At 46.3% G+C, this 71,226-nt stretch overlaps 3 protein-coding genes across 3 annotated transcripts; 2 read left to right on the top strand and 1 right to left on the bottom strand.

Annotated features, from left to right (window-relative positions):
* The first annotated feature begins 14,568 nt into the window (after window positions 1-14,568).
* Window positions 14,569-15,961, top strand: OTOS (otospiralin). The gene is made up of 4 exons (XM_046018036.1): window positions 14,569-14,695; window positions 14,842-14,945; window positions 15,067-15,093; window positions 15,777-15,961. The coding sequence occupies exons 2-4, from the start codon at window positions 14,888-14,890 to the stop codon at window positions 15,959-15,961; spliced, it is 270 nt and encodes an 89-aa protein (XP_045873992.1). The 5' UTR covers window positions 14,569-14,695; window positions 14,842-14,887.
* Window positions 15,962-19,485: 3,524 nt separating this feature from the next.
* On the top strand, window positions 19,486-23,668 carry COPS9 (COP9 signalosome subunit 9). The gene is made up of 3 exons (XM_046019357.1): window positions 19,486-19,595; window positions 21,192-21,264; window positions 23,412-23,668. Exons 1-3 carry the CDS (start codon window positions 19,533-19,535, stop codon window positions 23,447-23,449), a joined length of 174 nt encoding a protein of 57 aa, XP_045875313.1. The 5' UTR covers window positions 19,486-19,532; the 3' UTR covers window positions 23,450-23,668.
* A 27,117-nt stretch (window positions 23,669-50,785) lies between these two features.
* Window positions 50,786-51,736, bottom strand: LOC123951103 (olfactory receptor 12-like). Its single transcript, XM_046019775.1, has one exon. It carries the CDS (start codon window positions 51,734-51,736, stop codon window positions 50,786-50,788), a length of 951 nt encoding a protein of 316 aa, XP_045875731.1.
* Between the last annotated feature and the right edge of the window lie 19,490 nt (window positions 51,737-71,226).

The raw sequence follows: 71,226 nt of genomic DNA, 5'->3' as shown, positions 1-71,226 counted from the left end.
AGCTGACTGCCCCTTTCTGTCACTGTCCCAGCTGAGCCAGCGCAATGGTGGGAAGACTATCCCTTCCAGCTCATCCCCATCCTAGGACAACAATGATGGCAGTTTATTTCTGCCTGGACGTGATCACGGACACTTGCTGACGACCCCCACATGGTCCCCAAGTGCCCACGGCCCGCCTACCGCACAGCCACAGGCAGCAGAGCCAAGGCAATGGGCTTAACTTGTTGTTGGTAAAATATCATGGTTTATTATTCTTTTTTAAAGATTTTATTTATTTATTTGACAGACAGAGATCCCAAGTAGGCAGAGAGGCAGGCAGAGAGAGAAGAGGAAGCAGACTGTCTGCTAAGCAGATAGCCCGATGCGGGGCTTGATCCCAGAACCCTGAGATCATGACCTGAGCTGAAGGCAGAGGCTTTAACCCACTGAGCCACCCAGGTGCCCTTGGTTTATTTTGTTTTGTGCAGGATTCACAGAACTGCGTGACTGTATGAGCACAGCCCCGGAGCCCCCAGAATTCTGGAGAGGTCAAGTGGTCGGCCTCTCAGGGAAGCTGCTGGGGAGCCAATCATATGAATCAAAGCCGTGGGTGCAAAATGTGGCTGACGACATGTCTGGCCTCCCAGCATAGAGCACTGGGTCCTGGACACAGCCTGGCTGTTCATCAACACAACTGCATGACACATGACTTCAGGGGTCCCACAGAGCACGAGTCTCACTGCCCACGAGTTTGCCCCCGGGGACAGGGGACAATATCTGGGACATTTTGGGTTGGGGCCCAGGGGATGGAGGCCAGAGTGGGTGCCCACCCCCGGCGGTGCACAGGACGGCCCCACCATGGAGAGTGAGTGCACCCCACGTCCACGACGCACAGACTGAGGAACTCCATGCCCCAGGATGCTCAGCTGCTGGGGAGAAAGCGTGACTCTAACATGCAGAGACCCACAGATGCCTGGATGCTGCTGTGTGTGAACCTGTGTGGTCGGAGTCTGTCTCTGTAACACAGCAGACATCAACAGCGCCCGGCTGCGGGGCAGGGACTCTGCGAGGGTCCGTTCATGCCAGGCTGTTAACACGCAGAGTTTGCTCTGGGAAAGGAAATGGAGGGTAGGGGGTGGAGTGTCGTCTTTGTTCCTTTTTCTCACTTTAAAAATATTTCTTTATTCGCAACGTGTACCCATTATTCTGCCTGCTTGTGTAGTGAGAGGCGGACGTCCGCCTGGGGGCAAAGCAGGAGGGGAGGCCCTGTTTTCAAGGTCACAGCCATCCAAGGAGACAGGTTTAGAGTGTGTTTCAAAGGCATCTCCAGCCCTTTAATTCCGAGATGCTTGTTCTTGCTCTTGCCCAGCAGGAGCCCCCCAGCTCCCCACATCCCGGCCTCACAATACCTGCTTCTGGGATGAGTCAATGAATCTAGGACAACCAGCTAGAAGTGAAACAGGGACCTGCTCTTTTATCAACCTATTTCCACCAACATCAGGGACCAGAGAACCAGAAAGGCAGAGGGAGGAGGCCAGGTGGGCGGCCCGCCAGGGGGAGCAGGATGGCCGCTGCCCAGCTCCCAGCAGAGCCCCTCAAAGGCAAGAGAGCCTGAGGAGCCCCCGATGGCGACGGGATGGGGCCACGCTGCCCAGACGCCTCAGCCAGGCTGAGAAACACGCTGAGCCTCGGTTCCCATAAATCCGGCTTTTATGTGGCAATGAATAGGGGTAAACAATGGATGTATTTCAGGCCGCAGGGAAACCAGCTCAGCCTGGGTCCCTCTCCTGCAATTAGGAGCCTCAACATGGCGGGTCTCAGGATCCCCTGCCGGCCCGTGAGCCTCACAAAGACAGCCCCCTGCCTGGGTTTGGGGGAGGAGATCCCGCCATCCCCGGGGCCTGTTGCTGCCAGGACCCCCTCCCCAGCTACAGGAGAACGTGCAGTGGGCAGCCCCAGAGGCCGGCAGGACCCAGCTGGTGGTCACTGCCCCATCACCCCATCTCGGGGAGCACAGAGTTAGCCCTCCGCCTTGGGGGGTCTCTCCCTACTTTTCCCAGAACGGGAGCCCCTCCCCTTGCCCCTTCACCCATGGTGGCCAGCGTCTGCTCGAGTTCTCCCGCTGAAGCAAAACCCCAGGAGGACAGCTTGGAAGTCACGTCCACGTCCACCAGTCGCCATCACTGCGTCACTTTGCTTGTGGACACCAGGCACACACCCACCCCCAAGGGTGGACATCATACATGTGCTGGGGGCAGCCAGACCAAGCGCGTCGGCCACTCGTACACAATCGTCCCCATGCCACGGTCTGAGGTGGCACGGGATCCACCTCCACCCCCCATCCTTTGTCCCCCAGACGAGTGTCCCTGTAAAGTGCATATTCTCCAGACTCTCATTTTCCTGCCCCCTGCCCGGCCCAGGAGAGGGCTTCGGGGGGGGGACCATAGATTCACACTGTCTTTCCTCAGCAACAGGCCAGATGGTCTCCCGCACATCATGCCCCAGGCCCCAACTGTGGAGAGAAATGCTGCCGGCCTCTCCCTCCCCAGCTCCTAGCCTTACCGCTCGGGAGCGGTCATGTTCACCTCTACCAGCTGTTCTGCTCTTCACCCTACACACTTTTCCAAAGAATCCCTTTATACCTTGTGATGATTAATTCTGTGTGTCACCTGGGTCAGCCCACGGTACTCAGTTGTTGGCTCAAATACCAGCCTAGATGTCACCGTGAGGGAATTTTTTAAAGGAAAGCAGATGGCCTTCCATAATGTGGGTGGGCCTCACCCAATCAGCTGAAAGACTGAGGACGAACAACTGAGAGAGATGGAATCCTGCCTCCTCATGGCCTTTGGACTCAGGCGGACCCATCACCTCTCCCCGGGCTCTCCAGCCTGCCCTTCACATCGCAGACTTGCAAGCCCTCACAATCGCCTTAACTACTTCCTTAAAATAAACCTTTCTCCCTTTCTCTCTGTAATCATGTCCTGTTGATTCTGTTTGTCTGGTACACAGCCTTGCTGTGGGCAGCCTCTGAAATGGTCCCCAGTGATGCCTGAGTCTTGGTGGACATGTCCTTGAGACGTTCCCTCCTCTTAAATGTGGGAGGGACCCAGTGATGGATTCTAATAGAGACAGTAGGGCGGACGTAACGGGGTGCCCTTCTAAGATCGGGTTACAGAAAGACCTCTGTTTGCTCGCCCTCTCTTGGGCTCTTTCTGGAATCAGAGCCTTTCCTCTGAGGGAATGCAGCAGCTGCAGTGTGAGCTACTGTATGGAGAGGCCCCTGTGACAAGGACCGGAGGGAGGCCTCTAGCCAACAGCCATTAGGGTATGAGTCCTGGCAACAGTGCAGTGAGGGACGTGGGTCCTTCCCTGTGAGGCCTTCAGGAGACCGCAGCCTCAGCGGACGCCCTGGGAGAGACCTGTAGTCAGAAGATGCACTGTCCTGAGCCTGGATTCCTAACCCACTCAGACGATGAGCCAGTAAATATATTTCAGTTGAGGAGCTGTTGTTTTGGGTCATACACTTCGGGGCGACTCACTTCATGGGGATAGGAGACTAATATGTCCCTGTTCCTTTACATTTAGACCTTCTCTGCCGAATATGCTGTCCCCACTGTTTCCCCTTCCCATTCTTCCCAACACAGCCATATCAAAGTCTGAGTGAAATCAATGCCCAGGCCTCACAAGGTTACAACTGTATAAAGCACATTTACTCCTGAGCTAAAGAGTGCAACCTGATGACATCACTATGTTCTCCGTCCATTTTTCCCAGAGTTGGTCATTGCCTTGCTTTTATTTATTCACTTTTTTAAAGTTTAGTTTTCCATGTACCGATTTATAATTCAAATGCTCAGATAGAATTTTTAAATGCCATCAATACTTTTCCAAATGTTCAAAAGTGTCAGATAATCTACTGTTTTCATTTTCCTTACCTTCTGACATCTCTCCCTGGGGCCCTTGAGCTGTCCTCTGGAGTCCTGGCTCCTAGACCTGCAGCCATCGCTCTCGCGCCTCCATTCACCTCTCCCTGGAGGGGTGTAACCTATGTCCCCTATTTGTGGTTTCTCTATGCACCATGCCACCGAAACAGAGGCCTACCTGCTCCCCAAGAAAGAGAACATATTCCAGTCCTAATACGTCTGAAAATCCATATAATCTCCTGATAGATATAATCTATCCTGATAGATAGTTGGTTGATAGAATTTTCAGGTGCAGTGTCCTGGATCCCCTCCAGACATGGTGCCAGGGGAGGGGGGGGGGCTTGCCGTGTCTCCCAGTCATCCAGAGGTCAGATGTCATTGGAATTCTCCTTCCTTTCATATGGCTTGCCTTTGCAGTTTGAAAACTTGTAGGCTTTCCTTTTGTCTCCAGTGTCCTGAAGTTTCCAAAGTTGTGCCTTCTTGTGGATCTTTCTCATCCACAGGACAGGGTGGGGAGGGAACCCTGTCTTCCTGGATTCTCCCTCTTCACTGCTGGAACTTTCCTTGGGTTACAGTCCTGTCATTCATGTAGGACATCCTGAACTGACCTGCTAACGTTCCGCCTTCCCTCTGCTACTCTCCATGTTTTTGTCTTTCCATTTCATTCTGTCAGAGGTTTTCTTTACTATATCCTCCTCCCTTTCTGCTGATTTTTAAATTTAGATGATTATATTTTGAATTGCCAGTAATATTGCTTATGTTCAGAATGCTACTTTGTTGTGATGCCCTTTTGTGTTTCAGAGTCGCACTACTTTACTCAAGCCTGATAACATTCACGTGTTAAACCTTCCCCTCCCCCCCCCCCACTAAATTCAGGCTCACACTTATAATTTTACTCACATCAATAATATTATTGATATCAATAATAGCTAATGCCAGGGGCATCCTAGATGTTATCCCATCACTTAGCCCATTTCTCAGGTGAGAAGAGGCATAGAGAAAGTGTGTGCCCTGCCTCGTCTCATAATCTGTCAGAAATTAGGCTAGACTCACAGGTAGTAGGATCCCTTCTGAGCCTGGATTCTGACAGCCAGAGACACTGAGCCCTTCACTCCTGCATATCTAGCTGGCAGGATGGATGGAGCTTCGTGGTTCTCCCGGCCACATTCCCTCTGAGCTGGTTCCCCTGAGGCCCACTTTCTAGCTCTCCAGAACGTGGGTTCTTCTAGCCAGCCAGAGGGATGCAGGGCTGGCCCGCGGGTGCGTGCACAGTCTGGGAAGTGGTAGTGATCCTTGTGTGGAGCACCCCCGAGCTAGGAAGGAGTCGCCGTGCCTCACTGCGCTGTCCATGCCTGGTGTCATCTGTCACTCATGGAGAGGATTAGAGTTCAACAATGTGGCTCAGATGACAGGGAAATTAGTGTCTGTTGAGAGCTTCCCACCAGCCAGGACCAGCGCCTTCATTCCGCTTCCCAGCCCAACGACATCAGTGCCCAAGTGCTCATTTTTCCAGATGAGGATACTGAGGCCCGCGGGCACCAAGTAACTTGTCCAGAGCCTCACAGCTATCAGCCAAGATGCTCCCCTTAAACACTTGTGATCTGAAACCAGCTCTGTCTCCTGGCTCCGGAGCTGGGAAGGAGCTGACTGGGGTCGAGTCAGAGGGTGCATGGCTGTGCCTTTGGGGAAGGTCCCAACCCATTCTTGGCTCTTCTTGGGTCTTAGAGAAATCCAAGAGCTTTTGAGGATGCAGGCCTGGGTGTCGGCGGCTGGGAGGAACCTGCCTTTCGACAGTTGCCTGCTGGACCCAGGAGCTAGCCTGAGATCCTGCCGGGGATCCAGGCCCAGCCCAAGATCCTGAAATGGAAAAAAGCTGTTGCGTGTCTTGCTGGGGGCCATTGATTGTCCTTGTGGGGCATCGGGAGAGCTTGGTTTGATGTCTTGGGAATAAGTGGGCTGTCCCTCCCGGAGTAGCCTCACCCTCTGGGGCTTCTCCCTAGTTTCTTCTCCTTAGTTTCTGTTTCCTGGTTATGAAACAAGACCAGTGTGTGAGGGCCCCTAGAGCCTCACTGTAGGCCTGGGTGACACAGGACACCTGCCTCCCTCTGAGTTCCTGGATTCCGGGAGGCAGGGACCCCAGCAGGCCCAGTTGCATGCGCCCCCGACCTCACCTGTCAGCCCTTCCTTCCCCCTGGGGGAGTCAGGGACCGTGGAGCAGGTCGCCATCAGCCCAGGGCTGAGAGGCCAGAAGATGCTGAGTACCCCCCTGGGTTGCAGACACACGGACCCACATGACTCAAGAAGGAGCTGTCCTCTGGGCCGTGTTTTCTTGATCAAAAGCAGAGGCACTAAAGCAGGGGAGCCTCTGGGCACTAGGAATGTCCCACCTGCCACCGAGGCGGGGTCAGTCAGCGAGCTGCATGTCAGAGATGGGCATGCCTTCCTCTATCACACCTGCAACCCCACATACTATCAGTCCTGCTGTGATCCAGCTATCACCCTGGCAGGAGTCACACCTTCCCCCCTGTCCAGCCTGGAGGTCAGAGTCCACGCTCCTCCTCCAGCCCCCCGGGCCCCTTTCCTCCCCTGGACAATCCCCTAATCTGCCACCAGACCCCCACGGCCAACATGGCCATCAAGCTCCTGACAGCCCCCACAAACCCCCTCAGACCCCCACCGTTCCCACATCCTCCCAGGGTCCCACAGCCCCCACAGTCTCCCCTCAGACCTCCATAGTCCCCACACCCCCCACAGCCCCCCAGGGTCCCATAGGCCCCCCACAGTCCTCCCTCAGGCTCCCACAGTCCCCATATGCCCCTACAGTCTCCCACAGTCCCCACAACCCCCCATAGTCAATATCCCCCCATGGTCCCCACAACCCTCATAGCCCCCCACAGTCTCCCCTCACACCCCCACAGTCCTCCTAGTCCCCACATAACCCCATGGTCCCCACACCCTCCCCACAGTCCCCACATCCCCCCACAGTCCACACATTCCCCCACAGTCCCCACAGTTCCCCCCCAGTTCCCATAGGCACGACAGTCCTCAGAGCCCCCCTCAGACCCCACAGCTCTCCACAGTCCCCCAGGACTAGAACAAATTCAGGCCCCTCCCACCAGGCCAAGAACCCAATTGCTGTCCACTGTAAGCCCTTTCCTGTTGTACTTCTGGGGACATGAGGGAGGTGTTTGAGATTCGAGGGAGTGGGTTTTACCTGCATTAACATTAAGTAGATTCTCAGTGAGAATTTCAGACTCAAATGGACATTTGGAGTCCCCTAAAGGAGAGGTGCCCACGATGGAACCCACCCACATGTGCAAGGTGGTCTCCTCCCTGCCTTTACTCACTGATCATGGAACGAGGTTCGGGGTGGAAGGGCTGGCGTCAGGCCCAGAACTGGAAGCACAGCGTTGGCATTCTCCCCCAAGCTTTCTGCCCACTGGACTTCCGCCCCCTGCCTGTGCCCATGTCTGAACAGTGCCCACCTGGCTCTGGCAGCCTCTGGCCATGAGGACCCGGGACCAGAACTGGACCAACATTCCGGCAAGCCGCCATCCTGCCCCCGAAGTCAGTATCGAGTCCCTGGGTTGTTTCCCAAGGGCCATGAGTTCAAAGGCCCTTGGGGCTTCCTGGTGAGCAAACCCCTGGCCAGCAGGCCCTTGAGTCCTGGCAGGGTGTCTGCTATAGCTCCCAGGAGTGTGTGCTGCCCAAGATGGCCAGATGGTTCTATGGGGGCAGCCCTGGGAAGACCCCAGCCTGCCCTGGGGGTGAATGAGCAGTGCTCACGCAGGCCAGGCCTTCTGAACAAGACTCTGCAAAGGGCGTGCACATGGGTTCACGGCTCACGGTGTGTGATGGAGGGAGCGAGGGGTCCACCCCTCCATGCAGGGGCCTGTCCCAGGCCTCCACCGTCTGCTGTTGGCTCCAGCAGGCCCCTGGCTTGGAAAGCCTCCGTTCCCTCCCCCATAAGGCAGAGAGGATAGAACAGCTGGGAACTCAGCAGGAGCGAGGATTTTGGTGGGCGGTCCATGGAGGGGCCTGGCGCAGAGCCTCCTCTCGGAGATGTGTGCTGTGAGGACACCAGGCCCTTAGCAAGTGATGAGGGTCTGTGGGTGGGGAGAGCACGAGGTAGGGGTGAGTAGGCATCTCCGTGTTTCATCACACCTCCCCGGCTCACTGGGTTCCCGCACACACACAGATGGCTGCGCTCGGCCTTCCTCACAGGTGCAGACCCCAGAGCGGCTCTGTGTCCTTTGAGGACACCTGCGATGGGAGGACTGGAGAGCATACGGTCCTGGGACAGCTCCAAGCCCCCTGCCTGCCCCACAGGCAGCATCCCAGGCTTCAGCTGCTCTGCAGAGCCCACCTCCCACACCCTCCATGCTTCTCAGAGACTCCAGGGCTGGACACCTGCCAGCCCAGTGGGCGCACCCCCTGCCATGGGGGGAGTTCACCCCCATGAGCCACCCCCAGCCAACGAGACACAAAGCAATGGATAAACATGTCTTCTCCTGGTCTGAGGTCTCAGAAGAGCCCCAGGTGGGCACTGCCTGCCCACAACCGTGCCAGGGCAACACGTCCCTGTTCTGACTTTGCCCTTCTGTTCACAGCCCTGCCCAGTCCTCCATCCCGGCTCCCGGGGACCGCTTCCACTCGTGCACCAAGATGGCACTGACGAAGTCTTGGGGTGTTGGGGTGTGATCCTTGCAAGCTCTTGGTACCCTGGAAGGAGGAGTATGAATGGGCAGCCCCCACACTCTGCATCTCCTGCTGTTCTCCTGGGTGGAACCATGAGCCTCTCTCTCCAGGTCTCTCTTCTCCCATCCAGTCAGGACCACACCTACGACTTCAGGCAGGATTCTCACACCTCCTTGGTGCTGAGGCCCTGGGCTGCCCTCTCAGGGAGTATTTCAGGGAGGAAGGCCCTGGTGCTAGGATCTTTGGGAACCTGGGGGCACAGAGCATCTGGCATGGGCATGCTGTGGGATCCAGGCAGCTATGACCACTCACGTCTAATGCCCATGTCTCAGCTGTTCCAAGTTATAGGTCTTTGGGGCACAGGCCCCTATGTCCCTAACCCTGGCCCCAAGCCTGAGAGCAGGGGCCTCTGCTGGCATTGGTCCTCCCCATGTCTCTGTCAGCATCAACTTCTCTCTGATAAGCCCCATTGTGGAGACTCTGGGTGTGCTGAGCCTGGAGCCCCACTGACCGGGGGAGTTCAGGGCTGCAGCCCAATGCCTGTCCGTGCCATGGCCAGAACCCTGCAGCTCCAGGAGGAAGCATCTTAGAAAAATCATGCTCCACCTCCAGGGCTGGGACCCCTTCTTGCTGTCTGCCCCCCACCCGCCCCAACGCCCAGAGCCAGACAGGGACGCACTGGCTCGCCAGACTTGGCCAATAAAAATACAGGTCACCCCATGAAATGAGAATGTCAAATAGTCAATGAATACTTTTTTAGTATGGGGTCACCCGCCCTAGAATAGGGGCCCCCACTGCCCAGCCTCACATTGCCCCAGGGCCGGGGTTTCCTGGGCTCAGGAGAAGCTCTCTCATGGACCGAACTGGGGCCTGGTCAGGAGTTCTCACGAATCAGCTAAAGAAAAAGGTGAGTTTTTAAAAGAATCGAAGGAGCCTTACACATTTTAGCTTTCAGTTCTACAGGGAACCTTCTGGGACCATCTATCCATCCTTCCTCCAAGGCGCCTTCAGGCGGACGCGGGCATTCCAGCGAGGATGGCGCCCCCTGGAGCCGGCTGCTGGACCTGCCGGCTAGGATTCCAGGTCTGGGTTTCCTCCAAGGCGGGATCTGAAGGCACATCCCTGGGGATGGTTCCAATCTCAGCCTTGTCCCGGCCACATCTCACTGACATTAGTTTCCGTGGGCCTTTCCAAGGCAACTTCGTTTTCATCTGCAAAACTCTCTTCATGTTCATTAGATTTTATCATGTTTGAATCCTTTGCTTCAAAGGACAAGAAGAGTCAGAAAATAGATTTGGGAACGGAATTCGTGAGTGTGAGATGCGTCTCCTCACCTTGCAGGTGCAGAGGGGGGCAGGGGCTTCTTGAGGGGATGTGGATCGGGCAGTGGCTGGGAGAACAGCGCAAACAGCCCCGCGATGGCCCAGATGCTCAGGGACAGCTGAGAGAGCTGCTCGAATGTGAACTGGGAGACAGAGGCGGGGCGCTGACTCTCCGTGTGCTCAGCCCATCAGCTCAGTCACCAAACCCTATCCTTGGGGTGCCGGGAGTGCTCCAGGGCCCAGACACTCAGGCATGCTCAAGGGGCCACAGACTGGAGTGCATAGAGCTAAGCAGGAGGGCAGTACCACTCACTAGGGCCGAGGCAATGGGACAGAGTGACTGACGGTGCACTGGGGATGCAGAGGTTCCAGAGGGGCCAAGTTCCTGGGCTCGGGGAGGGGCAGAGAGGAAGGCCCCAGAGTTGAAGCTGTGCACACATTCCAGGGCATCAAAGGTGGGCTGGCCAGAGGGGAGCTGGAGGGCAAGCCTGCAGCCAGGGCTGAGGTTCCCAGGCTGGACCGGCCAAGCCGTGTGGACACCTCCAGAAGCAAACTGAAGCCACAGATGGGAGCTGAGCTGATAGCGGCTGCGGGGAGGGTCAGGGAAGAGGAACATCTGGGAGGCACAGGCAGGGGAGCCCAAGGGTGCGAGGACCTCTGGCATTAGGACTTCATAATGAACAGGGGTCTGGTTGGTGTCAGGATAGCTGTTACCCAAAGCATCCTGCACATCCTTCCAGGAGATCTGCGGTGGGCTGGGGGCTTGCCCTTGGGGCCCTACACCTGGTTGTCCGCTGCCTTGTGTGACCTCCAGGACAGGCCATGCTTGGTGTTCCTGAGTCAGACGGCAGAGGGCGCCCAAGGCCTCCTAACGGGAACCTCTAGCGCGCACACCCTGGGCTCCCCTGGCTTGCTCCTCCGCCACACAACCCCCTGGTTCAGGGGAGCTCAGAGGACAGAGGGCTCCCAAGCCAGTCACCTTGCTTGCTCCCTCGCCTCTCAAACACGGTCTGCAGAGGCCGATGCCACACCCTCTCTCTGCCTGGAGGCCGACATTTGTCCACTCTGTCCACCAAGGCCCATGTTGTGCAAGCAGAACTTCTCATTACAGGCAGGTGGGACCTTTGGAGACCTCCAATGCATCCATGGGCAGAACCCTGTGCAGGGCAGGGGCAGGGGCTGGGGGAGCGGGAGACCGGGGCATCCTACCTCTGGAGACTGGGGGCTGAAATCCCGACTACTGACCAGCTCTGCGGGTAGTTCCGAGGTGCAGTCAGGGTTAAGAACCTCTGCTTTACACAGTGGCTCCCACAGCCTGGCCCTGAACCTGCCTAGCACACTTGGAGACATCCAGCTATGGAGAGTCCCAGGCCCAGCCCCACGCTCTGAGGCAGGACTTGGAGAGGTGGAGCCCAGCCGTCTGCATGCTAACGCATGCCCTTCAGGTGATTCCTACACTGCCCAGGCCAAGAACCTGCCCATGGCTCTAGAGGGCCAGCAGGATGGGCATCTGTCAGAGCTTGTTGGGAATGCAGATTCCCAGGCTCTCCCCCAGCCTGCTGAATCCCTGCATTTAACAGGATCCCTGTGCAAGCTATATGTCATGTGAGGACTGCTGCTCTCGGGATCCCACTGAACCACAGCAATATGCCAGGACTCCGCTGGTTATGCGGAGCCCTGGCGAGTGGCACGGTGGCAGGGCTGCTGGGGGAGGGGGGAAGGCGCCTTTGTCCAGGGGGCAGAGGAGTCGGATCAAAGTGGGATTCTCCAGGTGGGGCCCTCCAGGTGGGTCTCTCCAAGTGGGTCCAGGGAAGGTCTGTGTACAGGCCAGCAAAGGAGAGTAGCTCGAAGGACTCAGGGAGAGAGAAAAGGTGTGGGGGTGGACATGGGGGTAGCCACATGGTTGTGGAAGTCCTGAGTGGTTGACCCAGGACAGCGGGTCAGAACTATTAGTGGTAGTTTTCAAAGTTTCCCCCCTTACATGATAGTGACACATTAGGGAAAATCCGTATATCCAGAAAGAAGAAAAAAAAAACACACCGTAGTTCTACCATTATTGCTCATTACTTGTAGATTTTTTCTAGGTAGTTTTTTTCCCACTAGATTTTATTTATTTATTTGAGAGAGAGAGAGCACAGAGGGAGCGGAAAAGAGCACAGAGGGAGAGGAAGAGATCACAGACGGGAGAGGGAGAAGCAGACTACCCGCTGAGCAGAGAGCCCCACGCGTGATCCCAGGACCCTGGGACCACAACCTGAGCTGAAAGCAGATGCTTAGTCTAGATAGTTTTTTTTTTTTAATTAAGAAAATGGTCACAAAGATACAGTACATGTGATTTTATTTCCTTTTCCCTAACATCATAGGAATGATTGATTGCACATTGTCTTGAGACATGGACTTTCAGTCATGGACAGTGGGCCACTGCCCTCTGGTGCGATGATAGCAGCACGTCTATCCAGCGGGCCCTTACTGCCCTCCACGCGCTGTCCAGCTCTGTGAGGCCACTGCCAAACATGGAGGTCTCAGCCCTCACAGACACTCAGGCCACGTCCTACTCGCCCGCTGACCTTCACGTCCTCAGCCCTCCTACACTGCATCAATTCTGGCTCTACAATAAGCCCCGTGTCCCCCAGCACCCCCAGGGGCCGTGTTGAGCAGAATGCGGGAGCCAGGAGAGAGCCCAGGGGCTGACTTTCAGGATGGAATCGGGAATTGGTCCTCAGGCCTGCCAAGGTCTGTGGGGTTGGTTGGTCGTTCCTAAGTGTCCCAGTGAATGTGGGAAAAGAAAATGATGAGTGCAGAGCTTAAAATTCCCAGCTCAGGGGACAGATAAAGAACCAAACCTTCTGTATTGTGTGGAAGAGGGTCAACTAGCAGGCCCCATTGCCCTCCTGGGGGGCCCTCGGCAGGAGTTTCTGGCAGAGTTCCAGGCACCCTCGTGCATGAGAAGACCTGCTGCCCCCACAGCTCTGTGCAGCATGGTTCATGCTAAACACCCATTTCCTCTTGGGTACCCTGAATCGGCAGCAGGCGGGGGTGCCCCATGCCCAACCTCCGATAAAAACCGTGGGTGCTGCGTCTCTCATGGGCTCCTCTGAAGACAGCACCTCAGAGGTCATCACACCTGTTGGTGGCCTGTGTGACTCCAGGGGGAAGGGCCCCAGAAGCTCACTCCTGGCCCACCGACTTCTCACTTCCTGTGCGTTGCACCGTTTCTCTGTTGTGAATTCCAGCTGGGAGCATAGATTCTGCTGAGTCTGGAGGGCCTTGACCCTAAAAGAATTCATTATTTCTTGCAGGTGCAGAGTCCAGACTTCTGAAAATAAAACCCAAGGGCTAGTTGGGTGAGTGGTTGCTTCAGAAGGCAAGTTGAATTTCTGGTATCTTGAGCCATTTGTTGTGAAGGGTAAGGTATGGTTGGGCAAGAAGGGGTCTCGTCCCTCAGATGGGGATATGTGGGGAGATTCTGAAGAAGGTGGGGACCTGAGACCCTAAATTCTGATGAGCATCTTTTGCCCAGAGAAGTCCCCTTCCTCCCCCCTCTGATGGGTTGGTCCCCCTTCCTGGAGAACCTGCAGTTGCCCCCAAAGTAGTCATCTCGGGGGCTGCTGATTCTCCTCTGGACCCGTCCCAACCCGACTCTGTTTCCAGGTCTGTGATCAGACCCTGAGGCTCAGAAGTGACTTAGAAGGTGAGGCAGGCGGCATATCCCCAGGAGACTCCGCCTGTGACTGCTGGTGTCACCGGAAGCCCAGGAAACGTATTGGGGTGGCTCAGGTGGAGATGATAGGACGTGCCGGCCCGGGGCCCCTCAGCAGAGCCTCTGGATTCACAGGGTGATGAGAAGTGGCTCTAACCACCTGTGTTTGTGCAAAACGTGCCCATGCACGACGCTGAGATGCCAGCCCTTTCAGTCCTGGTCCGGGCAGGTGCCCAAAGGCTTGGGGAGACCAGGTGTGTGTTGTTTGGGTTTGTCGCATAAGACCTCTCCGCCACCCAGCCCACCAGCCAGATGACATGCCGCACAGTACAGCTGTGTGGATTCCATGGGTAGGGACATGCTGTGTGGCTGCTGTATTTGGGCTTAATCAGAGCTGACACACAGAGCCCCTAGGTGTTGCCCATGGCATCCCTGCCGCTGGGACAGCTGCCTTCCTGATGACAGGCTTAATAATCACTGTGCACAAGTAGGGACGCTCTGGTCTGCAGGTGTGCCGTGGGGTCGGATACCCTCACTTCCTGCGTGGCCTCTGCCTGACGGTGTCCTGTCGGCAGGGGTGCTGATCTGTGGCCGCTCATGGCTCCCCAAGACCCCCCACCCCCACCCCAGACAGCTCTGCAACTACCTTATTCCTGTAAGGGGGCATCTCAGCCCCAATGTCAGACTTAAAACGTCTTTCTCTCCCAGTGGAGAGGAAATTGCATTTATTTCCAGCCCTGGTGTTGAGTGCAGTCCTAAAAATCCCAGTCGTGGCCTGTGCAGAGGTGTTTTCCTCCCAGTTTGCTCCCTGGATCAGATTCCTGCGACTGGATGCTCACAATCCTGCTGATCCTGCCGCCAGCAAGGCCACAGAAGCCCTCAGTCCTCCGCCCCGGGGATGAAATATTCAGTTTGGCGGCTCAGGAAGGTGACGTCTGCCTCCATGCCCCCCGCCTTTTATAAAGAGGAGCCTGCGGAGCCGGGAGCAGAGGCCCATCCCAGCGACAGCTGAGCCCCCAGAGTGCGCCACAGCCTCCCGAGGGGCAGACGAGGGGTCCCTGCCTCCCATCCCACAGGTGAAACTGGAACTGCAGTGAAAACTCTGGGAGCTTATCTGTTTGCCAGAGCCGTTTCCCGGGAGTTCCCCAGGCTGGGGGTGGCAGGAAGAGGCTGGGACCCTGATAGGCTTCTGGTCCCACCCCCTGGGTCCCTTCTGCTACAGGTGGACAGGAGCTTCCTCGGCTGGTGGAGGGCTGTGCCTGGGGGAGATGAAAGCCTACTGGGTGCCAGGGGTGGCCCTCTGCCTCCTGCTGGGACCTCTGGTGGGTGAGTGGCGGCTTTGTCCCTCCTGCTGTCTCCCTGGCTGCTTAGGCAGCTGGGGTGCGGGAATGAGAGGGGGTCCTGTCCTGGGGGCTCTCCGGAGTGACAACCCTCGTCTTCTCTGTAGGGGCCAAGCCAGTGCAGGAGGAAGGAGGTATTGTATCACCCCCTTGTTCTTTCTTGTGTGTGTTTGGGTGGGATGGGGTCAGAAGAGTGAGCCGGGAGGGAGCTGGCTTATCCCGAGCAAACGGAGCAGGAGCCCTGGGTCTGCTCAAAGACAAGCTGTGTAAGCAGAGGGACCCGAGGCTCTTTCCTGGGCCCTGCCCCCCAGCCACCTGGGGATGCACACACTCGGAGCCCCTGAGGCTTGGCAGTGTCACCCTCTACCTAGGACTCTCACCCCATGGCTCTTCCCCAGAGTCGGACCACAGTGCAGTGGCGGCTGAACTCTGGGGCTGAAGGCTGTGGTCTCCTCTGCAGTCCCACCAGGACGTCCCCACATTCTCACCATGGTGTTCCTTCCCTGCCCAGCATCTCCAGGACAGGGGCCAGATACCCCCCTCCCCTCCTCCTCTCCCTTCTTCTCCTCTCCCTGAGCTGTCCCCCCAGACCAGGAGTCTCAAGAGGCAGACGCAGGTCATCATCCAGATGACAAGGTTTAGGGATACTTCCACGGAGGACCCAGGGGTGGCCCAGCTCCCAGCTCCCAGCCGGGGGGCCCCTTCACTGCCATGGCACTGCTGGGCACCAACCATCTGCCCTAAGGTATAACGGAAGGGCAGCCTCAGGGCAGGACAGGTGGGGACAGCCCCTGAGGCAGGTGGTGGTGTTTTTCAGACCCCTATGCTGAGCTGCCCGCCATGCCCTACTGGCCTTTCTCCACCTCTGACTTCTGGAACTACGTGCAATACTTCCAGACGCTGGGGGCCTACCCCCAGCTGGAGGATATGGCCCGCACCTTCTTCGCTCACTTCCCCCTGGGTACCACGCTGGGCTTCCATGTCCCCTACCAGCAGGACTGAGTTGCAGCCTGGATCCTTAGCCTCATGGTCAATAAATTCCTGACTTAAGACACTCAAATGCTTCTGGTTTTCTTTCAAGAAACGGCCCCAGTCAGGCCATGTTTCCTTTCCTATTTGACAAACGAACCACAGTTCTCACTCAGGACTCTGCTGTACGTGTCACCCTCTTACCTAAGCTCACAGCCCCTCGGAGCGGGCGCTGCAGGGCCCCTGGAGTGCAGGGGGGAAACTGAGGCAAACAAACACCAGGGCACTGCCTGACTTATTGACAGGGACCCAGATCCAGGCAGCCACACACCAAAGCCCCTGCCCTTGATCATGGAGGCCGACAGCAACTGGACCTCCGCGGCCACCCCTGGGTTGGGGGCCCTGCCTGTCCCCCTTCCCTGCAGTGTGCTCCTGAGGGAGTAGGACACCAGGACAGCAGGAGCCTAGACTTTGAGGAAGGGCCAGGGCCTGGGTGCTCTCTGTCTGTAAGGGGAAGGCCCCTGAAACCTGGACGCCAGCACAGCAGGTCAGGGGCTGCAGGAGGAATGGGGCTATCTGCCCTGGGTGCTCTGGAGGGAGGGAAGGACCGGCAGGACATTTGCACGGTGTCTCTGGGACCATCCTCTGCACTGGGCCCACTGCTCTGCTGTTGGAGCGCCTCCCGCAGGCATACAAGCTTTCAAGCCACAGACCCTGTAGGTCGCCTCCCATGAGGTGAGAAGAAACTGCTCTAATGAGCTAAACCAGCTTTTCTTTTGCAATAAAATAATGAGAAACACTGGGTATTTAAATGTAGATGGGGAGGCAACTCTCCTGGGACAGAGCACAGCTACCCAGACGGGTGCAGAGGGTGCTGGAAGGTGGGAGGTGCCCAGGGCAGCCTCCAGGGGCTGTCCCTCTCACTCCAGCCACGCCTCCTGCCCCAGTTGACATTCTGCAGGGGAGGCCTAGCCAATGGCTTTAGGAAAAACCAATACCTTCTTCATCTCTTTCCCCACCTTGAGCTGGTGTGAACTTAGTTTCTGTAAATTAAGAGATAGCCAGGTGAGAGGATGAGTCTCTCAGTTCTCACTGGGGACAACTGGACTCGACCGAACATACCAGACAAAAGACGCCTTACAGCGGGATTTCCGTGTTGTTTGTTAACGTGCCGGTTCGTGTGTGTGCACGGTCATATTCCCCTCGGGTGACCACACAACCAGTTAGCACGTGCATTAAGGAGCCACGACCCAAGCCCCTCTCCACAGCGGCTCCGGAGTAGCCAAATCCAGGCTCCCTCCGGGGAAGACCACATGGTGCCCGGCGGGACCCTCTCCTCAGTCTCTGGCCTCAGGAGCCCATAGCTGCCGTGGGACGCCCATTTGCATTTGCGTTCCTAAGAGGCCTCACTTCTGTCCTCTTCTCAGAGGAAGAAGTCCCACCAGGAGCCATCCTCAGCTGGCTCCCCACCTACAGAGCTCCCAGCCCCGGGGTCAGGACTCGGATCTGGCTGGCTGCGGCCCTCCCTGCTCAGCCCAGCATCCAACAGGCTTAGTTCTCCTCTATGCACCTCCTCCCAACCCCTCTCCCCATTGCAGGCAGATCTTATGGGGGACCCTCCACTTCCTGCACGGTGCCCTCAGCCCCTTACCCCCAACGTTGTAGCACTGAGCTCCTCACCAGAAGCAAGCATCACCCATGGCCACTGTCTTCTCATTCCTGCCTCAGTGGCTGGGAATGGGCCCCCTCCCCTATTTTGAAATCACTCAGAAGAGAATCCTGTTGGTGCCAAGCTGTTGTGGCTTCTCTGGTTGGACTTGCTCTCCAGACTTCAAGGTGATTTGTGTCACTGTGACACCTGAGGCTCACCCACACTCCAGCCTCTCCTCCCCTCTCCCTGAGCCCTGCACTGCCCACATGGGCCACTGTCCACCGCCAGTCTGGGCTCATTCCTTGTCTCCCTTCCCTGTCCTCCCATCCCTGCTTCACTCGTAGCCAAGCCCCCAGGCCTACCTACTTCCAAAAGTCTAGCTCAAGTATCTCACACTCTCCTTTCCTCACTCCCCTCTCCTTCCTTCCCCCTTCCTCCTATCCTCTTCTCTCATTCACATACTTTTAAAAAGTTATGATAAAATACATATAACATAAAATTTACTACTGTAACTGTTTCTAGGTGGCAGGAACCACATTCACTCTGTCATGCACCCATCACCACCACCCGCCTCTAGAACCTTCCATCTTCCCCAACTGATTCTCTGTCCCCATGAAACACTGACTCCCCATCCCTCCCCAGCCCCCGGCGCCCACCCTTCTGCTATCTGTCTCTGTGACTCTGACAACTGTAGGGGTCTCGTGTCAGCGGAGTCACGCAGGATTTGCGTGACAGCTCATTTCCCTCAGCATAATGTTCTCACGCCTCATTCATGTCGTAGCACCTGCCCTTTTACAGCTGGATAGTATTCCATTTTATGTACCTACAGTACACAGCTCTCTCGTCCGTTCAGCTGTCAAAGAACACGGGGTGCCTCCACCCTTTAGCTCTTGGGAATAGCGGTGCTCTGAACATGGGGTCCAATGCTTCATGAAGACCCCGTTTCCGCTTCCTCTGGGTGTGTACCCAGAATGGCATTGCGGGATCGTAGGGTAGCTCTGTGTTTAATTTTCGAGGCACCCGCATGCTGTTCTCCACGTTCCCACCAGCAGTGTGCAAGTTTCTCTACTTCCCCTCATCCTTTCCAGCACTTGTTATATCCTTGGGGTTTTTAAAATAGCACCTGTTCTAGGGAGTGTGAAGTGGTTTTGACTGCATTTCCCTAACGCTTAGTGGCGCTGAGCACGTTTTCATGGGCTTCTTGGCCATTCGTCTATCTACTCCAAAAAAAGGTGTATTTGAGTCACTTGCCTTGGACTGGGATTTGTTGTGGTTGAGTTTAGGAGTTCTCTCTATATTCTGGAGAGTAACCCTTTACGGAGTGTGTATATACATGTACCCATGTGTGTAATTTGCAAATATTTCTTGTGACTGCGCGGGTTGCCTTTTTACTCCGCGGACCATTCACATTCTCTTCTGTGAGGCAGAGCCGACCTACAATATCATATCAGTTTCCGGTGTGCAACAAGGCGGTTTGACATCTGTCCCTGTGCAAAGCTATTGCAATGTCATCGGCTGTAGTCCCCAGGCTGCACTTTTCATCCCCAGACACTTTATTTTATTTTATTTTATTTATTTTTATTTTAATAAATATGGCTGGAAGTCTGTACCTCCTGATACCCCTCTCCTGTGTGGTCTGCTCCCAACCCCGCTGCGGCGGCAACCACCAGGCTCTTTCCGACTCCGCATATTCTATAAAAGCCATCTCTTGCGCTGCTCTGCGTGCCAGGCCGTTCGGGCCGAGCTGTCTGTGGCCGCGGGTCACCCCGAGTCCCCGCGCAGCTTCCCACGCCCGGCTGGCAGGAGAACGGGAGCCGCGGGGGCCCGCGTGCCAGGGGAACCATAGAGTTGGCTGTCCTCCGGCGTCTAGAGGCGCCACGGCCTGGCGCGCACCGGAAGGGGCGTCAGGCTGGCCGGAAGTGGGCTGGGGATGCGGGAGGCGCGGCGGACAAGATGAAGCCGGCGGTGGACGAGATGTTCCCCGAGGGCGCCGGGCCCTATGTGGACCTGGACGAGGTGAGGAGGCCCGGGGCGGGCGGGGGGCGGCGTCTCGCAGGCCTGTGCTCGGCGGCGGGCTGCGAGCGCGGGCGTGGTCCCCGGCCGGGTCCCGGCAGACGCGGCCTGCGGAGGCGGGGCGGCCGGAGTCCGGGAGCCGGCTGGGGGCGGTGAGTTCGCACGGGGACCCAGGCTTTGGCGCTGGTGCCGGGTGAGCAGGTGTCTCCCTGCTTCGTGGCCGCGGGGTGATGCGGCCGACGCTGGTGTTCTGTGAGCTGGTGACCCCAGCCCCGGGTGTCGTGTCCGCTGCCCGCCGCTGGGCCTCGTTTCTCTCTCGGGAAGCTCAGGGGCAGACCTTGTCTCGGCGCTGGGAGATTTCCGTACGGCGGCGAGAGGCGGGTGGCGGTACTGAGTGCGCAGAAAGCCAGAGGTGCCGGATAGGAGCGCGCCCTCCCGGCTTGGGGCGGCCCAGCGCAGGCTGCCCACGAGGCGATGGTGCAGGGCCTGTTGGTGGTGGCGGACGGAGCAGACTGCAGGAGGGAGGCCTGGAAGGAGTCAGTCCTGAAGGCAGGGCCGGCCCCGCATCTTAACACTGGCCGCGAGGTGCCCGAGCCTGGGGGGAGACGGCCGCTGGAAGAGGTGGCTTGGCGGAGCGTGAAGCGGCCGGTAGCTGCGCCGGGACAGGCGGGCTCTGCACCCCACTGATGAAGCAGGAGATCCCGGCTTCTCCCCGGGTCCTCCGATGGCCTCGTAAGGAATCGCCGGAGGGCACCGTGAGGGGGGTGAAAGGCTTCCGGGCAGGTCGCTCTGGAGACTTTGGGATTGGGTTTGGAGGCGAGTGAGTGGAAGACTGCTCACAGGAGCCTTGAGGAGGGTCCGAATGAAGGCAGCACCTATGGGCGGAAGTAGGGACGGACTGGACATAGTAGCGAGTGGTGGCGGCAGTGCGGCTTGCTATGGTAACAGGAAGGGAGGCAGGTTGAGAAGAGAAGAGAGGAGTCCGAGAATCCTGGGCTTTTTTTCTTGGGTTTGGGTTACTGCGAGCAGCCGTGAAAAGGAACATGGGAGACGCCAGCTACTCCAGAGCCAGGAAAGGTCAGAGCAGGCAGCCTTGGAAGGTCGGGGTCAAGGCAGCAGCAGGGACCTTTGCTCTGACCATCCCTGTGTGACTCTGACAGACACCCCAAATCTGGAACGGGTCAGATTGCCTAGAAATGCTGTAGTTCTCTGAAGAAGCAGGGGGCCATCCAGGGGAGAGAAATCCTCAGCCCAGTTTTGCACACGGTTGGGGCCACTGTGGCAGCGTCTTCTAGGGAATTAGAATGTCTGCTCAAGGTTTACAGAGAAGTGGTGTTCAGGGCAACAGGATTCTGTTTAAAAAGCAGGAGGAATCGGGGAAGGTGAGACCCAAGGAGACCTTCAAAATAATTCCTTGGAATGCCACCTCTCCCACCTGCTTCCTTTGCCTGAAACTAAGATTTGACTCCAACCTGGGAGTCCGCCCAACCTTTCCATTCCTCGCCTTCCTCTGCCATGGAGTGGGGTGGGTCCTGTAAAGCACTGTCCCCATTCTCCCGGAAAACAGCACTGACACCATGTCACCGTTCCCTTTCCCAGGCAGGAGGCAGCACGGGGCTCCTGATGGACTTGGCAGCCAATGAGAAGGCAGTTCATGCAGACTTCTTCAATGGTAAGGAGGCTGGGATTGAGGATTCTAGTTTTAATCTGAATGTTTCTTTTGTGTTATACAATGGAATGCTCTGTGATGTGACTGGGGTCCTGGAACAGGAAAGCCCAGATGTGGGCCATTCTCAGAGCTCAGTGCAGTTTATATAAAATGACAACATGGGCTCCCAGCACTGGCAGCCAGCCCTGTTTCAGGAGACAGTCATGTAAAATGGCTCCCAGTCTGCATTCCAGTAGTTGAACTTGAGCTATAGCCACACCTTTGTTCCCCTTAACCTGTCACAGAGGCCGGTCTGTTGCTTGTGACCCGGGACACAGGTGTAGGAACCTCTCTGGGCTTTCTCACCTCTGCTTTCAGGGGATGGCTGGCTTTTCTTCCTCCTGTGTGTGACTGGATTCTGGTCTCTCGGCTGCCTTCGCAGTGACAGCCAGCTTTCCCTGCCCTTTTCTCTGAAAGCAGGGCTTGGTTTTACTGAAGAGCTTTTGTGCTGCTTCCCAAGAGCATGGATGGTAAGCGGTGGCAAACCGAGTTGTGTGTCCCTGTCCCACAGGCTGAGGGGTATTTCTCTTGCTGTCTCCTGATTTCCTGAGGCCTTATTCCTACAGATTATACTCTTACTAAGGGTTCAAATCATGAGCAGGAGCACAAGACAGGTCTTCTTAGGAGACTGTCATCCTTCTTTCGTCCAAGGTGCCTGCCACTACAGAGAACTGTCACCAGTTGGTGGCAGTTGGGATACTACCAGGCCACATTGGTTTGATGTGCCAAATCTCCCCTGGAGCCTGAGTCCATGTTATTTTATCTGGTATCTTTTCGGCAAGTTGTTGCCTAAAAAGAGAAGCTGGGCTGCCTAATTAGGTGCTTTCTTCTCAGGGAGCCTGGCCGCTCCACTGAAGTGACATCAGGCTGCCAGCAGCCTTGAAGATGGGGACAGCCTTTCTCTAAGGTCTCCAGAGCCACCATGTGAAAGCTGTCATTCACATGGGGTGACCTTGGGGGGCCCTCACCGTAGCAGGGTGGGGTGATGTCATCAGGTTGTGACAGCCCCCTGTGTTCAGGAAGCCACTTGCTGTGAGAAAGCCATGAGCACTTTGGATAGAGTTTCTCCAGAGTGCTTGCTCCTAGAGCAGAGCTTCTGACCTCTGGTCCCCTGGGCACTGGGGTTCAGACCACAAACAAGGCTTGCTCTCTTCACTCACTGTGTTTGATAAAGTAGGGGAGCGTTAGACATGGCAGCCTGCAGGGACAGCCATGATGAGAGCCCTGGCAGAGGTGGGTGGCCTTGTTTCTAGGAGCACATCAGAGGGCAGTGTCTTGGGAGGTGGGAGGCGGTGGGAGGAGTTAGCTGGGGCTAAGGGCTAAGGAGAAAGTACACAGAGCTGTAGGACCACAGGCCAGTCCTGCTGTGGTGGGACCACCCACATCAGTGCTGAGCAGAAGGGGTCAGGACATTGCCTTCCCTGACGGCCTGTGACATCTGGCATATGGAGATGCCACCAGGGCCTTCCACTCACCCTCCTTCCAGCTTCCTGTTTATCCTGCACAGCTTGAACTCGTGGGACTATGAGTAGACCCTCAGTTTTTCTCTCTCCATCGTGAGATCAGGGCATGCTTATGGTAGATGGTTTGGGAAACCCATAGATAAGTAAATAGAAGGGCACAGTGACCCTGAGTGCCACCCATCCCAGTAATTAGCATGCTGTGAGTGTGTAGCCCTTCTTCCTGTGGGAAGGGCTTGGACTGTGTCTCAAGTGTGACCATCAGTCGCACACCCTTAAAGACAGCCATTCCTGCCTGGCCCAGTTCTTCTAGCACCTTCTTCCAGCTGCTCTCTGCATTTTCATGCTTGCTTGGGATCCTTTGCCTGCCAGCCTTCCAGCTGCCTCATCTTCACCTCATCCCCGCCTCCATGCATTTTCTTAAGATGTCACCTAAATAGAAGATTTGCCTCCTACACCACTCTCTCTGTTGGGTGGGATGACCTCTGCTGGATAAAATCGAGTCTGTCATAGGAAAAGTCCTTTATTTGGGTTGTTTACTGCTTTTTCTCTATTTTGAGAATAAATGACTATGTAATTCATTTTGGAGTTATTTTCTCAATTATTAACCTTGCGTGCCCCATTAATACATGGTTTTGTTCGTTTACGTAGATTTCGAAGATCTGTTTGATGATGATGATATCCAGTGAGACGCCGTTCAGTGGTGCATGTGGTCGTGTGTCTTACGAGCTGGTGTGGTGGCGCTCCTCAGAAGACAATTGCAGATGGTCCTAAAGAACTCAATGGACGTTACTTGAAATTAGGAGATGGTTAACCAAGAAAGAGAAGGATGGTTTTAACTATCTGTACGAGCCCGCTGGTCTGAATGTGACCGGCTTCTGTCCTTCAATTAAAAAGTGATGCCATCATTTTCAGGGTAATTTTAATTCTTGGATGTTCGAGCAGATATTACAATCCCTAAAAGCCTCTGCATATGTGTGGGTACCTGTGTGTATTGACATAGTGAGAGAAACACGTTGGTCAGCTTACAGATACACTGTGCTCTTTTTTCCCTGAACACGGGAGTGAGTTACTGTGAGGCTCACAGCCTCCGAAGCGGTGTTCATGTTAGATCAGTAAGCAGTGTGGGGTATGCAGGGCCCCCCTCATGCCAGTCTGTTAAGACCTTATTCTGGTGGGAAGGTGTGTTTGGCCCTTCACCAACCACAGTCGGGCCTGGTGTCCCCTGCCTCAGTCCCGAGCATCTGCGTCCCGAGACCAGAGGCTTGAAGACTCAGGACGACTAAACAGTGACCCTGACAGAGGGGCTGGACCATTCCAAAGGGAATGTAACACGGAGGGGAGAGAATTTGTCTCTCTTCTTGGCCCAGCTCAGCAGCAGATAATGGCTGTAAAAATTAAGGTTCCTAGTTCATGTCGATCTCACAGCAAAGAGTTTCTCTGGCCTGGAAACACCCATGCCATACGAGTACCACAGCCCCAGGCTCTAGAAGTTAGGCCGGGCACCTGCCGATCCCCTGCCTGGGAGATCGAGCCAAACAGCATCACCCTGATGGCCTGAAGATGGATTAAGTCTGAAGCTGGAGGAGACCTCAGCTCTGCTGTGTTCTCGTGAGCAGCATGCGGGTTTCCAGTCTGTCACTTAGACGGGGCCCTGCCCTGAGGCCATGACAGCCAAGGCCCTGAGAGGACTAGTTTGGCAAGCTTCCCTGGGCTGGAGCGAGGGCAGGGTCATGGCCTAGTGTCCCTGCCAAGACGGACAGATGTGCTCTGTGGTGTCAGGACCCCCTCCCCCTGAGGCTGGGCCTGGCCTGGGACTTGGGGCTTCCTGTGTGTCCAAGGCTCAGAGGGTCAGGCTTCCCCGCAGGTGAACTGCACACTGTCTGCGTTCTGAGAGCAGCTTCCTCGGTTTAGCTAAATTTATGAGCAGTTTTTACTGTTTCCTACATGGGGTCCTCAGAACAGGCCCCAAGGGGTCCGTGGGGATCACCAGGTATTGGGGTGAATTCTTCGGTGGTTACCCTGTGGTCCTGATCTGTTGTGGTTTACAACAGTCCCGCGAGGCTTGTGCTGCACTATGTCAGGGCTGACCCTGGCTCAGCCCTACAGTGACCCCTGTGTTACATGTCTGCGAGCTTTGGACCCTGCCCAAACACCTTGCTTATTGGGCCTCTGTTCCTCGTCAACAAACAAGACCCTCGGTCCCTGAGGTGCCCCCGGGTTCTTGGATCTGTGCTCTTTAGCAGGAGGGAGTGACCAAGGTGAAGGAAGAATGATGCACAGGAACTTGATGGCACAGTGGGCCCCACAGTGAGGAGCTGGCATGAGGACCCCGGGGGGCTCTGTTTAGGCCTTAGAATTGTAGACTGGTCTAGTCCAGGCAGTTCTGTGAATGGCAATCCTGTGTGTGTTGCATGTGGTGAGACCTGGTTAAGCATTTGAGCAGTAGACCTCCCTTTGCCTTCATAGAATCTGCAGCTTCCTTGGGACTGTGAGGCGCAGAGACAGAATTTGCGCCTTCCCCTCACCCCCCTCGCTGCGCCTGGGCCAGCCCCGTGAGGGAACGTCGAGGATATCTGGGGTCACAGCAACTTCCACTTATTTTTGTGCCTGTGCTGACTCCTTTGGCAAAACTTGCCATCGTCAGTAATATATTTTTATTGATGGTGACAAAAACACACTTTCTCTTACTTCTCACACCTAATTGCCTTGATCTCGGGGACACGTGCGCCAATCTGCCACATTTAGAAATGCTGTGGAAATGACACCACAGTTGGCCCCAGGCCTGGCTGCCAGCCAGGCCTCTAGATTGGCCGTGAGATGGTGAGGTGCAGCTGGGCCGGAGTGGCTGCTGGCTCCTTGGAGAACTGGCTGAGGGCAAGGAAGACCTCTGGGAGTCAGGAGAGGACTCTTCAGTGAGGATGGGAGGGTCTTCTGCACTCCCGCCCTTGAGAGTGGGAGCAGGGACTTGTTGGCAGGCTGGAAGGGCTGGTGAGTGACGGACAGTGGCCCCAGCTGCCGCCTGGCTTCCTCTGCCATGGGCTTCTCCGGCCAGGGGGAAACGGGGTTCTGATGGTGCTGGCTCTTCCTGTCCCGGTGTCCCCACTCCTGGGAGTTGTGTCCCCAAGAAGGCCTCCCGTTGGTGCACCCACCCTTGGTCCTGCCCCCTGGGACCACTCTAACCCCTGTAGTTAGGGAAGCACCTTTCTGCCAAGGGGAAAGCATCCAAGGGATGGCCAGCGCTCCATGGCTGTGGCGGGGTCCTTGGAGAATATCCTGCTAATGTTAACTGTTTGGGAATCCTTGGGATCCGAAGCTCCTGGTTCTTGGATGTGAGGATGCTAACAAGAGGGAGCCCTTTCTTGACCTTGTGACCAGCCACATGGGGGTGGGGCTTGGGAAGCAACTGGAGAGTAGGATTGGGTCCATGTCTCACACTGTTGCAGGACTGTAGTCAGGGCCTCTGAAGGGACGGTCTCCACTCCCTGTCCTCCGTGTCTCCTGGGCAGGGTCAGCGTTCGCCCCACAACAGCCTTGGCCCTTGGCCTTGTTTGGAGCAGACATACCTGTGGCCTTTGCGAGGACTCCAGATACTGCCAGGAAGAGGGGCAGGCCTCTGAGTGCTCGCACAAACGCCAGACAGCTGGTCTGAGTGCGCTTCCAAAACAAGTCACAGTTTTTAAAAAGCAACATCAGTGATTTTAGAAATCTTACTGTTGTGAATTCTGCCTGGAGCCAGAAAGGGAAAGTGCTGAGGAGAGGTGCTCAGATTAAAAGGCCCCTTGTTTCTCAAGAGGCTGAAGACGGACACTGAGGGGCAGTCACAGAAGCGAGGCCTCAGCCAAGGGCTAAGGCAACTGAACTCCCCTCACTCACTCTGCCTGCTCCCTCCCAGGGCACAGGCTCAAGGGGAAGGAGCAGCTTGCCCATGAGCACCTCGAGGCCTGTCCTTGCTTCCGGCATCCAGCTCAGGTTGGCGTGGAGGTCAGCCGCACGGTGAGGTCTGCAGGCGCCCATTGTATTGTGGGAATCATTGTTACCCCTGACAGGTCAGAAAATGAGCTACTCGTGGATATGACTGATGGTTTTCATCACGTGTCATTTTGGGGAGGGCATGTGATTTCCTGGGAATGGTGAGTGCCCTGCAGTTCAAGATGATCATCCCTTGGGGAGGGGCAGTGACAGGGAAGTCCAGGCTGTCCCGACCTGTGCACTAGATGACTGTGCACAGAGGGACAACTTATAACCAAGCAGTGGCTGCCACATACTAGTTACTCAGTAAATGTGTGTCAAACGTAAATCAGTGGTATTTGATCTCAGGGCTGCACTGGTTTGCATGCCCGCCGGCAGCATATGAGGGTTCCTTGTCCTCTGCGTCCTCGCCAGCACCTATAGTTTCTTGTGCTGTTGATTCTAGCCATCCTGAGAGCCGTGGGGTGGCCTCGTCATGGTTTTGATCTAATTTCCCTGACAGTGATGCAGGGCACTCCACGTGTCTGCTGGCCGTCCGGACGTCCTGGGAGAAACGTCTGTTCGGGTCCTCTGCGCATCCTTGAATCAGATGATTTGGGGGTTTTTTTTGTTGTTGTTGTTGAGTCGTATGAATTCGTTATATATTTTGGACACTGACCCTTTATCAGTTATGTCATGTGTAAATATCTTCTCCCATTCGGGAGGCTGCCCTTTTCATTTTGTTGACAGTTTCTTCCACTGTGCAAAAGCTTCTCATTTTGATGAAGTCCCAATAGTTTATTTTTGCTTTTATTTCTCTTGCTTCAGGAGACACATCTAGAAAGAAGTTGCTATGTCCTATGTTGGAGAAATCCCTGCTTGTCCTCTCCAGTAGGAGTTTATGGTTTCTTGCCTCACACTTGGGCCTTCATCCATTTTGAATTTGTTTTCGCATGTGGTGGGAGAAGGTGGCCCAGTGTCAGTTCTTCTGCACGTGGCTCTCGCGTTCTCCCAGCACCATTTGTTAAGAGACTGTCTTTTCCCATTGTGTATTCTTTCCTGTTTTGTCCCAGATTAGTTGGCCAAGTAAGCAAGGGTTTATTTCTGGGCTCTTTTCAGTTCTATTGATTGATGTGTGTTTTGGTGCCAGTACTGTACTGTTTCGATGACTACAGCTTTTTGTTGTTGTTGTTCAATCTTATTTATCTATTTGAGAGAAAGAGCACAGCAGGAGGAGCAGCAGAGGAAGAGGGAGAAGCAGACTCCCCGCTGGGCAGGGAGCTCCATGCGGCACTTGATCTCAGGACCCTGGGATCATGACCTGAACCGAAGGCAGACACTTCACCAACTGAGCCACCCAGGCGCCCCATGACTACTGCTTTGTAGCAGTGTTGAAATTTGGGATTGTGATGCTTCCAGCTTTGTTCTTCTTTCTCAAGAAAGAACAGCTTTGGCTGTTCAGAGTCTTTTGTGGTTCCATACAAATTTTAGTAATACTTGTTTTAGTTCTATGAGAAATGAGCCAGTAATTCCACTATTGGGTGTTTACTCAAAGAAAATGAAAATACTAATTTGGAAAGATATATGCACCCCATGTTTATTGCAGTATTATTTACAATAACCAAGACGTGGAAGCAGCCCAAGTGTCCGTCGGCAGATGAATGGATAAGGAAGCTGTGTGTGTGTGTGCGCGATGGCATATCACTCAGCCAGAACAAAGGATGAGATCTTGCCATTTGCTACCATGTGGGTGGACCCAGAGGGTTTTACGTTAAGTGAAATAAGTCAGAGAAAGATGAATGCCATATGATTTCACTCGTATGTGGAATGTAAATCAAAATAAATGAACAAACAAAAAGACACAGACTTGTAAACACAGAGGACACACCGGTGGCCGCCAGAGGGGAGGGGTGGGGAAGGGCAGTGGGTGAGGGGGAGCAAGAGGTGCTGCTTGCCATTCCAGAGGGAATGAAAGGCCCAGCACAGGGATTTTCAGTGATCCTGTGACAGTGTGTGGTGACATGGTAGCCTGACACCAGTGTGACATTGTGCATCAACTACAATGAAAGAAAATAATCTAATTAAATAATAGTGTATTTGATACATACTTTGACAGTAGGCAGCCCAGAAAGGTTCTGTGCCGGCCCAGTGTCCTCCCTGCGGCACCTCATGGGCCTGGAGCGCACGGCAGGGCAGGGGCACGGCTGCACGCACAGCCAGACACAGGCCGTGGGGAGAGGCTGGGAAACCTGGATTCCCCCTGGGCTGCACATCACACCTGGCTAGAGAGGGGCTGCCCTGGCAGACCGCTGGCCTGGAATCCCTAGAGGTGGGCCAGGCCAGACCTCACATGGGCCAAACAGGCCCAGCCAGATGGAACTGCTGTCCACTCACCTCCAGAAATGTGCAGGCTGCGACCACGCTGCCTGGAGATGGGCCAGAGGCTTGCAGGGGCCTGGGCAGGATGCTAGGCCCCGGACTCCTGGTGCCAGGGTGCACACCTGTGCTTTGCAGAGAGTTCCCCTTTCCTGCTCTGGGGGTGACAGGCCGCATGGCAGCCTTCCTGCTGCCCATCCCCACCCAGTTCATTAAATCATTAGATAGGGAAAAGATTGTGGCCCAGAGGCTGTCCAGAGAGAAGACCGAACCCATGGCTGGCCAGCAGGGCCTCAGAGCTGAGCTGCAAGGCTGTGCACTTGGATGTCAGAGGGGCCAGTCTAGCCATGTGTAAGACAAGTGACAGAGGAAAGCAGGCCTCAGGCAGGAGGGAGGAGGAACAGAGCGGCCATGGCTCTTCCAGGCCCGAGGATTTCCAGCACTGCGGGTCCTCACATCAGCCCAGGGGACCTTCTAGACTTGGGGTCCTGGGGCCTCTTTGGACCATTGCATGGTGCAAACATATCCAGTGCAGGGACTGCCTGCCACACGGCCCACAGGGGACAGGGGACCCAAGCATGTGCTCCATGTGCTGCCTGGTTAGGAGACAGAGGCAGATGGAGCACACAAGGTGATGTCACCAGGCTTCCTAGAGCTGCTCTGTCCCCTGGTCCCCTGGGTGGTCCTGGGACAACTGAAGTCTGAGCCTGTGAAGTGGGGGTGCTGAGCATGAGTGACCCCGAGTTACACCCAGAACAGCCCCCTGTGCACGTGGCAATGCAGGCTGCTAGTGCTGTGAGCACATTTGTGGGCCACAGGGGCACTGTAGCCTCTGTCCTCAGCTCCCCCCTCTACCCTGAGTCACCTGCTCGTGCACACAGGGATTCGCCCCAGGTCCCACAGCTCTCAGGAGGTACCAGACCCAGTCCTCAGGCTCCGGCTGCATTCTGTCTCCTCAGAGATCACAGACAAAGCCAGGAGCCAGATGGTGAATTTGGAAGGAGCCGTATATCGCAGTACATCGTACATCATACATCGTACACCATATATCGCAGACAAAGGGCTGAAGTACTTGTATTTATCAGTGTAGGGCACTTGTGCAAAATGGCGGATGAAGCCATGCATCAGACAATGATGGGCACAGGGGAACCAGAGGACAAGTCCCAGAACCAATGGCCAGTGCAGTAAATAGTTAAAGATACTCAAAATCTCCCGAAGCTGGTAAAATGTCAATTAAGGCATCAAGACATGACTTGGCTCACTAGAGGAGCAAACATTTAAAAAACTTTTTTATTTTTACTTGAAGTACAGTTAATGGAGGATACAACATGGTGACCAGACAGTTCTATCCATGACTTGGTGCTCACCATGTGAGTGTGGTCCCCATCTGTCCCCACACAATGTGTTGCCAGTGTCCTTGGCCATGTTCCCGAGGCTGCATCTTCCATCCCTGTGGCTTCCTATTTCATAACTGGAAGCTTGTGTCTCTTCACCCTTTATTCTGTCCACCCCCACCTGCCCCTCTGGAAACCACCAGCTTGTTCTCTGTGTTTATAGGTCTGGTGCTGCTTTTTGTTTGTTCATTTATTTTTTTAATTTTGGATGTCACATAAGTAAGTGAAATTATATGGTAGTTGTCTTTCTCTGAATCTGTTTCACTTAGTATAATACCCTCTAGCTTCATCCAGGTCGCTGCAAAATAGCAAGATCTCATTCTTTTGTATGGCTGAGTAATATTCCATTGTGAGCGTGTGGGTGGGAAAGGTGAGGTACAGAGAGTAGGTGCTGTTATTTGACACATTTATACCTGCTTATCTAATATATGGAATTTACCTTTTGTTGTGTAGGTACAGACATACATTTGGGGGAGAGTATATATGTGGTGTGCGTCTGTGCATATACAGTTCAGCCAACCTCCTCCTGGGCACCCCCTAAGCCCATGGCTGTGATGATCCACCTGGAACATGCTCACATATGCATCTGTGTGTGTGTACCACAGAAGGTGGAACTCACAGCCCCATAGGGCAGGACAGTAAATGAAGAGCCTGTGAAAACTGTGAGGGCAGATGCCAGGACAGGTGTAGGCCCTACTCCTGAGGAAGCCCTTGAGGTGAGCCCTGGATGGCGAGTAGGAGAGGGAGCATTGGGAGAGGAGAGTGGCCCAGGTGTGTGCAGGGTCTGGAGGCAGGAGGGCAGGTGGTCAGTGGGGTGGCCACGGGAGTGGGGGAGGGGTCCCCAGCAGCACGGCGGGTGTTGGGGTGGAGGGCAGCACTCAGATGGCTTTTTTCCTGTCTCCTAGACCTGCCCCAAGCTGGGGTCCCACTGCACCTTCTTTGGCTCCATGGCTCCCAGCTGAAGCAGAGAGGAAAGGTCTAGCATTCAAGGTCCAGCACCATTAAGTGATTTCATAGCTGAGCCACCAGAGCTTGGAGAAGTTGTCAGCATCAGGGCCTGGCTGAGACCTGCAGGTGGGTGGGGGTTGCGTGAGGAAGAGGGTGTACTGGGCTCTGCCAGGCATGTCTCCTGTCTCTTCATCTGGAGTCTGCCCTGCACAGCAGTGTTTTCGGCCCAGCAGGGACTTCGTCTCTGCTGTGGCAGGACGAGATGAATTTGCACAATTGGAAAGTCACTTGTGGGTCGGTAGATCTAGGCTTCCCATCAGAAGGGACTTGTGTGGGACTCAGGATGATCTGTCCTAGCTGGTGGTCTTTGGATGGTATTATTGGCTTTGTTCTGTTCGGTTTTTCTTTTTACTCTTTCAACTTTAAATTTTGTTTTGCTGAGACCTAATTTATCCTGTCACTAGGAGGGCAGAATTCTGTCCCCAACTGTGCCCACTGCCGTTAAGTAAATGTTGAAAGAACCTGCGGGAATTTTTGCTGAGACAGGAAAACCACCAAACCTGCTGTGAAAACAACATTTGGGACAGTTAGCTGTGTTTTTTTTCCTCAGCATCTCGCTGATGATCTTAACAATCCAGCAGGATGGCATTCATTGAAAACCAACTTGGAGCATTGTACTTTCTGTCATTATGTCCCCAGGATGTTCCAGAGAGGCAGGTCATGTGCCATTTGCATGGATAAACGGAGGCTCAGCAAGTGACACGACTCGCCCAGACAGACTCTCTGAGGACAGAAAGAGCAGGGCTTTGTCCAGGACTGTCCCAAACCACCATGCTTGGGACCCTCACTTGCAGGTCCCCATTCTCCCCTCTGAGATGTGTGACCTGGGGAGAAACCTCCCTGCCTGTTTCCCATCTGTACAAATGAAGGTTAGAGAGATACATAGTTCAAGACAAAATTAATAATTTCTACTTGACAAAAGATGCCATTGAGGAATAATCAAGCAGACTGAAGAATATTATAGTACATTAACTGACAAAGAACTCATACTCAAAATATATAAAGAGCTTCTACAAATCAATAAAAATACGAACAACCTAATGAAACATGGGAAGAGACCATTTATAAAAGGAGGTATGCAAACGACCAGTGGCCACCCAGAAAGATGTTCAGCATCATCAATCTGGATGATGGTGATGGGATGTGACCTCACCCTCGCTTGAATGGCCACAGTCTAAAATAACAACTGCAGATGTCAGGGGTCTCAAGATAGGTAGGCAAGGGAGCATCAGGAGAGGGAGAGGAGAGTGGCCCACATGTGTTCAGGGTCTGCAGGTAGGACCCTGCTGGTGGGCATGTTCAGTCTGCCTCTTTGGACAGTGGCTTGGCAGTGCCTTAGAAAGCTAAGCCTTCATCTCCCCTATAGACCACCTGTCTGCAAGCTGCACCTTCTGGCATTTGCCTAAGAGAGATGAGTACATGTGTGCACCAAAAGAAGAAGGAGACTTGTTCAACAGTATTCAGCAGCCTTATTTCCATGGCCCCAAACTGGACCCAGACCCAAGTGTGCTCCACAGTAAGAACAGCCACGTGGTGCCAAGAAAAGGCAGCCAGACGCAGAGTCCATGATTAGGACTCTGTTCATATGAAGTCCTGATGCAGACAAAGCTCATTCAGGGGACGCAGGTTAGATGTTGGAGGAGGTGGGGTGGGATTGACTGGGAATGTAGGGGACATTTCAGTGGGGATGGAATTTTCTTTCTTGTCTGCAGCTGATAGTTACCTGGTTGCCTTTAATTGTCGTTACCCATCAAACTGAGCACTTAGGTCTGTGCAGTTGATTATACGTCAGTTGCCCCTCAATAATCTTTTCAAGGGCAGTGTACTAGTTTGCTTGGGTGGCCATGGCAAAGCACCACACGCTGGGCAGCTTCAACAACAGAAATGTGTTTTCTCAGTCTGGAGACGGGACGTCCAAGATCAGAGTGTTGCCAGCGCTGGCTTCTGCAGAGACTGCTGTCCTTGGCATGCAGATGGCTGTGTCCTTGTGTCCTCATGTGGCCTCATCCCCATGAGTGCCTGGTGTCTCCTCCTCCTTCTGTAAGGACACCAGGCCTATGGGACTGGGGACCCACTGTTAGACCTCATTTAACTTCAGCTCATTTAACTATCCTCACAGGCTTTGTCTCCAGACACAGTCACATGGTTTTGGTGGGGGGGGTGTTGGGCTTCAATCTGTGAGTTTGGGAGGGATCAATTCAGTTCATAACAGAGAGAGTTTTTAAAAGGGAAAAATAACACCTACCTTGTGGAGTGGTTGTAAGGATTGCACAAAGGAAGTCAGACCTGAGCATGGAGCCCCACCAGCACTAAATAAGAGGGAGCTGTCATCATCACAGTTTGCTTTGGAAACTGTGCTTTGGAAGGCCGTGCTGTTTGAGTCCATTCTTAGGGACTGCTAACCAGAAACACATGTGGGTCCTAGCTTGTCTGGCATAAAATCACTGTGGCAGGAAGGAGCATTTTATCAAGTAAGGAATTCGCCTCTGCCTACACTCTGTTCTAAGAGCTGCTTGCTGACCAAGGGCATTGCCCTCAATGGCAGCTCAGAGGAAAGATGTCATCCAGCCAGATCTGGGTCTGGTCACTTTTGCCTGTCACCCCTAGAAGCAAAGTGCAAGGAACTTGTTGAGTATGGAGAGAGGTGGACATTTAAGGAAAAAGAAAAAAAATAGATTTATAGTTTATAATTTTGCCCTGCTCCAGATGTCTGTATTCAGAGCCAAAATAAGAAAAGCTGCCCATGTTCTAGTCAGCAGGCAGAAAACAAGAGTTTTCAAGAGGTTATTTCTTTGTAAGCAACTTTGTTGCCATGTAGTTCACGTGTAATTCACTGTAGCCATTTTAAGAGTATAGGTGTTGTTTTGGCGAATGTGTGTGTCCATCACATTCAAGATACAGTGCATTCCATTATACACAAACCCAAAACATCCCTCTTACTCCTCTGTAGTCAAACCCTTCCACCTGCAACATCTGACCTGCTTTCTGTAAGTATAGCAAAGTTGTGCAATTTTAGCATCTCATGCAAATACAATAATACACTTGCATCTAGTATATTTCGCTGAGATGATATTTTCAGGACTCATCCACGCTGATATGTGTATCAGCAGTTCATTCCTTATTGCTGAATACTGTGCCATTGTATGGATATACCGTAACTTTTCAGCCACTTGTCTACCCACAGATGTGTGTATTGTTTCCAGTTTTTGGAGACTGTGAATAAAGGGATATTGGCATTATGTACAAGTCTTTTCGCAGTTAGATTTCCATTTCTCTTGGTTAAATATTTAGAAGTAGAACTGCAGGGTCACATTGGAAATGTATGTTTGGCTTTACAAGAATCTGGTAAATGCTTTTCCAAGGCGGTTGTATAAGTGTACATCTCCAGTGGTGATATAAAGTTCCAGTGATTCCACAGACTCACCAGCATCTTACAGTCAGAATTTTACATAGAGCCACGCAAGTGAATGTGTAATAGTAACTATCACACTGTGGTCTTGATTTCTGTTTCCCTTGTGATTTATGATGGTCAGTATCTTACTCGCTTATTGGCCATTTGTGTATCTTCTTTGGTGTAGTATCTATTAAAATGTTTGGCCCCCTGTTTTTGGAGAGTGATTGTAGTCTTATCATTGATTCTTGAGAGTTTTTTAAAAAAGATTTGGTTTATTTATTTGATAGAGAGAGCAAGCGCACAAGCAGGGAGAGTGGCAGGCAAAGGGAGAGGGAGAAGTAGGCTTCACGCTGAGAAGTGAGTCTTATGCAGGGCTTGATCCCAGGACTCTGGGATCATGACCTGAGCCGAAGGCAGACGCTTAACCCACTGAGCCACCTAGGCACCCCAGTTTTGAGTTCTTTATATAGTCTGCATACAAGTATACAAGTCCTTTGCCAGGTATATACGATAAAAATATCTTTCCCCTCTCTGTGGCTTGCCCTTCTTACCAGTGTCTTTGTTTTCTTTCAACAGAAAATTTTAGTTTTCCTCATATAGCTTTTGTACATGTTTTGTTAATGTATACCTGAGTATTTCACTTCTGGGGGTGAAAAGCAGTGATAACGTAAACAGTATTGTGTTTTCAATTTCAAATTCCACTTGTTTATTGCTGGCCTATAGGAAAGAGATTTTCATTTAAATATTAACCTTATATCCTGCAGCCTTGCTGCACTAGTGCCTTGCTTACTAGTGCCAAGAATTTTTTATTATTGATTCTCTTGGATTTTGTAGAGATGGTTGTGTCATTTGTGAACAAAGTTTTATTTCTTCCTTCCCAATCAGGATGTCTTTTGTTTCCTTTTTTCTCCCCACCTTATTGAATTTGATAGGACTTCCAGCCTGATTTTGAAAAGGAGTGGTGAGAGGAGATATCCTTGTCTTGCTCCTGATCCAGGTAGGAAAGCTTCATGTTTCACACTATTAAGTATGATGTTAGATGTAGGTTTCTTTTAGACATTCCCTATCAGGTTGATGGAAGTTCCTTTAGTTCCTAATTTACTGATAGTTTTTATCATAAATGGATGCTGGATTATGAAAGATTTTTTTTTTTATCTATTGATATGATCACATGATTTTCCTTCTTTAGCCTGTTGATTTGATGGATTTTATTATTTGACCTAAAATGTTCAATTAACCTAAAATGTTTAATGTTAATTAACTGGGATAAATCCCAGTTGGTCGTGGTGTGTAATTATTTTTTACATTGTTGAATCAATTTGCTAATATTTTGTTGAGTATTTTTGTATCTTTGTTCATGAGAGATGAGATATTGGTCTGTACTTTTTTTGTGATGTCTTCATTTGGTTTTGGTACTAGGGTAATTCTGGCCTCATACAATGATTTGGAGAGTATCCCTCTGAGAGAGAGTGTAGAGAATTGGTACAGTTTATTCTTTAAATATTTGGTAGAATTCATCAGCATCTGGATTCAGTGCTTTATGTTTTGGAAGTTTATCAATTATTGCTCTCAGTTTCATTAAGAGATATAAGCATGTCCAGATTGTCAGTTTCTTCATGTGTGAATTTTGGCAAATTGTATTTTTCAAGAATTTGGTCCATTCCATTTAGGTTACCAAGTTATTGGATATCAAGTTGTTTTAGTATTCTCTTATTATCCTTTTATAGCCCATGGATCTGTAGTGATGTCCTCTTGGTCATTTCTGATGTTAATAATTTTTGTCCTCTCTGTTTTTCTTAGTCTGGTTAGAGGCTTATCAACTTTGTTGATCTTTTTAAGATGACAGTATTTAGTTTCATTGTTTTCCTCTATTGTTTTTCTGTTCTTAATTTATTTCTGCTCCAATTTTTATTATTTTTTCCTCCTGTTTACTTTGGATATAATTAGCTCTTCTTTTTCTATTTTTCTAAGGTGGAACCTTAAACGATTGACTGTAGATTTTTCTTATACTCTGAGCACTCAGTCCCATAAATTTTCCCCAAGCACTACTTTCTGTGTACCCATAAATTTCAGTGAGTTGTGTTTCTATTTTCACTTGGTTCAAAATATATTTAAACTTATTTTGAGATATTTTCTTTAAGCCTTGTATTATTTAGAAGCGTGTTTAATATCCATGTATTTTGGGATTTTCTAGCTATCTTTCTGTTATTGATTTCTAGTTTATTCCACTGAGGGTTGAGAGTAGACATTATATGATTTCTGTTATTTTAAATTTAAGTGTGTTTCATAGCCCAGATATGGTCTATTTTGGGGAATGTTCCAAGCGAGTTTGGGAACAACATGCCCTCTACTGTTGCTGGATGAAGTAATCTATAGATGTCCCTTATATCCAATTGACTGATTGCATTGTTTAGTTCAACCATGTCCTTACTAATTTTCTGCCAGTTGGATACGTCCATTTCTGGAGAGAGGAGTTAAAGTCTCCAACTATAGGGGTGCCTGGGTGTCTCAGTCAGTTAAGTGTCTGCCTTCAGCTCAGGTCATTATCCCAGGGTCCTGGGATTGCAGCCAGCATCAAGCCCCACATCAGGCTTCCTGCTTAGTGGGGAGTCTAATTCTCCCTCTGTGCACTATCCCCCTACTTGTGCACTCTTTTTCTCTCTCAAGTAAATAATAAAATCTTAAAAAAAAAACTGAAGTCTCCAACTATAATAATAAGGGACTCATCTGTTTCTCCTCGAAGTTCTACCAATTTTTTTCACATGCAATTTGATGCTTTCCTATTTGTTGCATACACATTAAAGATTGTTTTATTTTCTTAGGGAACTGACCCCTTTATCATATGTAATGTCTCTCTCTATCCTTAATAACTCTTCTTGCTGTGAAGTCAACTCTCTCTGAAATAAAAGTAGGTACTCCTGCTTTCTTTTGATTACTGTTAGCATGGATTCTCTTTCTCCATTCATGTAGTTTTAATCTATATTTTAAGTGGGATTTTTATAGACAACATATAATTGAGTTTTGGGTTTTTTTGATAACTCTGACTAGCTGTATAATTTACTTGGTGCATTTAAACCATTGACATTCAGAGTGATTATTGATATAGTTGGGCTAATATCTACCATATTTGTTACTGTTTTCTATTGTTTCCCTTCTTCTTTGATCATATTTTTGTCTTCTACTCTTTTTCTGCCTTTCTTTTTTTTAAGTTCACTTAGTCAACATATAGTGCATCATTAGTTTTTGATGTAGTGTTCAATGACTCATCAGTTGCATGTAACACCTAGTGCTCATCACATCACTTGCCCTCCTTAATACCCATCACCCATTATCCCATCCCCCTCCATCTCCCTATCTGCAACCCTCAGTTTGTTTCCTATAGCTTAGAGTCTCTCATGGTTTGTCTCCCTCTCTGATTTCTTCCCATTCAGTTTTCCCTCCCTTCCCCTGTTGTCCTTTGCACTATTCCTTATATTCCACATATAAGTGAAACCATATGATAATTGTCTTTCTCTCCTTGGCTTATTTCACTTAGCATAATCCCCTCCAGTTCTATCCATGTTGATGCAAATGGTGGGTATTCATCTTTTCTGATGGCTGAGTAATATTCCATTGTACCACATGTACAACTTTATCCATTTGTTTGTTGATGGACATCTGGGCTCCTTCCACAGTTGGGATATTATGGACACTGCTGCCATGAACATTTGGGTACATGTGGCGCTTCTTTTCACTACATCTGTATGTTTGGGGTAAATACCCAGCAGTGCAATTGCTGGATCACACAGTAGCTGTTTTCCAGAGTGGCTGTACCAACTTTTATTCCCACCAACAGTGTAAGAGGGTTCCCATTTCTCTACATCCTTGCCAACATTTGTTGTTCCCTATTTTGTTAATTTTAGCCATTCTGACTAGTGCAAGGTGGTATCTCATTGGGATTTTGATTTATATTTCCCCGACGCCAAGTGATACGGTACATTTTCTCATATGTCTGTTAGCCATTTGTATATCTTCTTTGGAGAAGTGTCTTTTCATGTCTTCTGCCCATTTCTTGACTGGATTATTTGTTTCTTGGGTGTTGAGCTTGAGAAGTTCTTTACAGATCTTGGATACAGCCCTTTATCTGTTTTGTCATTTGCAAATATCTTCTCCCATTCTGTAGGTTACCTTTTATTTTGTTGACTGTTTACTGTGAAGAAGCTTTTTATCTTGATGAAGTCCCAAAAGTTCATTTTTGCTTTGTTTCCCTTGCCTTTAGAGATGTGTCTTGAAGAAGTTAGTGGCCGATGTCAAAGAGGTTGCTACCTGTGTTCTCCTGTAGGATTTTGATGGATTCATGTCTCACATTGAGGTCTTTCATCCATTTCAAGTTTATCTTTGTGTATGGTGTAAAAGAATGGTCTAGTTTCATTCTTCTGCATGTGGCAGAAGAATGGCAGAAAATGTGCATTTTCTCAGCACCATTTGTTGATAAAGGATATTCTTTCCTGCTTTGTCAAAGATTGGTTGATCATAGAGCTGAAGGTCCATTTCTGGACCCTCTATTCTGTTCCATTGATCTATGTGTCTCTTTTTGTGCCAATACCATGCTGTCTTGATGACTATGGCTTTGCAATATAGCTTAAAGTCAGACATTGTGATGCCCCTACCTTTGATTTTCTTTTTCAACATTCCCTGGTGATTCAGGATCTTTTCTGGTCCTGTAAATATTTTAGGATTGTTTGTTCCAGCTCTGTAAAAAAGGTCAATGTTACTTTGATTGGTATTACATTGAATGTGTAGATTGCTCTGGGTAGCTTAGACATTTTAACAATATTTATTCTTCCAATCCATGAGCATGTAATGTTTTTCCATTTTTTGTGTGTCTTCCTCAATTTTTTTCATAAGTGTTATGTAGTCTCTAAAGTATATATCCTTTACCTCTTCGATTGTTTATTTCTAGGTATCTCATGGTTTTGGTACTATTATAAATGGGATTGATTCTTTAATTTCTCTTTCCTCTGTCACATTGTTGGCATTATAGAAATGCAACTGATTTCTGTGCATTGATTTTGTATCCTGCCATGTTGCTGAATTGCTGTATGAGTTCTAGCAATTTTGGGGAGGAGTCTTTTGGATTTTCCAGATAAAGTATCTTGTCATCTATCAAGAATGAGAGTTTGACTTCTTTGCCAATTTGAATAACTTTTATTTCTTTTTGTTTTCTGATTGCTGAGGCTAGGATTGCTAGTACTATGTTGAACAATAGTGGTCTATATAGATTTTATTTATTTATTTATTTATTGGCAAACTATTTTTTTTTATTATGCTGTTAGTCACCATACCATCATTAGTTTTTGATGTAGTATCCAATAATTCATCATTTGTGTATAATACCCAGTACTCCATGCAGTATGTGCCCTCCTTAATACCTATCACTGTGCTAACCCATCCCCCTAACCTCCTCCCCTCCAAAACCCCCAGTTTGTTTCCCAGATCCAGTCTCTCATGGTTTGTCTCCTCCTCTGATTTCCCCTTCCTTCATTTTTTCCCCTTCCTTCTCCTAATGTCCTCCATGCTATTCCTTATGTTCCACAAATAAGTGAAACCATAATTGTCTTTCTCTGCTTGATTTATTTCACTTAGCATAATCCACTCCAGTTCCATCCATCTCAATGCAAATGGTGGGTATTCATCCTTTCCAATGGCTGAGTAATATTCCATTGTATATATGGGCCACATCTTCTTTATCCATTCTTCTGTTAAAGGGCATCTCAGCTCCTTCTACAGTTTGGCTATTGTGGACATTGCTGCTATAAACATTGGGGTGCATGTGGCCCTTCTTTTCACTACATCTGTATGTTTGGGGTAGATACCTGGCAGTGCAATTTCTGGGTTGTAGGGTAGCTCTATTTTTAACTTTTCGAGGAACCTCCACACTGGTTTCCAAGGTGGCTATACTAGCTTGCCTTCCCACCAACAGTTTAAGAGGGTTCCCCTTTCTCTACATCCTTGCCAACATTTGGTGTTTCCTGCCTTGTCAATTTTAGCCATTCTGACTGGTGTAAGGTATCTCATTGTGGTTTTGATCTGTGTTTCCCTGATGCAAAGTGATGTGGAAGATTTTCTCATGTGTCTCTTGGCCATTTGTATGTCTTCTTTGGAGAAATGTCTGTTCACGTATTTTGGCAATTTCTTGGCTGGATTGTTTTTTGGGTGTTGAATTTGGTAAATTCTTTATAGATCTTGGATATCAGCCCTTTTTCTGTTATTTCATTTTCAAATATCTTCTCCCATTCCATGGGTTGCCTCTTTGTTTCATTTACTGTTTCTTTTGCTGTGCAGAAGCTTTTTATCTTGATGAAGTCCCCAAAATTCATTTTGACTGTTGTTTCCCTTGCCCTTAGAGATGTGTCTTAAAAGAAATTGCTGTGGCCACCCCCAAATTATTGGAACTCATACAGCAATTCAGTAATGTGACAGGATACAAAATCAATGCAATGAAATCAGTTGCTTTCCTATACACTAACAATGTAACTGTAGAGAGAGAAATTAGGGAATCAATTCCATTTACAGTAGCACCCAAACCCATAAGATACCTAGGAATAAACAATCAAAGAAGTAAGGGATCTATACAAACTACAGAACACTAATGAAAGAAATTGAGGAAGACTCAAAAAGATGGAAAAACATTCCATGCTCATAGATCTTCTGATCTATGCTGGGAGGGAGGAGTCAAGACGTTGGAGAAGTAGCAGGCTGAGATGACATCAGGTAGCAGGAGATCAGCTAGATAGCTTATCAAACCATTCCAAACACCTACAAATCCAACAGGAGATCAAAGAGAAGAGCAACTATATAAACTATATAAACCAATGAATAACAAAATCAAAGAAACACATCGACAATAATAGAATAATAGTAGGGGACTTTAACACTCCCCTCACTGAAATGGACAGATCATCCAAGCAAAAGATCAACAAGGAAATAAAGGCCTTAAATGACACACTGGACCAGATGGACATCACAGATATATTCAGAACATTTCATCCCAAAGCAACAGAATACACATTCTTCTCTAGTGCACATGAACATTCTCCAGAATAGATCACACCCTGGGTCATAAATCAGGTCCCAACTGGTATCAAAAGATTGGGATCATTCCCTGCATATTTTCAGACCACAATGCTCTGAAGCCCAAACAATCACAAGAGGAAATTTGGAAAGAACCCAAATACATGGAGACTAAACAGCATCCTTCTAAAGAATGAATGGGACAAGATGAGATTGGGAGGGAGACAAACCATAAGTGACTCTTAATCTCACAAAACAAACTGGGGGTTGCTGGGGGGAGGTGGGATTGGGAGAGGGGGAGGGGGCTATGGACATTGGGGAGGGGAGGCGAACCATAAGAGACTATGGACTCTGAAAAACAACCTGAGGGTTTTGAAGGGTCAGGGGTGGGAGGTTGGGGGAACAGGTGGTGGGTAATAGGGAGGGCACGTTTTGCATGGAGCACTGGGTGTTGTGCAAAAACAATGAATACTGTTATGCTGAAAAAAATAAATAAAATGGGGAAAAAAAAGAATGAATGGGTCAACCAGGAAATTAGAGAATTGAAAAAAATTCATGGAAACAAATGATAATGAAAACACAATGGTCCAAAATCTGTGGGACACAGCAAAGGCAGTCCTGAGAGGAAAATATATAGCAATACAAGGCTTTCTCAAGAAACAAGAAAGGTCTCAAATACACAACCTAACCCTACACCTAAAGGAGCTGGAGAAAGAACAACAAAGAAGCCTAAACCCAGCAGGAGAAGAGAAATAATAAAGATCAGAGCAGAAATCAATGAAATAGAAGCCAAAAAAAAAAAAAAAAAAAAAAAAACCACACAATAGGACAAATCAACAAAACTAAGAACTGGTTCTTTGAAAGGATTAATAGGATTGATAAACCCCTGGCCAAACTTACCAAAGAAAAAAGAGAAAGGACCCAAATAAATAAAATCATGAATGAAAGAGGAGAGATCATAACTAACACCAAAGAAATACAACCAATTATAAGAACATATTATGAGCAACGATATGCCAGCAAATTTGGCAATCTGGAATAAATGGATGCATTCCTAGAGACATATAAACTACCACAACTGAACCAGGAAGAAATAGAAAACCTGAACAGACCCATAACCAGTAAGGAGATTGAAGCGGTCATCAAAAATCTCCCAGCAAATAAGAGCCCAGGGCCAGATGGCTTCCCAGGGGAATTCTACCAAACATTTAAAGAATTAATTCCTATTCTCCTGAAAGTGTTCCAAAAAATGGAAGGAAAACTTCCAAACTCATTTTATGAGGCCAGCATCACCTTGATCCCAAAACCAGACAAGGATCTCATTGAAAAACAGAATTACAGACCAATATCCTTGATGAACATAGATGTGAAAATTCTCACCAAAATACTAGCCAATAGGATCCAACAGTACTTTAAAAGGATTATTCACTGCGACCAAGTAGGATTTATTCCAGGGCTGCAAGATTGGTTCAACATGCACAAATCAATCAATGTGATACAATACATTAATAAAAGAAAGAACAAGAACCATATGATACTCTCAATAGATGCTGAAAAAGCATTTGACAAAGTACAGCATCCTTTCCTGATCAAAACTCTTCAAAGTGTAGGGATAGAAGGTACATACCTCAATATCATCAAAGCCATCTATGAAAAACCCACCACAATTATCATTCTCAATGGAGAAAAACAGCTTTTCCACTAAGGTCAGGAACATGGCAGGGATGTCCATTATCACCACTTCTATTCAACATAGTACTAGAAGTCCTAGCCTCAGTAATCAGACAACAAAAATAAATTAAATGCATCCAAATCAGCAAAGAAGAAATCAAACTGTCACTCTTTGCAAATTATATGATACTGTATGTGGAAAACCTGAAGACTCCACTCCAAATCTGCTAAAACTGTATAGGAATTCAGTAAAGTGTCAGGATATAAAATCAATGCACAGAAATCAGTTGCATTTCTTTACATCAACAACAAAACAGAAGAAAGAGAAATTAAGGAGTCAATCCCATTTACAATTGCACCCAAAACCATAAGATACCTAGGAATAAACTTAACCAAAGAGGCAAAGAATCTATACTCAGAAAACTATAAAGTACTCATGAAAGAAATTGAGGAAGACACAAAGAAATGGAAAAATGTTCCATGCTCCTGGATTGGAAGAACAAATATTGTGAAAACGTCTATGCTACGTAAAGCAATCTACATATTTAATGCAATCCCTGTCAAAATCTGATCCATTTTTTTTTCAACGAAATGGAACAAATAACCCTAAAATTTATATGGAACCAGAAAAGACCTCGAATAGCCAAAGGAATATTGAAAAAGAAAGCCAAAGTTGGTGACATCACAATTCCGGACTTCAAGCTCTATTACAAAGCTGTCATCATCAAGACAGTATGGTTCTGGCACAAAAACAGTCACATAGATCAGTGGAACAGAATAGAGAGCCTAGAAATAGACCCTCAGCTCTGTGGTCAACTAATCTTCGACAAAGCAGGAAAGAATGTCCAATGGAAAAAAAGACAGTCTCTTCAACAAATGGTGCTGGGAAAATTGGACAAACACATGCAGAAAAATGAAACTGGACCATTTCCTTACACCACCCACAAAAATAGACTCAAAATGGATGAAGGACCTCAATGTGAGAAAGGAGTCCATCAAAATCCTTGAGGAGAACACAGGCAGCAACTTCTTTGACCTCAGGTGCAGCAACATCTTCCTAGGAACCTCACCAAAGGCAAGGGAAGCAAGGACAAAAATGAACTATTGGGACTTCATCAAGATCAAAAGCTTTTGCACAGCAAAGGAAACAGTTAACAAAACCAAAAGACAACTGACAGAATGGGAGGAGATATTTGCAAATGACATATTAGATAAAGGGCTAGTATCCAAAATCTATAAAGAACTTAGCAAACTCAACACCCAAAGAACAAACAATCCAATCAAGAAATGGGCAGAGGACATGAACAGACATATCTGCATTGAAGACATCCAGACAGCCAACAGACACATGAAAAAGTGCTCCACATCACTCGGCATCAGGGAAATACAAATCAAAACCACAATGAGCTACCACCTCATATCAGTCAGAATGGCTAAAATTAACAAGTCAGGAAATGACAGATGCTGGTGAGGATGAGGAGAAAGGGGATCCTCCTACACTGTTGTTGGAATGCAAGCTGGTGCAACCACTCTGGAAGACAGCATGAAGGTTCCTCAAAAAGTTGAAAATAGAGCTACCCTATGACCCAGCAATTGCACTACTGGGTATTTACCCTAAAGATACAAATGTAGTGACCCGAAGGGGCACATGCACCTGAATGTTTATAGCAGTAATGTCCACAATAGCCAAACAATGAAAGAACCTAGATGTCCAACAACAGATGAATAGATAAAGAAGTGGTGTGTGTGTGTATATATATATATATATATATATATATATATATATATATATATATAATGGAATGCTGTGCAGCCATGAAAAGAAATGAACTCTTGCCATTTGCGATGATGTGGATGGAACTAGAGGGTATTATGCTTAGCAAAATAAGTCAATTGGAGAAAGACAACTGTCATTTGATCTCCCTGATATGAGGAAGTGATGCAATGTGGGGGGTTTGGGGGTAGGAAAAGAATAAATGAAATAAGATGGGATCGGGAGGGAGACAAACCATAAAGACTCTTAATCTCACAAAACAAACTGAGGGTTGCCAGGGGAGGAGGGTACGGAGAGGGCGGTGGGGTTATGGACATTGGGGAAGGTATGTGCTATGGTGAGTACTGTGAAGTGTGGAAACCTGGCGATTCACAGACCTGTACCCCTGGGACTAATAATACATTTTATGTTAATTTAATGAAATTTGTCTATTTTAATTTAATGAAAATTTTAATTTAATGAAAAATGTCTATGCTGCCCGGAGCAATCTATACTTTCAATGCCATCCTGATCAAAATACTAATGGAATAAAACAAAATTAAAATTAAATAAACTATGATTTGAAAAAAAAATGAAAAAAAAAATACCAATGGCATTTTTCAAAGTGCTGGAACAAATAATCCGAAAATGTTTATGGGGCTAGAAAAGACCCCAAATCACCAGAGGAATGTTGAAAAAGAAAAACAAACACAGGGCATCATGTTGCCTGATTTCAAGCTGTATTACAAAGCTGTGATCACCAAGACAGCATGGTATTGGCACAAAACAAGACACATAGACTAATAGAACAGAATAGAGAGCCCAGATATGGACCTTCAACTCTGTGGTCAACTAATCTTCAACAGAGAAGGAAAAAGTGTCCAATGGAAAAACAAAAGTCTTTTCAATAAATGGTGCTGGGAAAATTGGACAGCTATATACAGAAGAATGAAACTATACCATTCTCTTCTGTTTATTTTGTTAGATTTATATTGAAGCATTCCATTTCCATGATGCTGTTGTACATGGTACTTTTAAAATTTCAAGTTCCAACTGTGCATTGCTAGTCTATAGAAATATTGATTTTGTGTTCTGACTTTTTACCCTGAGATCTTGCTAAACTTATTTATTGTTCTAGGGGGGTATTTTATAGACTCCTTGAAAGCTTCCATATAACTGGCATTATCTACTAATGTTTAATGGCCCCAATGACCCAGAGAGAGTGCCAATATGGCCAGACTTCTCTGGGCTTGGTCTCATAAACCTCATCATAAAGGTCACCCCTCTCTGAGCCTAAGACTGAGGCACTGTTAGAAGTCCTTTCTAGGAGCTCAGATAAACTGCATGGTCAGAGACTGGAGCAGCAGTGATTTGCAGAGAAGCTATGGTTGGCAGTGGGAGCAGGAAACAGGCCAAGGGGCTGAGAGCCAGAAATGTCAGGGCTTCTGCCTAGAGTCCATTCATCATTCAACCTCTTGCACTCTTGATTGTGGGAGAGTTCTAGGTAACAAAGGCACATTCCTTCTAATTTTGTTCTAAGTTTTGTCCTAATTTTTCATGTCACTTTGGTTATTCTTATAGCTTTGTTCTAATTTGTTCTAATTTTTCATGTCAAGTTGGTTATTCTTATAGCTGGTTTCTACATAGAAATTTTAGAATCATTTGTCCAGTAATATCTTTTAAAAAATCATGTTAAGAGCAAGACAGCATTGGAGCACCTTGGCTTAGTCAGTTAAGTGTCTGACTCTTGGTTTCACCTCAGGTCATGATCTCAGGGTCATGAGATCAAGCCCTGTGTCAAGCTCTATGCTCAGCAGGGAGTCCTCCCTCTCCCCTTTGCCCCTCCCGCTGCTTGCGCTCTCTCGCTCTCTTGCTAGCTCACTTTAAAATAAATAAATAAGTAAAATATACAAAAAAGGAATGAGAGAGTATTGAGTATAATTAATGTGTTGCACAGTAAGAATCCTTTTGTTAAAACTTCTCATCCATGAATGTGGTATAGCTCTCCATTTACTTAGTTCTTTTATACATTTGAATAACATCAAAAGTCATATTTCTAAATATATTGCACATCACTTGTTATATTTATTCATATATACTGAAGAGCTTATACTATGATATTTTATTTTTTTCATTATGTTATGTTAGTCATCATATAGTACATCATTAGTTTTTGATGTAGTGTTCCATGATTCATTGTTTTCATATAATGCCCAGTGATTTTACTTTTTAAACATTCAATAATATGTTATAAAATAGCACAAGAATATATAAATAGCCCAATCGGACAGAATAAGACTCTGAAGCACACCAACATATATAGGGACATTTGGTTTATGACAAAGGTGACACTACATAGCAGTGGGGGAAAACATATATTTTTCAAACAGTCGGTAGGATAACCATATGGGAAAAAATGAAACAAGCCCTATATCACAAAAACCACAAAAAAGTTGGTTCCATGTGAATTATAGATACTAATATAAAAGACTGAGGAAGAAAAGTTCTACTAGATAACATAGAGAAATATCTTTTTGTTCCACATATGAGTGAAACTATATAATTGTCTTTCTCTGCTTGACTTATTTCACTCAGCATACTCTCCTTCAGTCCCATCCATGTTGATGAAAAAGTTGGGAATTCATCCTTTCTGATGGCTGAGTAATAGCAATATTCCATTGTATATATGGACCACATCTTCTTTATCCATTCGTCTGTTGAAGGACATCTTGGCTCCTTCCAGTTTGGCTATTGTGGACATTGCTGCTATGAACATTGGGAGGCCTGTGGCCCTTCTTTTCACTACATCTATATGTTTAGGGTAAATACCCAGCAGTGCAATTTCTGGGTCATAAGGTAGCTCTATTTTTAACTTCTGGAGGAACCTCCATACTGTTTTCCAGAGTGGCTATACCAGCTTGCATTCCCACAAACAGTACAAGAGAGTTCCCCTTTCTCTGCACCCTTGCTGACATTTGTTTTTCCCTGTCTTGTTAATTTTAGACATTCTGATTGGTATAAGGTGGTATCTCAATGTGGTCTTGAATTTGTGACTATGTCATAAAAAATTAATGAAGTACTGTATGGTGGCTAACTTAAAATAATTTTTAAAAAATATCTTTTTGGATTTAATGTGAACAGTGGTTCTTTAAACATGCTGCAGAATGAAGTAACCATGAAGGAAATGACTGATAAACTAACTTTACTAAGTAAATTTAAGAACTTCTATCAATAGGAAAAATTTTTAAAAATCAATACATGTGGTACCTGGGTGGCTCAGTGGGATAAGCCTCTGCCTTCAGCTCAGGTCATGATCTCAGGGTCCTGGGATCAAGCCCTGCATCGGGCTCTCTGCTCAGCAGGGATCCTGCCCCCCGCCCCGACCTGCCTACTTGTGATCTCCCTCTCTCTCTCTCTGTCAAATAAATAAATAAAATCTTTTTAAAAAATCAATACAAGTGCAAATGTGGAATCCAGAAAGAAGGAGAAGATATTTGCAAATCATATAACTGGTGAAGGACTGATATCCAGAATATAGATAAAATTTCTACAGTCAGTATGAAAAAGAAAAACAATACAGTAGAAAAACTAAGAAAAGCATATATACATCTCCAAGAGGACATCCAAATTGCTGCTAAATATATGAAAATCTGGTCCCATTGCCACTGGAGAAATGAAAATGAAAACCACAATGATATGTGGCTATATGTCCACCAGAATGACTAAAATTAATGAGACGGACAATATGGCTTGTTTGTGATGATGTGTAGCAGCAGGAACTCTTGGACACTATTTTTGGGAACAAAGATTGCTGTAACATTTTTTGAAAACTTGAATTATCCAAAAATATGAGCAATTCCACTCCTAAGAATGCCCAAAGGAATTAATTCACAGCAAAAAAATTAAAAATTAAAAAACCTGTAAAAGTATTTCATAACAGCATTTTTTTAAAAAAAGACTGGAAACAGGGTGCCTAGGTGGCTCAGTGGGTTAAAGCCTGTGCCTTCAGCTCAGGTCATGATCTCAGGGTCCTGGTATCAAGCCCCACATTGGGCTCTCTGCTCAGCAGGGAGTTGGCTTCCTCCTCTCTCTGTCTCTCTCTCTCTCTGTCTGTGTCTCTGCTTACTTGTGATCTCTGTCAAATAAATAAATAAATAATCTTTAAAAAAAAAGACTGGAAACAACCCAAGTGTTCATCAACAGTAAGATGGATAAATTATGGTATCTTCATTTAAGGAAATTTATATAGCAATGAAAATTAAAGAACTATTACTACACATAATCACAAGGATTAACTTCACAAAGAGAATATTACCCCCACTGTACCCCTGGGGATAAAAATACATTATATGTTTATAAAATAAAAAGAATATTACCCCCAAAAAAGTACAAAAGAAGAAAAATTGTGTTCTTCTATTCATAGGAATTCACAGCAGACAAAACTAATCTGTGTGTTAGAGGGAGGATAGGTGTTAACCTTGCAGGGCGATGACTATAAGGAGGCAGGGGTATTGTGGAAACTGAGTAGGTTTCTTTCTACCTGGGTAGTGGTGATCTCCCTGAGTGGATATGGTTTGATATTTTTTCTGTAGATGCATAGAAACTGTATCTGTTTATACTTCATGTCTACCATTCTGTGACTAGGAAGGTGGATGTCACAGCTGAAGCTCTAGGTCATCTTTTCTATTAACAGTGTCTTCCATGCCCTTGGTGTCATGAAGCAGAGCCCAAGGGAACTCCTTCCCCTGAATGAAACCAATGCATTTGCCTCAAACCACCAACCTGGCTCTTCTGTGAGAGAGGCCCTATCGTCAGACCTGAACCACTCCAGCCAAGCCTATTCCACCATGGGGAATTCCTTGGCCATGCATTACATTATTATTTTAAACAGATCTCTCTGGAAGTGGTATTTTAAGGATGGCAGCCCATTTATGAGGGGCAAATACTCATGTCTGGCCAACAGGAGACAGCAAGGCCCTGCATCTAGAGTACAGGAGGGTAAAGGTACAGTGTTTAAAACAGTATTCTCTTACAAGTTAGATCAAGATGCACAAACATCTGATTTCTTTCCCACTAAATCTGGATGGCCCAGGGAACCATGATAAGTAATAGACAGAAGACCCACCCCTGCCTTGATGCCCAGTGATTTCTCTGCCCAGTCTTCATGTGATTCAAGTCATTGTTCCTTCTCTGAGCACTTATTGGGTGAAGAACATCCTTATTTTTCTATGTATTTCCCATTTAATAAACATCTTATCCATTAAAAGTTTTTAAGCAACATTGATTGAAAGAGTAAATGAATGAGTTTCTTAACATATCCAATTCCATGTGGAAGTGGAAATGGTTTTAGGGGGTTCTCATATTTCAGTGTCTCTCTGAGACTTCCATCCAGCCTGGAGGGCAGTCTTTCCCTCCAGTACCTCCTTCACATGGCTGTGTGTTTCTTGCCCAGCCTCCACAAGGCCTCCTTCACATCCTTATTTCGCAGACTGTAGATGAGGGGATTGAGCATTGGGATGACCAGCGTGTAGAAGACAGAGACCACCTTGCCCTGCTCCATGGACTCAATTGCTCCTGGCTGGGCATACATGACAAAGACAGTCCCAACAAAGAGTGTCACTGCAGCCATGTGGGAGCCACAGGTGGAGAAGACCTTGCGTCTCCCAGCTCCTGAGCGCATCCGCAGGATGGTCACCGTGATGTAGCCATAGGAGACGAGGACCACAGATGTCACACCCACAATGATGAGCCCACAGATGCCAAACAAGATAAGTTCATTAATGGCTGTGTTGCCACAGGCGAGCTGGAGCAGGGGGGGAACATCACAGAAGAAGTGGTTGATGCGGTTGGAGCTACAGAATGGGAGGCGGAATGTGAAGCTGGTCTGCACAACAGAGTTGAGACAGCCTCCACAGTAGGTGCCCAGAACCAGGCGAGTGCAGGCAGAGTGGCACATGGTGATAGGGTAGCGCAAGGGGCTACAGATGGCCATGAAGCGGTCATAGGCCATGACACCCAGGAGGAAACCTTCAGTGGTGACCAGTAGGGAGAAAAAGAATAACTGGGTGGCACAGCCTGCAAAGGTGATGACCTTGGATGGGGAGAAGAAGTTGACCAGGGCATTGGGGGCAATAACAGATGAGTAGCACAAATCCAGGAAGGAGAGGTTCTTGAGGAAGAAGTACATTGGGGAGTGCAGGTGGGCATCCAGGGTGATAACCATGATCATGGTGAGGTTCCCCAGCATAGTCACCATGTACAGGGCCAGGAACACAGCGAAGAGCAGGGCCTGGGTCTCCAGTCCTCCCTTGAATCCCTCCAGCACAAAGTCTTGAAAGTAAACAATGGAGAGGTTTCCATTTCTGGGGGGTGGCATGAACCTCAGTCCTCACCAGGGGAATTACAGTTCCAGTATTAGCAGATGAAGTAGGTCAAGCTAAACTTCCTGCTGAAGACTGTTAAGAAAAGATAAATGACAACAAAAAAAATCTGATTGAAGGTATAAGAGAGTTAATGATTTAGTAAAGAATTACTAAACAAAATCCAAGATAAACACAGAGGTCTAGGGATTTCATTACTGAGAACTTCTTTTTTCTTGAAAAAGCCAGTTTTGAAAATGAAGTCTGAGAGGCCAGGTATCTAAGCAGTGAGGTTTTTCCTGTCTTAAAGAGTTAATGCTGACAGTGGTTGGTTACTGGGGACCACCCAGGTTGCACCATAGGAGTGAGTTAAATAAGGAGTAGGTAGGCAGTTCAGCTTCTGACTGTTTCAATCACTGAAATTGTATCAAGTATTATATGGTTTCACTTACTTGTGGAGCATAAGGAATAACACAGAGGACATTGGAAGATGGAGAGAAGTGAGTTGGGGGAAACTGGAGGGGGGAGACAAACCATAAGAGACTGTGGACTCTGAGAAACAAACTGAGGGTTTTGGAGGGGAGAGGGTGGGGGGTTGGGTGAGCCTGGTGGTGGGTATTATGGAGGGCACGTATTGCATGGAGCACTGGGTGTGGTGCATAAACAGTGAATGCTGGAACACTGAAAAGAAATAAAATGAAATGGAAAAAAAAGAGGTGATGTGAATGCTAGTGTCTCTGACACCTTGCAAAAATAAACACATCTCAAGAAGAAGACGCATTATTCTAGCCCTCAGTGTTATCCATAGAAGTTTTGTGTATATACTGCCAGACACACAATTCAAAAATTGAGGAGTTCCTGCAATATGAATTAAAATATCAGAAACAATAGAAAAACCCAAAGAGGTTTCAGATTTTGGAGTTAACATACACATAACCAATGAATCATTGAACATTATATCAAAAACTAGTAATGTGGTATATGTTGACTATTTGATTTTAAATTAAAAAAAATGAAAGTTATTATGTTCAAAGGATAAAAGAGGCTAAGAATTTTAACAGGATTGTGGAAGTAATAAAGAGAATAGCAGGTAAATTTTTTAAAAGTACAATGACTAAAATTAGGAACTCAATGAATGGATTTTTCAGATTAGAAATTGCTAAGGAGAAAATTTGTAAACTAGAATACAGATCAGTAGAAAATATTCAGAATGAAGCATTAAGAGAAAAAGAGTTGAGAGCAACCCTATAACCTGGCAATTGCACTACTGTATATTTACCCCAAAGATACAGATGTAGCAAAAAGAAAGGCCATATGCACCCCAGGATTCATAGCAGCAATGTCCACCATAGCCAGACTGTGGAAAGAGCAGAGATGCCCTTCAACAGATGAATGGATAAAGAAGATGTGGTCCATATATACAATGGACTGTTACTCAGCTATCAGAAATGATGAATACCCAACATTTGCATCGACATGGATGGGACTGGAGGAGACTATACTGAGTGAAATAAGTCAAGCAAAGAAAGCCAATTATAATATGGTTTCACTCAAAAGTGGAACATAAGGAATAGGAGAAGGAAGGGAAAAATGAAGGGGTGGAAATCAGAGGGGGAGATGAACCAAGAAAGACTGTGGACTCCATGAAACAAACTGAGGGTTTTAGAGGGGATGGGGTTAGAGGGATGGGCTAGCCCGGTGATGAGTATTAAGGAGGGCATGTATTGCATGGAGCACTGGGTGTTATATGTAAACAATGAATCTTGGAACACTACTATAAAAAAACTAAAGATGTACTGTATGGTGACTAACATTACAAATAATAATAAAAATAGAAAAAGGATTGAAAAATCAGAAACAAAGGTTAGAGACTGAAGATATAGAGACATACATAGTATGAGTTCCTAAAAAGGGAGGAAAGAGATAAATAGGCTGAATCAGAACTTGAATAAATAAATAAATAAATAAATAAATAAATAAATAAATAAATAAAATAAATCTTTTTTTTAATAATGGCCAAGTATTATCTCAAATCAATGATTCATTAACCCTACAAAATCAAAGCAGGATTTATACAAAGAACACTACACTTAGACATATCATACTAAAAGTATTTAGAACCAAACTGAAGAAAAAAATGTTAAAAGCAGCCTGAGAAGGAAGACAGTCACTCCAGGGTCACCTGGGTGGCACAGTTGGTCAGGCCTCTGACTCTTGGTTTTGGCTCAGGTTGTTATCTCAGGGTTGTGATATTGGGCCTCATGGGAGTATGTACTCAGTGTGGAGTATGCTTGAGACTCTTTTTCCCTCTCCGTCTCCCACTGCCCCTTCTCCTAAAATAAATCAATCAATATTTTTAAAGGAGACATATTCACTTCAAAGTATCAACTTTAGAAGTAAGACTGACAGTTGGCTTACAGATTAAAAATAATGGAAGCCAAAGCAAAAGGATTATATTTTCCTTTGTTCAAAGAAAACAATTACTACTGGAATTCTATATCTACCCAAAATATCCTTCAAGACTCAAAGTGAATTTAGCAATAATGGTTTAAGACTTCAATACTCCACTATAATGAATAGAACAACAAAATTAAATATCAGCAAGGAAATAATGTATTTGGACAACAGTATAAACCAAATAGACCTAACAAGCATATGTAGAACACACTATATCCAACAAGAGCAGAATACATTCTTCTTTGGTGCACATGGCACATTATCCTGGATAGACCATATGTTAGTTCACAAAGTAAGTCTCAATAAATTTTAAAAGATTTAAATTATACTATGTTCTCCAAACAAAATGAAATGAAATCACAAATCAATAACATAAAGCAATTTGGAAAACTTACAAATATGTGGAAGCTAAACAACACATCTTCAAATCACCAGTGGGTAAAAGAAGGAATCACAATGGAAATTATAAAGTATTTTGAGATTAATGAAAATGGGACACAACATACCCAAACTTAGGAGATGCAATGAAAGAAGGACACAGAAATTTATAGCTATAAACACCAATATTGAAAAAAGATCTCAAATCAATAATTTAACTTTCCATCTTGGAAAAGAAAGGAAAAGAACACAAAACTAATCTCAAAGCAAATAGAAGGAATGAAATAATAAAGATTAGAAACAAAAGGGAAATTGGAAGGGGAGGTGAACCATGAGAGACTATGGACTCTGTAAAAGAACCTGAGGGTTTTGAAGGGGCGGGGGGTGGGAGGTTGGGGGAACCAGGTGGTCGGTAATAGGGAGGGCACGTATTGCATGGAGCACTGGGTGTTGTGCTAAAACAATAAATACTGTTACACTGAAAAAATAAATAAATAAATTAAAAAAAATAAAGATTAGAGATGAGTAAAATAATGCAGAAAATCAATGACACTAAACTTTGGTTCTTTGAAGAGTTTAACAAACTTGACAAACCTTTACCTAGATTGAAAAAAAAAGGTCAGAAGACTTGAATTTCTAAAATCAGGAAATAAAGCAGAGAATGACTTCTGACCTTACAGAAATAAAAAGTATTATAAGAACATATTAGAATAATTGTATGTCAACACATCAGCTAACCTAGGAGAAATGAACAAATTCCTGGAAACACACAAACTAATATAACTGACTCAAGGAGAAATAGAAAATCTGAGCAGATGTATAACAAACAGATTGAGTCAGTAGTCAAAAAACTTTTCCAACAAAGAAAAGCTCAGGACCAGATAGTTTAACTCGTGGCTTTAAACAAATTTTTCAAAAATAAACACTGGGTGTGGTACATAAACAATGAGTCTTGGAACACTGAAATTATAAAATAAAATATAAAAATTAACACCAGTACATCTCAAACTCTAAAAAAATAGAGTAGGAGGAAACTCTTCCTAATTCATTTCGTAAGGTCTGTATTGTTTTTTTGTTTGTTTGTTTTTGTTTTTGTTTTTTGTTTTTTTCCCTTTTTTTAAAATTTGTTTATTTACAGCATAACAGTGTTCATTGTTTTGGCATCATACCCAGGTCTGTATTGTTTTAACACTAAATTGAGATAAAGATATTGCAAGAAAATGAAGCTACTGATCAGTATCTCTTATGAATATAGATGCATAAATCCTTAACAAAATATTAGCAAGCTAAATCCAGAAGACCTTTAAATGGATTATATAGCATAACTAAGTGAGAATTATCCCACGAATGCAAGAGTGGTTCAATATACAAAAATCATTCAATATAATATACCATACAAATGGAATTAAGGGGACAAAAACACATGGTAATCTCAGTAGACACAGAAAAGCTACAAACCACTGCTGAAAGAAAAGAAAGAAGACCCACATAAATGTAAAGTTATCCCATTTTCATGGACTGGAAGACTTAATATTGTCAAGATGCAGTACTCCCCAAATTTACATACAGATTCAATGCAATCCTATAAAATTTCTAATTGCCTTTCTTTTTGGCAAAAATTGACCCTAAATAGCAAAAATAAATAAATAAATAAATAATAAAAAAAATAAAAAGAAAGTAAGAGGACTAACACTTCCTGACTTCAAAACTTACTAAGAAGCAGAACAGTGTTGTGCTAGTGCAAAGACAGACATAGACCAATGGAATAGAACTAAGAATCTAGAATAAAATCACACATCTGCAGGTTTCAACAAGGGGACCAAGGACACCATTCAATAGTGAAAAAATAGTCTTCAGTGGTTGGAAAACTGAATATCCATATGCATGCAAAAGAATACATTAAGAACTTTTATACCACAAACAAAAATTAACTCAAAATGGACAAAGACCTAAATGCAAGTGCAAAAACTATAAAACTATTAGAGTAGAAAGAGTCATCAGTGTAAATTATTGTGACTTGGGATTAGTCAGCAGTTTATTATATGATATCAAAGAACAAACAACAAAGTAGAAAAACTAAAAATAAAATAAATAGACAAATTGAACTTTATCCTAATTAAAATCTTCTGCATCAAAGGACACTATCAAGAAGATGAAATCAAACCCCATATTATGGGAGAAAATATTGACAAATTTTATATCTAATACGACTCTAGTATCCATGAAATATACAGAACACTTTCAACTCAGCGAGAAAAAGACAAACAGTCAAATTTTCAAATGGGCAAAGGACTTGCATGGACATTTTTCTATGGAAAATATACAACTGACCAGTAAGTATAAGGGAAGATGTTCAATGTCATTAGCCATTAGGAAAATGTGGATTAAAACCACTATGAGATGCCACTTTACTCTTTAGGATGGCTACATTTTTTTAAAGATAAAGAATAATAAGTGTTGGTAAAAATTTGGGAAAATTAGAACTCACATACACTGCTGGTACAAATAAACAAGTGGTGTAGCCTCTGTAGAAAATAGTCTTGCCATTCCTCAAAAAGTTAGATGTAGAATTCCCATATGACCCACCATAAGCTACATAAAGTTATGTGCCCAAGAGAACTGACAATATATGTTCACATATAAGCCTGTACACAAGTGTTCATAATAGCAATATTCATGATAACCAAAAGGTGAATGCAAGCCAAATGTCTGTCACATGACGAATAGATAAATAAAATGTGAAATATTCATACAGTGGAACAATATTCAGCCATAAAATGAAGTTCTTTTTTTTTTTTTTTTTTTTTGAGAGAGAGAGGGAGAGAAAGAGCAGGAGAGTGAACACACAAGAAAGCAGGGGGAAGGGCAGAGGGAGAGAAAGGGAGAGGGAGAATCTTAAGCAGGCTCCATGCCCAGCATGGAGTCCAACACGGGGCTTGATCTCACAACCCTGAGATCATGACCTGAGCCCAAATCAAGAGTCAGATGCTTAACTGACTGAGCCATCCAGACAACCTGAAAGAAATAGAATTCTAAAACAAGATACTACATGGATGAGCCTTGAAAACAATATGCTAAGTAAATGAAGCTTGACACAAAAGACTGCATATTCTATAATCCCAGTTATATAAAATGTGCAAAACAGGGACAGAAGTATATTTTTATTTGCCAAAATATGGTTGGGGGAGAGGGAAGGAGAGTGCTGATGGGCACAGGGTTTCTCTGTGTTGGAACTATTCTGGAACCAGAGAGGGGTTATGGTTGAACAATGCTGTGGAGATAATAAAAAATGAAACACCACACTTGTTTGTACAGTTTGAACTGGTAAAATTGTGACTTTTATGTTATGTGAGAATTGTTCCTCAATTTAAAATGTTAAAAATGATTTAAAAAATGAGGGTGAAATAAGAGCTTTCACCAGCATTTTAAATGAGAGAATTTAATTGAAGGACATCAAATATGTTAAAAGTCCACACATTCATGATACTGAAAAAAAAACAAAACTTCATTGGCTGACTATCTTTAGAGGATGATGCTGAGGGAATCCACACAGTGACCCTCACAATAATGAAATAATTGCTTAGAGGGATTTTCCCTTTATAGAATATTGCAACTAATAAATGAAGAATTAATTACAGAATTTGAATATTATCATGTTATAAATGATGAAATAACAAGTTTAGGTAAGATTACTAATGGCCACTAATATTACAAAACAAGAGATTCAGCCAGGTGGGCTTCTCAGTGGAAATACACACAACACTTATGAAATATTCCTGCCAAAAATTCAATCATGAGAAGGACTGAGACTCTAGACCTAATGGTTTACAGGAAATATAAAGAGCAAAAGAATATGCTAATTAACACTACAGGGATGTGATTAGTGACATGAGAAGGTTTTTGTGATAAAATGACCTGTTTTCTTCAATAAATAAGTTGAAGTAATAATTTTTTTAAAAAGATTTTATTTATTTCACAGACAGAGATCACAAGTAGGCAGAGAGGCAGGGAGAGAGAGAGGGGGAAGCAGGCTCCCTGCTGAGCAGAGAGCCCAATGCAGGGCTCGATGGCAGGACCCTGGGATCATGACCTGAGCCGAAGGTGGAGGTTTTAACCCACTGAGCCACCCAGGCGCCCCGAAGTAATAATTTTGAAATGAAAATAGAGGGACACCACATTGAGATATCACCTTACACCAGTTAGAATGGCCAAAATTAGCAAGACAGGAAACAATGTGTGTTGGAGAGGATATCGAGAAAGGGGAACCCTCTTACACTGTTGGTGGGAATGCAAGTTGGTGCAGCCACTGTGGAGAACAGTGTGGAGATTCCTTGAGAAATTAAAACTAGAGCTTCCCTATGACCCTGCAATTGCACTACTGGGTATTTACCCCAAAGAAAAGCAGGGCCATCTGTACTCCAGTGTTCATAGCAGCAATTGCCACAATTGCCAAACTGTGGAAAGAGCCAAAATGCCCCTCTTGGACATCTTGACGAATGGATAAAGAAGATATGGTCCATATATATAATGGAGTATTATGCCTCCATCAGAAAGGATGAATGCCCAGATTTTGTATCAATATGGATGGGACTGGAGGAGATTATGCTGAGAGAAATAAGTCAAGAAGAGAGTCAATTATCATATGGTTTCACTTACTTGTGGAGCATAAGAAATAACATGGAGGACATTAGGAGAAGGAAAGGAAAAGTGAATTGTGGGAAATCAGAGGGGGAGACAAATCATGAGAGACTGTGGACTCTGAGAAACAAACTGAGGTTTTGGACAGGAGGGGTAGGGGTAGGGGGTTAAGTGAGCCTGGTGGTGGGTATTAAGGAGGGCACATATTGCATGGAGCACTGGGTGTGGTGCATAAACAATGACTCTTGGAATATTGGAAAAATTAAATTAAATTTAAAAAAAAAGAAGGGCCATATGCACCCCAATGTTTATAGCAGCAATGTCCACAATAGCCAAACTGTGGAAAGAGCCAGGATACCCTTCAACAGACAAATGGATAAAGAAGATGTGGTACATATAGCCATCAGAAAGGATGAATACCCACCATTTGTATCAACTTGGATGGAGCCAGAAGGGATTATGCCAAGTGAAATAAGTCAAGCAGAGAAAGTAAATTATCATATGGTTTCACTTATTGTGGAACATAAGGAATTGCATGGAGGACACTAGGAGAAGGAAGGGGAAAACGAAGGGGGAGTAATTGGAGTGGGAGATGAACCATGAGAGACTATAGACTCCAGGAAACAAACTGAGGATTTTAGAGGGGAGGGGGGAGGGGAATGGGTGAACCTGGTGATGGGTATTAAAGAATGTACAGATTGCATGGAGCACTGGGTGTTATACGCAAACAAAGAATCATGGAACACCACATCAAAAACTAATGTACTGTATGGTGACTCACATAACAAAAAAAAAAAAAAAAAGGGAAGAAAGAATAAAAAACTGTCATTGATAACAGATGGTGTGATTGTGTACATAGAAGATCCATGTTAAACCACAGATAAATTATGAACATCCATATGTGAATTTAGAAGACTTGCTAAGTATAGCATCATATATAGGATTAATATTTCCATGGGCCAACAGAAAACAGCTAGAAAATGACCATTCAAAAGTGATATCATTTCATGGGGCACCTGGGTGGCTCAGTGGGTTAAGACTCTGCCTTCAGCTCAAGTCATGATCTCAGGATCCTGGGATCGAGCCCCGGGTCGGGCTGTCTGCTCAGCGGAGAGCCTGCTTCCCCCTCTCTTTCTCTGCCTGCCTCTCTGCCTACTTGTGATCTCTGTCTGTCAAATAAATAAATAAATAAATAAAATCTTTTAAAAAAAAGTGAGATCATTTCAGTAACCTGCAACTATCCATTACCAAATATGTGTAAAATTTTTTGCAAAAAACTTGAGAGAAACCAAAGTAGACTTAAGTAACATGGCAGGCTGTGCCAGGTTCCCAAACTGGCACACTCAATATTGCATAAATGTCAATTCTCCCCACACTGAACTGAGTCAGTGCGATCCCAGTGATTTTTATTTGTGGAATCTGACAAGCTGATCCTAAAACGTGTATTGAAATGTGCAAAATCAAGTGTGTCCAAGACAATCTTGAGAAGGGAAACAGCGTGGGGGGATTTGTGCTACCAGATAGCGACTCATAAGTAGCAGTAATGAAACAGTGTTGGTGGCAGAGGATAGACTGTGTGCTGATGGAACAGAACAGAGAGCCTGGAAATCAATCCTGTGCTTATCTCAACATTCAATTCACCAAACAGTAAGAAAGTGGGAAGATCTGGGACAGTTGATAGTCATCTGGTAAATAACGAGATTTAGCTCTTACCTCATACTATCCACAAAAAGCAATCACAGGCTGAATGCAGAAAGGGTGATGGTCATCAAGGAGGGCATGTGATGTGGTGAGCACTGGGTGTTAGACACAACTGATGAATTATTGAACACTATATCTGAAACTAATGAGGTACTATATGTTGGGTAATTGAATTTGAATAAAAAAATAAATTTGAAAGCAAAATAATGGAGACAATACAGAAGACCCTCATGACCCTAGTGCAGGAAAGTGTCTCCCCAGTTGCCTAAGCAAGGAGCAAAAAGTACTAAGCATAAAGGAAATACCCTGTGGATGTGACTACATGAAAATCAAGACAGTCTTCAGAGTGTGTAAAGGCAAACCACAGCTTGGGAAGACATACTTGCTGTATATGAAGGGAAAAATTACTTGTCTGCACAATACAGAAATAATCCTTAGACAAACAAGAAAAAGAACTCAGTAAATATAGGCAAGAGACTGATAGAAGTGACACACAAGGGAGAGGAGCCGAATGTGCACAACCCTGCTGTTCATCAGGAGAAAGCAAGTTCACACGTTAGCGTGGTGCTCATGCACACCTACTACGTCCACAGTGAAGCTGACTGGCAGTAACCAGTGTGTTTAGGACAGGAGCAACTCGAAGGGAGTGGAAATTAGGACAAGAAGTTTGGCATTTTCAACTGACGCTGAAAACACATGGCCTTACTTGTGATTTCACTTTCCCTCTGGAAGGTATTCACCCAACAGAAGTGCACACACATGCACAAGGAGACCAGGATAAGACTGTTTTCCACAGTGTCACCATAACTGCAAAGGGGAAACCACACAAGTGGATTGTGGTGTATCTGTCTGGTGGAGCAGTAGATAGGGACAGAATACCAGTTCAACAACAACCAGTTCAGCAACACTGAGCATGATGTTGCTGGTCCATGGACCACACTTTGCGAACAGCTGCTAATTCCACAACCGACTCAGTCTCTTCCTCTCAGAGTTTGGAAACCTCTCAGGATTTCCAAATGGCAGTGGGTGATCTCATCAGAACCCAAGTCATCCTGTTCAAAACTGCTCGCTCACGTCCAGGTGGAGGATGTCAGCAGCACAACCCACCTCAGATCCCGCCCATCCCCTCCCCTGCCCATGCTGAGCTCTATCCTGACTATCTGCATTCACTGTTCCTGACTTGGCCCCTCCTGTCAACTCCTGGCCCTTTTCACCTCTTGACTGAATGGCCGCCATGGTTTGCTAATGAACTCCAGCCTGTCTGTTCCCTGCTTGGTTTCCCACACAGAGCTCCCTGTGTGGAGGCACCAAAGCCTCCATTCAGGTCATTTTGCTCCCTACTACAAATGAGTGATGGCTTCCCCATCAGCTGAGTGGGCCTGGAGTGGACCCCCAGAAGGGTCTTTCTTCAGGCCTTCCAGGTGAACTTGGCTCCAGCCAGGAGCATCTTGCTCAGTAATTTTCTGGTTCTATCATTCTTCCCAGAATGGCCGTGTACCCCTATCCCCCGCGTGGGGTGACCAGCTCTCTTGTCTCCCCATGGGCTCTCCATCACCTATCTGATGTGACTGTTTCCTGCTTTGTGCCATCAGCAACCTGGTTATGCCCCCTCTCACTATCTGTGTCCCATTACATAACAGGTGTTTGTTTTCATGTCTGCATTCATGGAGAGCCATGAGATCCCTCGAGCTGAACTTGGCCTACTCTATTTCTGCATCCCCCATGCAGTGGGCATGTCCCATAGAAGCATGTGCTCAGTAGTCTGGTGGTACTGATTTGAGCCTGAGAAATGCATTTAAGTTCATGAAGGAGCCTGGTGCTGCAATCCTCTGAGTTTAATGAAAACCTGTCCCTTTAGTTGAAATGACCCTGAAGCTCAAGACGGGGCTGGCCAAGGCAGGAGTGTAGTCACCAGCTGCTGAGGCAAGCCCTGAGTGCGTACGGCATGCCATAACCCCATGTCTCCCTTACACACATGGTGTCCTTCAACCCCCTCCCAGCCTGGAGCAATGGCCATCTTGACCTCACCTCTTCCAGGTGAGGGTCATGACTCATTCAAGATCACACAGCCAGCACCTGCTTTCCCATGGTCTCCTGAGCTTCTGACCCATGTCTGTGCTGAGGATAATGAGGTGGGCACCAAGGACTCTCATCTCTCCTCATTCTGCTCTGGCTTCACGTGCAATGAAGAGAAAGTGGAGAGGGGACAAGGAAGAGAGTCTGCCTGGGTGCCCCATGTTCCCATGTTCAGGCTACAGGTAGCTCCTGGGTCTTGGTGGAAGCAGGGAACACAGTGGTCTCAGCTCACCTCAGCTTCCATGTCTTGATGCATTACCTGGGGAGAAAGAGGCACCTGCATGGTGGGGGTCACTCTGGGAAGATCTCTCCACCAGCACAGCTGGGGCTTGGTGTCTTGAATTGCCAATTAGGTGAGCTTGTTTGTGTTCTGGCCTCTGCAGTGCACTGGGACTCTTGGTTCTCCTGGGTCCCCTGTCACCAACCTTTGTCTGATCCTCCCCTGCCCACCTACAGGGCCAGGAACCAAAGCCCAGAAGTCCCTTGGGGCCCCAGAGGGGTGAGCAGAAGAGGAGCATAGAATCTAAGAGCAGACCCCGTGGCCCTCAGTGAACTGTCCTCCCAGGGGTGGCAGGTGTGAGCTCCTGGGCCCAGAGCTGTTCCATCAGGCCCTTCCCACCACCTTAGCTGTGAGTTGAAATGATCTGTCAGGAAAAACAATCCTCTTTGGATCTCTCTGTGCTTACTGTTGTTCCTCCCTGGAGCAGAGCCTGATCCATGAATGGGAGAAGACCACCCTGAATACACTTCTGTTCTTGGAAGGGAATCAGGTGGAGATGGCTTTTCAAAATTATGAAACCAAAATGTGTTTGAAAATTTCAAGCAATTAGGAAGTGTTTGGCGCACAGCGAGGATGCCCCTCTGCTTACCCCAATCGCTGTCGCAACTCTGTTGGAGATCTGGTGTTTCTACATCCACACCTGTGGGGGGAGGAGGTGGCTCAGTGGTGCCTGTGTATTTTACTTAATTTGTTCTTTTTCTTTTACAAAAATATAATTGCACCCCACATGATGTCTGCATTTTTAATTTTTTATCTTTTTACCAAATACTGTGTAGTTGTCACCTTTCTAAGCCAGTGACATTCTATCTCAGTATCTCCAGTGTTCTGTTGTATGGGGGACCAGAACTTACTCATATAACTATGTGAATGACTATTTAGGATTGGACATTTAAAAAATTTTTATTTTGAAAAGAGCACTCAACATAAGATTTTCAGCTTAACCAATTTTTAAGGGCACAATATCTTATTGTTGTTTGTAAGTGCAGAGTACAGCACATCTCCAAACTTATTCCTCTTGTTGGACTGAGATTCATGCCTGCTAGTTAACAATTCCACCACCCCGCCCCTGGCAACCACCATGCCACAGTTTGATTCTGTGACCTTGACTATTTCAGATAACTCATCCACATGGAATGTTACAATTTTTGTCTTTCTGTGATTGGCTTATTTCACTTAGCATAATGTTCTCAAGGTCCCTCCATGTCTTCATGTGTTACAAAATTTCTTCTTTTTTTAATTTTATTTTTATTTTATTTATTTTTAAATTTTTTTATTTATTCAAAATTTACTTCTTCTTAAAGGCCGAACAGTAAGTATGCCACTGTGTGTATAAACCATAGTGTGTTTATCCTTTCATGAGTCCATGGCCAACAGTGTCTCTTCCACATCTTGGCTATTGTGAGCGGTGCTACATGGAGTCTGAAAGAGCAGACACGTCTTCCAGATCCTGATTCGATGTTCTTTCCATACTTACCCAGAAATGGGATTCCTGGTTCCTACAGTGGTTCCATTTTTAATTTGTTGAAAAACTCCAATACTTTTTTCCGCAACAGCTGCAGTCCCACCCACTGCACGTGTTCCAATTTCCCCACGTCCTTGCCTGTGTTTGTTTTCTTTTTCTTTTTTTCATGTGTGTTTTCTTTTTTTTAAGATTTTATTTATTTATTTGTCAGAGACAGAGACAGCACAGAAGCAAGGGGAGGGGCAGGCAGGAGGAGAGGGACAAGCAGACTCCTTGCTAAATGGGGAGCCTGACATGGGGTCAATCCCAGGATTGATCATGACCTGAGCTAAGTCAGATGTGTAACCGACTGAACCACCCAGGCACCCCTGTTTTCTTTTTATAGCAGCCACCCTGAAGTGGTCCCCCTTTGTGGTTTTGATTCGCATCTGCCTGATGCTGAGTGATGCTGAGCATTTCTGTTATATGCCTGTTGGCCATTTGTATATCTTCTTCAAAGAAATGTCTGTTCAAATACTTCCTCCACTTTAAAAAAAATTATTTTATTTTTTCAGTGTTCCAAGATGCATTGTTTATGCACCACACCAAGTGCTCCATGCAATACATGCCCTCCTTAATACCCACCACCAGGCTCACCCAACCCCCCGCCCTCTCCCCTCCAAAACCTCCAGTTTGTTTCTCAGAGTCCACAGTCTCTCATGGCTCATCTCCCCCTCCAATTTCCCCCAAATCACTTTTCCTTTCCTTCTCCTAATGTCCTCCATGTTATTCCTTACACTTCACAAGTAAGTGAAACCATATGATAATTGACTCTCTCTTCTTGACTTATTTCACTCAGCATAATCTCTTTTAATTGGGTCCTTAGGTTTTATTCTTTAAATTTGGAGTCGTAGGAATTGCTTACATGTGGAGATTAATCCCTCATCAGATATATGATTTGCAAATATTTCCTCCTTTTCCGTAGGTTGCTTTTCATGCTCTTGAATGTTTCCTTTCCTGGGCAGAAGCTTTTTAGTTTGCTGGAGTTCCACTTGTTTGTTTTCTGTTCTGTTGATGTGCCAAGACAAATGCCATGTGTTCTCCTTGTGTTTTCTTTTAGGAGTTTTACAAACTGAGGTCCTATGTTTAAGACTTTAATCCATTTTGTGTTTATTTTTGTGTATGGTACAAAATAAGGGTCTAATTTCATTCTTTTGCATGTGAATATCTAATTTTCCCAGCTTCATTTGTTGGAGAAGCTGTTCATTCCTTAGTGTGTATTCTTGTACAAAATGTCAAGGATCAATTAAACATACATAAATAGATTTATATCTTAGCTCTCTATCCTGTTCCTTGACCTATGTATCTGTCTGTATGCTGATATCATACAGTTTTAATTATTTGTTTATTTGATTATTTATGACATATTTTGAAATAAGAAAGTGTGACACTTCCAGCTTTGTTTTTCTTTCTAGATTGATTTGGCTATTCATGGTAACTTGTAGTTCCACATGAATTTTAAGATTTTTTTTCTATTTTTGTAAAAAATGCCATTGAGTTTTTTTTTTGAAGTATAATGAACATACAATGTTATGTTATTTTTAGGCGTATGAGATAATGACTCAACAATTGTATACGTCACTCAGGGCTCCTCACAATAAGTGTGCTCTTAATCCTCATCACCTATTTCAGCCATCACCCAACCTCCTTCCCTCTGTAACCATCAGTTTCTTCTCTATATTTAAGAGTCTGGGTTTTTTTTTCTATTTTTTTCCTTTTCTTTGTTTCTTAAATTCTACGCATGAGTGAAATAATATAGTATTTTTCTTTCTCTGACTTATTTTGCTTGGCATTATACCCTCTAGATCTGTCCATGTTGTTACAAATGTCAAGATCTCAATCTTTTTAATGACCAGGCATATTCAGCCATATATATCTACACCACATTTTCTTCTTCTTCTTTTTTAAAAAGATTTTATTTATTTATTTGGCAGAAAGAGACATAGTGATAGAGGGAACACAGCAGGGGGAGTGCGAGAGGGAGAAGCAGGCTTCCCACTGAGCAGGGAGCCCGATGCAGGGTTTGATCCCCATGACTTGAGCCTAAGGCAGATGCTTAACCAACTGAGCCACCTAGGTGCCCCATACCACATCTTCTTTAACCACTCATCTATAGATGGACACTTACATATTTTGACTGTTGTAAATAATGCTGCAATAAACATAGCATATATCTCTTTGAATTTGTATTTTCATTTTTGGGGGGTAAATACCAAATAGTGGAATTACTGGATCATTCAGCAATTCTATTTTTAACTTTTTGAGGAACCTCCATATTGTTTTCCAAAGTGGCTCACAAATGCAATAGCCGTGGATGGACCTACAAAGTATAATGCTAAGTGAAATAAGTCCGACAGAGAAAGACAGATACCATGGGATTCACTCACGTGGAATTTAAGAACCAAAGCAAATGAACAGCTTTGCAATGTATTTTGAAATCTGAGATTGTGATACTTTCAGTTGTGTTGTTCTGTTTCAGGTTTGCTTTGCCTATTTAACGCCTTTTGTGGTTCCATATATATTAGGATTATTTGTCTTAGTTCTGCAAAAAATACTGTTGATATTTTGATAGGGATTGCATTAAATCTGTAGATTGCTTGGGGGAAGTTAGGACATTTTAACAATATTGGTTCTTCCACTCCATCTTTTCATTTCTTTGTGTCATCTTCAATCTTTTTCATCTAGATATGTCTCCTTTCACAAGGGAAACAAAAGGGAAACTATTGGGACTACACAAAAGCTTTTCACAGCAACGGAAACCATGAACAAAGCAAAACAGACAACGCACTGAATGGTAGAAGGTATTTGCAAACGATGCATCCAATAAGGGGTTAATAACCAAAATATATAAAGAATTTACACAACTCAACAACAAAAAAAAAAGAAAGAAAGAAAAAGAAAGAAAGAAAGAAAAGAAAGAAAGAAAGAAAGAATCCAGTTTAAAAATGGGTAGAGGACATGAACAGACATTTCTCCAGTGAAGGAAGACGGATAGCCAACAGACACTTGGAAAGACATTCAGCATCACTCATCAGAGAAATAAAAATTAAAACTACAATGATATACCACCTCACACCTGTCAGAATGGCTAAAATCAAGAACACAATAAACAGCAAGTGTTGGTGAGGATGTGGAGTAAAAGCAACCCTCATGCACTGTTGGTGGGAATGCAAACTGGTGCATCCACTGTGAAAAACAATATTGAGGTTCCTCAAAAAGTTATATATAGAACTACTATATGATCCAGTAATTCCAGTATTGAGTGTTTAACCCCCCAAATAAAACACTAATTTGAAAAGCTATATGAACCCCTATATTGATTGCAGCGTTATTTACAATAGATAAGATCTGGAAACAACCCAATTGTCTATCCATAGATGAATGGATAAAGATGTGGGTAAAGATGGATAAAGATAAAGGTATAGAATGGTATATTACTCAGCCTTAAAAGAGAATGAGGTCTTGCCACTGAGATTTTGATAGGTATTGGATTGAATCTGTAGACTGCTTTAGGTAGTATGGACATTTTAACAGTATTAAATCTTTAGTAAAAACCATGTTACTATCTCATTATTAATTTTTTTTGTGGACAAAACCTTTTATTAATTTTTTCATTATAGGATGTGAGTAGATGTATTTTACCAAGTGAGAAGTTGCTAGAAAGTTTCATGTAAATACTGGTTTAACTGTATCATCGAAGTTTTGGTATTCAGAGTTTTCAGTATCATTTAGCTTTACCTGCTTAAGTTTTCAGTATTATTTCCTCTTTGACCTGTGAGTTATGAGGATGTGTCTTAAATTTCCAGATATTTAAGTTTTTTTTCAGTTTTATTATTTATTAACATCTATTTAATTACACTTTTAAAGTATTTTATTTTATTTTTTCAGTATTCCAAGATTCATTGTTTATGCACCACACCCAGCTCCATGCAATACGTGCCCTTCTTAGTACCCACCACCAGGCTCACCTAACTCTCTACTTTCACCCCTCCAAAACCCTCAGTTTGTCTCTCAGAGTCCACAGTCTCTCATGGTTTGTCTTCCCCTCCATTTCCCCCCAATTCATTTTTCCTTTCCGTCTCCTAATGTCTTCTGTTATTCCTTATGCTCCACAAATAAGTGAAACCATATGATAATTGACTCTTTTCTTTTTTTTTTTTTTTAAAGATTTTATTTATTTATTTGATAGACAGAAATCTCAGGTAGGTGGAGAGGCAGGCAGAGAGAGAGAGAGAGAGAGAGAGAGAGGAGGAAGCAGGCTCCCCATTGAGCAGGGAGCCCGATGTGGGGCTCGATCCCAGGACTCTGGGATCACGACCTGAGCCGAAGGCAGAGGCTTTAACCCACTGAGCCACCCAGGCGCCCCTAATTGACTCTTTTCTTGACTTATTTCACCCAGCATAATCTCCAGTCCCATCCATGTTGATACAAAAATTGGGTATTCATCCTTTCTGATGGAGACATAATATTCCATTGTATATATAGACCATATCTTCTTTATCCATTCATCAAGATGTCCAAGAAGGGCATTTTAGCTCTTTCCACAGTTTGGCAATTGTGGCAATTGCTGCTATGAACATTGGCGTACATATGGCTCTGCTTTTCACTACATCTGTATCTTTGGGATAAATATCCAGTAGTGCAATTGCAGGGTCATAGGGTGGCTCTATTTTTAATTTCTTAAGGAATTCCTACACTGTTTTCCTGAGTGGCTGCACCAACTTGCATTCCCACTAACAGTGTAAGAATGTTCCCTTTCTCCACATCCTCTCCAACACTTGTTGTTTACTGTCTTGTTAATTTTGGCCATTCTAACTGGTGTCAGGTGGTATCTCCATGTGGTTTTGATTTGATTCTTCCTGATGGCTAATGATGATGAATATTTTTTCATGTGTCTGTTAGCCATTTCTATGTCTTCTTTGGAGAAGTGTCTGTTCATGTTTTCTGCTCATTTTTTGACATGATTATATGTTTAATTACATTTATATCTCAGTTCCTTAGTAACAAATTAATTGACCAGATATGTATGGATTTATTTCTGGGGTCTCTATTCTGTTCGATTGATCTATGTGTCTGTTTTTAGGCCAATATCATACTGTTTTAATTTTTAACATGTCGTAATATAGTTTGAAATCAAGAAATGTGATGCCTCCAGACTTCTTCTTAAGATTGCTACGGCTATTCAGAGTCTTTTGTTTGGGAGGCCACGATAAGGCTTGAGATGAGAACCAAACCAGGCCCTGACTTGTGTCTCCTTTAAAGTCTGAATAGCCTGGGGCACCTGGGTGGCTCAGTGGGTTGAGCCGCTGCCTTCAGCTCGGGTCATGATCTCGGGGTCCTGGGATCGAGTCCCGCATCGGGCTCTCTGCTCAGCGGAGAGCCTGCTTCCCTTCCTCTCTCTCTGCCTGCCTCTCTTGTGATTTCTCTCTGTCAAATAAATAAATCTTAAAAAAAAAAAAAAAAAAAAAAAAAAAGTCTGAATAGCCTAACAAAAGGCTTATTAGGATGGAAAAGTTGAGTTGCACTGAGAAAGGGTCTGTGCTATGTGTTGCGCGCTGGCCTACGTGACTTCCCACACGTTTACTAGTGAGATGAGAGCAATTTGGGTGGGGTCCTAAATTTTTAACTGGTCCTTGCTGTTTTGAGCACAGCTCAAAGAACACTCTCAGGTTTGTTGTTACTTCTTTGTAATTATTATCTGAAGACAAAGACCACTGGCCTTGGAAGATCTGCATTTAGACCTTGAGAAGTAGTTAATGGGGAAGTCTGGAGGGTTTCATGCATATCTAACAAATCTTTTCGTAATTAGCTAATGAGGGACACTTCTTTGTATAATTAATGATGGACACTTCTTTGTAATTATTTCTGTTGGCTATATAATGCCTCCCTGCCCTGAATAAACTTGACACTGTTGGACATCCTCCTCAGTGTCCCTCCTGCCCCCATCTCTTTGTCTCTTTTAACTTCTTTTCACCATCTTCTTACCCTCACGTTTCCTGGCTGATTTGTCGCGCCAGCCGCAACACTTTTGTTGGCTCCATATTCATTTAAGAATTATTTTTCTAATTCTGTGAAAAATGCCACTGAAATTTTATTAGGGATTGCATTGAATCTATAGATGGCTTTGGGTAGTATGGACATTTGAACAATATTAATTCTTCCAATCTATAAATACAGACTTTTTTTTTCATTTATTTGTCTTCTTCAGTTTATATTATTAATGTATTATAGTTTTCAATGTATGAATCTTTCATCTCCTTGCTTAAATTTATTTTTAAGTATTTTATTCTTTTGATGCAATTGTAAATGAGGTTGTTTTCTTAATTTCTCTTCTGATAGTCTGTTATTGCTGTGTACAAACACAACTGGCTTTTGTTTATTGATTTTATGTCCTGCAACTTCACTTATTCATTAGTTTTAATAGTTTTTGGTGGAGTCTTTAGGTTTTCCATGTACAAAATCATGTCATCTGCAAA

The sequence above is a fragment of the Meles meles genome, chromosome 9 (genome assembly GCF_922984935.1).
Source record: "Meles meles chromosome 9, mMelMel3.1 paternal haplotype, whole genome shotgun sequence".
Lineage (NCBI taxonomy): Eukaryota > Metazoa > Chordata > Mammalia > Carnivora > Mustelidae > Meles > Meles meles.
Note: the sequence above shows the minus strand (reverse complement) of the source record. Positions and strands in the feature narration are given on the sequence as shown.

What these genes read in the sequence shown, in the direction of transcription:
- LOC123951103 (XM_046019775.1), bottom strand. Translation starts at nt 51,736, where the DNA reads ATGCCACCCCCCAGAAATGGAAACCTCTCCATTGTTTACTTTCAAGAC.
- OTOS (XM_046018036.1), top strand. Translation starts at nt 14,888, where the DNA reads ATGAAAGCCTACTGGGTGCCAGGGGTGGCCCTCTGCCTCCTGCTGGGA. An exon ending in CCTGCTGGGACCTCTGGTGG is followed by an intron (nt 14,946 to 15,066) that starts GTGAGTGGCGGC and finishes TCTTCTCTGTAG; the next exon opens with GGGCCAAGCCAGTGCAGGAG. An exon ending in GCCAGTGCAGGAGGAAGGAG is followed by an intron (nt 15,094 to 15,776) that starts GTATTGTATCAC and finishes GGTGTTTTTCAG; the next exon opens with ACCCCTATGCTGAGCTGCCC.
- COPS9 (XM_046019357.1), top strand. Translation starts at nt 19,533, where the DNA reads ATGAAGCCGGCGGTGGACGAGATGTTCCCCGAGGGCGCCGGGCCCTAT. An exon ending in CCTATGTGGACCTGGACGAG is followed by an intron (nt 19,596 to 21,191) that starts GTGAGGAGGCCC and finishes TCCCTTTCCCAG; the next exon opens with GCAGGAGGCAGCACGGGGCT. An exon ending in TCATGCAGACTTCTTCAATG is followed by an intron (nt 21,265 to 23,411) that starts GTAAGGAGGCTG and finishes TCGTTTACGTAG; the next exon opens with ATTTCGAAGATCTGTTTGAT.